General features: G+C 36.3%; 6 protein-coding genes across 19 annotated transcripts; 5 read left to right on the top strand and 1 right to left on the bottom strand.

Annotated features, from left to right (window-relative positions):
* Window positions 1-22,318: 22,318 nt before the first annotated feature.
* Window positions 22,319-23,678, top strand: LOC137819243 (uncharacterized). The gene is made up of 2 exons (XM_068623032.2): window positions 22,319-22,678; window positions 23,296-23,678. The coding sequence occupies exons 1-2, from the start codon at window positions 22,511-22,513 to the stop codon at window positions 23,341-23,343; spliced, it is 216 nt and encodes a 71-aa protein (XP_068479133.1). The 5' UTR covers window positions 22,319-22,510; the 3' UTR covers window positions 23,344-23,678.
* Window positions 23,679-37,351: 13,673 nt separating this feature from the next.
* Window positions 37,352-39,117, top strand: LOC137814109 (uncharacterized). Its single transcript, XM_090296065.1, has 3 exons — window positions 37,352-37,892; window positions 38,001-38,734; window positions 38,989-39,117. The coding sequence occupies exons 1-3, from the start codon at window positions 37,352-37,354 to the stop codon at window positions 39,115-39,117; spliced, it is 1,404 nt and encodes a 467-aa protein (XP_090152191.1).
* Window positions 39,118-44,930: 5,813 nt separating this feature from the next.
* Window positions 44,931-45,826, top strand: LOC137818392 (uncharacterized). Of its 2 annotated transcripts, none has more exons than XM_068621795.1 (3): window positions 44,931-45,036; window positions 45,187-45,325; window positions 45,572-45,826. In XM_068621795.1, the coding sequence occupies exons 2-3, from the start codon at window positions 45,197-45,199 to the stop codon at window positions 45,671-45,673; spliced, it is 231 nt and encodes a 76-aa protein (XP_068477896.1). In that variant the 5' UTR covers window positions 44,931-45,036; window positions 45,187-45,196; the 3' UTR covers window positions 45,674-45,826. The 2 variants fall into 2 exon arrangements, with proteins under 2 accessions (XP_068477896.1, XP_068477897.1); XM_068621796.1 differs by having other exon boundaries at window positions 44,935-45,036; window positions 45,192-45,325.
* A 9,177-nt stretch (window positions 45,827-55,003) lies between these two features.
* LOC137818555 (bifunctional protein FolD 1, mitochondrial) lies at window positions 55,004-58,712 on the top strand. Of its 8 annotated transcripts, none has more exons than XM_090296530.1 (7): window positions 55,041-55,096; window positions 55,589-55,782; window positions 56,984-57,057; window positions 57,218-57,300; window positions 57,689-57,959; window positions 58,057-58,224; window positions 58,300-58,712. In XM_090296530.1, the coding sequence occupies exons 4-7, from the start codon at window positions 57,269-57,271 to the stop codon at window positions 58,468-58,470; spliced, it is 642 nt and encodes a 213-aa protein (XP_090152656.1). In that variant the 5' UTR covers window positions 55,041-55,096; window positions 55,589-55,782; window positions 56,984-57,057; window positions 57,218-57,268; the 3' UTR covers window positions 58,471-58,712. The 8 variants fall into 8 exon arrangements, with proteins under 8 accessions (XP_068478154.1, XP_090152656.1, XP_090152651.1 ...); XM_090296525.1 differs by having other exon boundaries at window positions 55,585-55,782; window positions 57,723-57,959; XM_090296529.1 differs by having other exon boundaries at window positions 55,585-55,782.
* Window positions 58,713-59,021: 309 nt separating this feature from the next.
* Window positions 59,022-65,993, bottom strand: LOC137818554 (retinal-binding protein). 2 transcript variants are annotated; one of them, XR_016516336.1, is made up of 15 exons: window positions 65,639-65,973; window positions 65,396-65,523; window positions 64,925-65,057; window positions 64,126-64,282; window positions 63,969-64,047; window positions 63,624-63,664; window positions 63,405-63,521; window positions 62,565-62,645; window positions 61,818-61,880; window positions 61,693-61,758; window positions 60,220-60,294; window positions 60,076-60,123; window positions 59,810-59,845; window positions 59,651-59,725; window positions 59,022-59,389 (listed from the first exon to the last, which is right to left on the bottom strand). XR_016516336.1 is itself a non-coding variant. In XM_068622051.1 (15 exons), exons 1-15 carry the CDS (start codon window positions 65,796-65,798, stop codon window positions 59,297-59,299), a joined length of 1,338 nt encoding a protein of 445 aa, XP_068478152.1. In that variant the 5' UTR covers window positions 65,799-65,993; the 3' UTR covers window positions 59,022-59,296. The 2 variants fall into 2 exon arrangements, 1 of the variants encoding a protein (XP_068478152.1); XM_068622051.1 differs by having other exon boundaries at window positions 61,693-61,744; window positions 65,639-65,993.
* Window positions 65,994-66,215: 222 nt separating this feature from the next.
* Window positions 66,216-69,718, top strand: LOC137819043 (DNA-directed RNA polymerases II and V subunit 8A). 5 transcript variants are annotated; one of them, XM_068622758.1, is made up of 5 exons: window positions 66,216-66,419; window positions 67,268-67,390; window positions 68,116-68,249; window positions 68,970-69,067; window positions 69,493-69,718. In XM_068622758.1, exons 2-5 carry the CDS (start codon window positions 67,318-67,320, stop codon window positions 69,608-69,610), a joined length of 423 nt encoding a protein of 140 aa, XP_068478859.1. In that variant the 5' UTR covers window positions 66,216-66,419; window positions 67,268-67,317; the 3' UTR covers window positions 69,611-69,718. The 5 variants fall into 5 exon arrangements, with proteins under 5 accessions (XP_068478859.1, XP_090152657.1, XP_068478860.1 ...); XM_090296531.1 differs by having other exon boundaries at window positions 66,307-66,419; window positions 67,151-67,390; XM_068622759.2 differs by having other exon boundaries at window positions 66,335-66,446.
* The last annotated feature ends 873 nt before the right edge of the window (window positions 69,719-70,591 follow it).

Below are 70,591 nucleotides of genomic sequence, written 5' to 3'. Positions count from 1 at the left end.
ACCCCTAGATCCCTCGATACCCTTCGCTGGCCAACCAAACCTTATACGCGAGGAATTATATCGAATGCATGAATATGGGCTATTGCACAAGTACCTGATTCCAAACGCGTGACCCATCACACTTGTAATAGGCCTGGACGAGCTAAGTACACCCCTAGGCCTATTTAATGTCTTTACCTTAGCAATTCATAAAGGATTATCTTATATGCCTGTATGAGAGCCAGTATATACGTATACCTGGGACCCAGTCACAAAGACAATGAAACCCATGTGTCGAGCTGACCTGTCTGAGGGAAATGCCGAAGTCTGACCAACGAGCTCGAGCGCTACGAGTTCTCGTCCAGTACAGTATCATCAAAGGTTAGGGTGCAATAATAACAAAAATTCTTGGCCCAAAAGAGATATAAAAAATGGAATTCTAATAAGATAAAGGTTGACTATTTGGCCTTGGGTTCCTAATTAACACAAATGCCTCAATCATCTTCATGCTATTTTATGATGTAACAAAAAATAAAAATTAAGCAACCACAACTGTCAATTCATTAGTAAAACTCTCAAAATTGTTTAAGTTTCACACACTCACTTGGTTTAATTGGTCTCATTACTTTATGTTTTGTCATTCTCTGCTCTAATCATCTTGTTAAATTTTCATGTATCACAATTCCAACTACATTTGAATAGGTATTTAATCATATTTTCTTTTCTAACATGTGTCTAATTCATCTCAATATTTAACATTTAAACACAAATTCTTTTTTTTCACAATTCAAAAATAATATTCTAGTTCTTTTTTATTTAAGAAAAATAAACTAGAAAATTAAAAAATTAAAACTGAAATTTATTCAAGAAAAATGTACTAGACTACAGCACGTAGAGCTCAGGTGGTCGGACATCAGCGTCTGTGTTAGACAGGTCAACTTGGTCATCGAGTCAAGACTGACGGGCCACACGAGTGGGCCTCAGGTATACGTGTATTGACTCTCATTCATATACTTAATATAATTCCTTTGCGTATAAGGTCTGGTCGGTCAACGAAGAGCGTTATTGGGCCTAGGTGATGAGAATCAAATAAAGGAGGCTTTTATTAATGGAGGAAGAGGACATCCACCCTCACATTTGAAGTTCTTCCTTCTAGTCTTCTCAAAATTAAAAGAAGACATAAAATAAAGATGAGGCCCAAGCCCAAAGCCCAAGCCCAAGCCCAAGAAGGCCAAAGCCCAAAGAGCCCAAATCCATCCCATGAGGGGCAAGGCCAAGCTTTGAAATACTCTTGTATAGTTTTAGGAGGTGTGGTTATTAAATAAAGGAGTGTGAAAATGTAAAATAAAGTCACATTACCCATGTGACTTAGGAGAGTGGTGTAGGTGTAGTTTTTGGGAGGTGTCATAGTAGAAAAAGGTCACACCTCCCATGTGACTTGTTTTTGGTGGGAATTTCAAATGAGTTTATTTGAAATTTCCCACCTATTTTTCAGCACCTTAGGCTATAAATAGAGGTGCTTCCTTTGTAAAATTCAGATTTGAATTTTATCTAAAGAAACTATACTCAAAATTGGAGTGAGCATTTGGAGAGCTTTGAGCTTCTTCTCTAGTCTTATCTTGAAGGACCATGGTTTCCTCAAGTGGCGGCTTCCACACTCATCTAGGAGCATCCATTCTTCTAGTGGCGTGATCATCCAACCATTCCTCCATCTTCATGAGCATTCTCTTCTCCTTCCTTTCTTCTTCTTCAATTTGTTCATGTTATCTTGTGTTTTGAGTTGTCTAGCTTTCGGTTTTTCTATTTTCAGCACCTATATTCTGTTTTGTTTTTAAATTCTGTTCGGCTCTTTTGTTTTAAGTTCAATTCTGTTCGGTTTCTTCTTTTCCTTCTCCTTTGTTGATTCAATTTGACAATATTTGGTTCATCCAAATGAGTTTGAGAATTGGTACTTGTTTTGGTGAGTTCTTGATTTTAGAACCATGATCCAACTTCTAAGAAAGTGCCTCTATATTTTCCAGCTCAAGGTGATTCCTCAAAGTGTCAAGAATCTAGTTCTAAGTGGCTATTGGAATCACATCATGTGGTATCATGAGTCTTAGGTTCTTCTTGTTTAATTGTTGAGTTGTGTGCACTTTATTTTCAAGAGCTCTTTTAATTTCTTGCAATTTAAGTTTCTGTTTTAGAATTTTAATTGAGTTTTCTTGCTGTTTTTCTTTTGCTCCAAGTGTTTGTGGAAAGGTTTACGGCACTCATAATTCTTATGAGTATGGTTGCTCTTTTGGAATGGCATTATCCTTCCTAGAGTATACCTTAAGCTTCCTTTCACTTGTTACAATTTGTGTTGTGTCTTTTAATTTTTGAATCATGTCAAGTTTTGTCTTAGTCATGTTATTCCATATATGTCATTACTTCTAGTAGTACTTTTATTGTTTTGATTGTTTCTTGCTTTGGTGTCATATAATTTTCTGAATTGATGTTGATCCTTTGTGCATTTTCTTTTTAGAATTGAGTTCATACTTGTATTCTAGACCTATACAAGTTCCACTACATCATTTTCTATTATGTCTTTGCTAGTTCATCATTCTGTTTTTTATTCCTATTAGGATTCCTCTGTTTCTGAAAAGAGTGCTTACTGTTTTTCCTTATTGCAACTGATTTACGTACTGTAAAATTCTGAAATTCTGGATTTGAGATATTCAAAGTGTTAGAAAAGAATAGAAAAAAGAATCATTCAAAAATATGAAGTACACAAAAAATGATAAATAAAATAAAAAAGTGTACATTCCTGCCGAAAAAAATACGGTAATCTGGCAGTGATTTTAAAAAATTTATTTCTCTCAATTGGCTTACTGTTTTTAATTGATTCCAGTGCCATTATTGAGTTAACATCTTGAAGTTTCTGTGGTATAAATTTCATAATCCAGTTCGCTCTACAACGTTCCAGTTAAATCAGTCAATATCAAACACAGTTTGCATAAAAAAAAAATTTCCAGTAGCTAAATTTTTTGTTTTCTTCATCTCCTCTAGTGCTTTTCCTTAGGTTTTCTTTTGTGTGCCTACTTTTCTCATTGAGTTCTTTATTTTCTTGATTGTCTTTCATTCTTACTCTTTGAGTTTGTCTTACGTATAGTATTCCTTTTGCAATTACCTTTCCTTGCTTATACCTTTTCTTGTTTGTCTTTATTGTTTCTTTGGTTTTGTGGTGGTTTGCTCTTAAGATTGGTGTGCTTGCTTTGACATATTTCATTTGAGGATTCCAAGGCCTCAAGATCAGATTCGTGCAAGAACATTATTTCTTTGAGAGTGATCTCTTTTTTCAGCCTCATTTCACTTCGGCAGTTTCATTGCCAAGCTCACTGTTTTTGCTAATTTTGTTTCTTAACTTGTTTGCTGTTTTTGTGTGTTTGCTGTTTTTTATTTGCAAAATGGCTGGCTATTCAAGTGGTGCATATTACAAGCAGCATTCTCCTTGCAAAGTTTCAGTCCTTGGTGAAGAAGAACATAGAAGAAGGTGGCATCACCATCATTCTCATGAAGAGAGCTATAACCGTGACCAAAGATATCACCAAGTGTTCAACATTGCTTGTAAAAAAGTCCCTAGTTTTAATGGTGATAGTGATCCTAATGTGTATTTAGAATGGGAGACTAAGGTTGACCATTATTTTCATGTGTATAAGGTCCAAGATGACCAAAAACTTAGATTAGTTTCTTTATCCTTTTTGGGCTATGCCAAAGAATGGTGGCATAAAATTGTAATGGACATTATGTATCGCAAGAAACCTCCCGTGGTTTCTTGGAATGCTTTGAAAGAGTGTATGCGCGCGAGGTTTGTTCCTCCTTCTAGGAAGGAACACTTGTTGAAGTTCCAAAGGCTTCCTCAAGGACATAGGATGGTAGAAGAATACTTTAAAGATTTTGAAACAACTTTGACTAAAATGAATATGCATGCTAATGAAGAGTCAAAGATAAAATGGTTTGTACGTGGTTTGAGAAGAGATATTAGAGAAATTGTAGAATTAAATGAGTACTCTTCTTTAAAGAAAGTGTTTCGCCAAGCCATCAAGGTGGAATCCTATCTTTTGAAAACAACTTTCAAAAATACTCATGATGATGATTTCTACAACTCTTCTAGGAAGGATGCCAACAAAATGTCTACTCAAAATTCTCCTTCCAATTTTTCCAAACAAACCATATTTCCAAAAAACGTTTCTACTACAAAACCTTCTACTCCTAAGTCGCCTACCAAAACTTCAAATACCAAATGTTTTAAATGTTTAAGTTTTGGGCACAAAGCTCTTCATTGTCCACAAAAGCAAATCTTAAAGATCAACAAAGTAAAACAAGACCTAACTCACCCACCTACCACAAGTAAACAAGAAAAAGACAAAGAAGGCCAAGTTGACATGGGTCTTATCCTTTCACCTCCAAGGTGTTTTCCTTCCTTATCTTTTTCATTACCCAAGGTTCCTATTTCACCACCATCTTGGTTAAAAAATGTTAGGGATGATTTGTTCATACCTCCTAATGGTTGTCACCATTTAAGAGGTCTTTTTCCAAAACATCACATCATTCCCAAACAAATTTTTCCAACTTGGTCGATTTATAGAACCTCCTTTTCTGAAATCCCATTATTTACAAATGCTAAGTCATGTTTACATTTTTCTTCCACTTTTAATTGTAAAACTAAACTGACTTTGTTATATGCAGGGATTCAGAATTCGTGGACGAATTCTCTCCAACTCGAGGAGTATGATGAGAATCAAATAAAGGAGGCTTTTATTAATGGAGGAAGAGGACATCCACCCTCACATTTGAAGTTCTTCCTTCTAGTCTTCTCAAAATTAAAAGAAGACATAAAATAAAGATGAGGCCCAAGCCCAAAGCCCAAGCCCAAGCCCAAGAAGGCCAAAGCCCAAAGAGCCCAAATCCATCCCATGAGGGGCAAGGCCAAGCTTTGAAATACTCTTGTATAGTTTTAGGAGGTGTGGTTATTAAATAAAGGAGTGTGAAAATGTAAAATAAAGTCACATTACCCATGTGACTTAGGAGAGTGGTGTAGGTGTAGTTTTTGGGAGGTGTCATAGTAGAAAAAGGTCACACCTCCCATGTGACTTGTTTTTGGTGGGAATTTCAAATGAGTTTATTTGAAATTTCCCACCTATTTTTCAGCACCTTAGGCTATAAATAGAGGTGCTTCCTTTGTAAAATTCAGATTTGAATTTTATCTAAAGAAACTATACTCAAAATTGGAGTGAGCATTTGGAGAGCTTTGAGCTTCTTCTCTAGTCTTATCTTGAAGGACCATGGTTTCCTCAAGTGGCGGCTTCCACACTCATCTAGGAGCATCCATTCTTCTAGTGGCGTGATCATCCAACCATTCCTCCATCTTCATGAGCATTCTCTTCTCCTTCCTTTCTTCTTCTTCAATTTGTTCATGTTATCTTGTGTTTTGAGTTGTCTAGCTTTCGGTTTTTCTATTTTCAGCACCTATATTCTGTTTTGTTTTTAAATTCTGTTCGGCTCTTTTGTTTTAAGTTCAATTCTGTTCGGTTTCTTCTTTTCCTTCTCCTTTGTTGATTCAATTTGACAATATTTGGTTCATCCAAATGAGTTTGAGAATTGGTACTTGTTTTGGTGAGTTCTTGATTTTAGAACCATGATCCAACTTCTAAGAAAGTGCCTCTATATTTTCCAGCTCAAGGTGATTCCTCAAAGTGTCAAGAATCTAGTTCTAAGTGGCTATTGGAATCACATCACTAGGGGTGCATTTAGTCCACTCGGGTCTAGTACAAGTAAAATATTCTCCATAGGCCCGAGCCCAAGAGCACTAGGGTTTAGGGGAGCAGGTTGCATGCGTTGTACGTGAGGGCTTGTATGCCTCCAAGGGACAGATTAAACCTTTGATGTTGGTACATGAGTTGGTACCCTGGTGGTTATTCTGTTAAGATTTTATACACTCCAAGGAGATAAGATTTTGTGCAGTTGCAGCGCTAAGATTATGCGCATTGTAACAAACTCTTCTCCCATTAAACATACTTTCACTCGAGATAAGGTTCTCGTGAGAGAAGGTTGTTACCAGAGCTAACCTAGAGGTAGTCTATAAAAAGGGACTTGAGATCCCAACTGAAGGTACGCTGTTTCTAAGACTTAAACTACTCACTTACTTCTTATTTCTATAAGCCCTATATTGACTTGATCGTCGGAGTGCAATCAACAAGTAGGGCCCCCTCTGTTTCAAATGGAGTCGTGTTACAACACATCCAAAGGAAAGAGCATATTCCAGCAGAGACAGACGGAGTCAGAGCTTGTCTTCAAAGTCAATCGGCGACCAGGTCACCTAGCAAGAACATTTAGCACCCACCGTGGGGCCCGATAAAACCAGGTCCCATCCACAGTTGTGAAAAGCTATCAGGCGATATGAGGAATACAAGACAAGGTTCATCTGGACAGGAGGGAGGTGACATCACCATACAACAACTCATGGAGACTATCAACACTCTCCAGGAGACAGTGGCATCATCCAAGGCTGACCAGGAGAGGCTTTTGGTTGAGGTCTGAGTCGAGCAGGCCCTCAGACAAGACCAATTCAGGGTCAAACTGGACGCGTTGCGGACAAGCAACAAAGAGTTATGCAAGGCCAATGAGAAATTGCATAGAGATCTACAGCAGTTGGGTGAGCGTGCCGCAGGAGAACGGAGCCCGCCTATCCCAACTAGGGTTCGCCCCATGCCATTTTCACAGGAAATCATGGATGTCGTCATACCTACGAACTTCATGACTCCCAAAATTAATTTTACAGGTACAGAAGACCCGGAGGCCCACCTCACGGCTTTCTATACTTAGATGATGATATTAGGAGGATTGAACGCCATGCATTTCAAGCTGTTCATGGGTATGTTTGCAGGCACAACGTTGGATTGGTTCATTGGCCTTCTTGATGGCCATATAACCTCATTCGATCAGTTCTCTTCATTGTTCAGGGAACAATTCATAGTTAACCGAGCTCCACCCCCGTCCCTTTCGACCTCTTCGGGGTGAAGCAGCATCAGGGGGAGCCCTTGAAGGATTTCCTAAACCGATTTGGAGCGTTGGTGGTAAAGCTCCACACTAAGGACGAGGCTTTGATAGTCCATGCCTTCGAGCGGGGGATTCTGTCAGGGTCATTCAATGATTCTTTGATAAGGAATCGGGCAAAGACGTTTGGCGAGATCCGACGACGAGCTATTGCCCACATCGATGCGGAGGAAGTAATGACGGTGAAGCGTGGGAACACTGGGCAAACCAAGCCCCGTGAGAGAATTCGTGCCCAACCATGAGAGTGCATGAAGCTGTGACATAGAAGAGACTGCCAACTCGACGTGCACCAGACTAGGTCAAAAGCAAAGGGTGACCTACTGTTTCGACATAAGTTCAAGATAACCTACAAGGAGTTGCTCGTTGTATCGGGTATGGCTAATAAGTTGAGGTTCCCCACAAAGACTGATAGGAACTTGGGGCCGAGTAAGGATACCTGGTGCGAGTTCCACAAGGCCTTTGGGCACGATGTGGAAAATTGCATAACCATTGGATACTAGTTGGCAGGACTGGTGAGGGATGGCTTCCTAAAGGAGTATCGAGAGGGAGGTCAGGAAGGATCGAAGGATGAGACTCCAGTGGAGGATCAAGGACACGAGGTGCCTGTCCATGGCAAGGTCAACACAATCTCTGGAGGATTTTCAGGGAGAGGATGCATCGCCTCCCAACGAAGGAAGTATGCGAGAGAAGTGATGGCAGTAAAGGCTCGGGACCTTGACCAGTCGGCGAAGCCCGACCTCTACTTCACTAAGGCTGACCTGAGGGAGGTGGTCCCGCATAATAATGAGCTGGTGGTGATCTCGGTAGTCACCGTAGGAAGAAGGGTGCACCGAGTCCTTGTCGACTAAGAAAGCTCGGCCGATGTGATGTTCTGGTCAACGTTCAACAAGATACATTTGTCGTCAAACCAGTTGAGACCGTACGACGACTGTTTGCATTACATATATACAACGTTAACGAGACGTTTACCATAAGATCTAAAATTATATGAACACGCAATTGTTTGCATTAAATAAAAAGAAAAAAGTACGATGAACGAAATATAATGCAATTAGTGGAGTTATTCTTCACAAACTTAAAATAAGTGGTGAAATACTTTTTATTTTCCTGCCTAAAAAAATAAGTATTCCTCTATATATTTAAAAAATTTAAAAATCTGTCAAACAAATTTCTAATTCCCGAACATGAGGAGGAATATTTCTTGATAATGGACTTTGTATAACGAAAAATCTCTATGGAGAGTGTCACAAACAACAACGTCAACTAATGTAGGAAAGTGTCACAATAGAAAAAAACAAGCTATGGAGAGTAATAAAAGTCATTATTGTTTCAATGGTGTTTTTCTTGTTTTGACATCTTCTTCCAAAAGTTGTTGGTAAATAAAATCTAAATGCGTTTGTTCTTACTCCCTTAAAGTCAAGTTCTGGATTTACTTCTGATTGATAACTTGATAGCTTTGAGCAAATTTATCAATTTGTGATTAGCTTATTGATTAATTTTATCAAATACGCTTAATATGATAAAACCCTAGAAAGGCAAACGTATAATGTACGTTCATATACTCTCATGTTAAACGACGAATGATCACACGATTAATAGTTCGGTTTTTATGAGATATAATAATTTAAAGCCTAAAATATATTTTTATTATACAAACATTTTTTTCAAATTACATAAGATAAAAAAAACACAATTTAAATTTGAAAGATTAATATCGAACTTAATCTCACACAATATAAACTATTTTTGTTTTGAAGGAAAAGTATAGAGAAAATAATATATAAACTACGGTGGTTTGAAGGAAAAGTATTGAGTAACAGATAATTTAGAAAAAAAAACATGTTTCATGTGTAAAAGAAAGAAAATAATAAAGGACAATGTCACTTTGCATTAGGTACCACATATAAAGAGAAAACAGTGGAAAGTGTAAAAGAAATCAATATTTTTTTAAAATTATTTATATGGTATTTCTTTATAAGAAATATACGAGTATATAATTATAAGTATTTTCTTAAAAGAGACATACGATGAGAACAACTTTCATATTATACGTACCTTTCATGCATTTGATATTTGTGTTGGTTTAGTATATTGACTTTGCTTTAGCAAGTTCGAATTATTTACACGTCTTAGACAGTCTAGGGAAAGGACAAAGGAGAGGATCAAAAGTGATTAGTATGAAAATACATGAGTTAGTCTGATATGAAAGTTACAAAGAAAGATTAACATTCTAAATCCGCTATAAATATATAGATAAATTATATTATATGAATTCTGTATTTTAATATAATATCACATATTATAGTAACAAATTTGATAGTACATTATAATTTTATTTTATTTTTACATTTAAATTATTTAATTCCCAACGTAAAAAGATGTATAGAAGACCATTTTTGTTGTTCTAGAAGTGATCATTACTAGGTTTTTGCTACAACTATACTGAGAGAAGAGAGAATACACTAATTATGCCACAAAATCTTTGATGCATTCATTTTAGTATCAGTACCATAAATAGGTGCACTATGGACCCTTGGACCTTACAAACATATATTCTTATGATAATATGATCTCTTTTTCTAACTTATTAGATTGCATATTGGTCCATCCATTTAGGTTATCTAATTGATCTCTTGGGCCATCTTGGGTTGTTGGGTTGAGGTGTATCATCGGTTGAACAAGATGCTTTGATGTCTCCAAATCCAAGAGGAAAGCTTGAAGACCTTGTTGTTGGGTGTGTGTGTGTTGTCTAGTTGTTTGAAACTTATTAATTCACTCCTTAAGATGATCCAAGTTCATTTGAATCTTTAACCTTTTGAAAATATGAGTTTTCTAAAATGTTGTTGCAATTTCAACCGGTTGTTTTACCTTAGCAGTTTTTGAAAAAGGTTTTGAAAAGCTTGACTTTGTTGTCAAGTCAATTCAACCGATTGTTTCGACAAAACAATCGATTGTTTTCATGAAAACCTTAACAGAATTCTGTTAAGCGGTTTTAATATGTTTTAAATGATCCTAACTAACTTGCCTCCTTTATTAAATGCTTTTGACCACTTGGATGGTCTATATAAAGGTGGTTTTACACTCCTAATCTTGGAGTAAGAGAAAGAGTTTATCAAAACAGTTTTTCCAAGATTTGAAAGAGCTTTGGATCATTCTTAAGTGTGTGGAATAGGATTGGGTTGTAATTCTGAACTTTAAGCTTTGTAATACCCAGTTGTATTCTATTCCCTTCTTCCTTGATTACTGTATTTTTGTAGTTGTGTTGCCAAGGAGTGTTGTGTGTTCTTGAGGTGTTCAAGATCAACATTCTTGGTGTGGTTTGCGAAAGGTAATGTGTTTCTTAAGGGGTTTAAGGTGTGTGATGGGTGTAATCTGGTTTTGATTGCATAGTGGATTACCCAATGGTTTCTGGGGACTAGATGTAGCTCTTGGTGTAAGAGTGAACCAGTATAAATTTGTTTGTGTGATTCACTCTTTCCTTGATCTCACATATATCTGTTTTAAGTTATTTTTATTAACTGCTGATAAAAACAACTGATTGTTTTTCTAATATCATCTTAAAACAGTTTTGGGTATTTGTTTCCTTGATTCTTTTCTCTATAATTCAACATTGATTTTCATTATACCTTCAAAGTTTGCGAAAATCCCTCTTAAACAACTCACCCCCCCCCTCTCGTTTAAGACCATATATTTTAACATCAACACTCTCTACTGCATTTAGAAATTTGTTGTTTAGGGTTTAGTGTGAGAGATAGTGGGTAACCAAGCTTATCACTACTGTTGTACTTGCCACATTAGCACAACTACCCCCATCTATGATCATGGAACATAACTTGTTGTTGATAAAGCATGGGGTGTGAAAAATATTTTCACTTTGAGTTTCATCAAAAGGTTTTAGAATAGTACCCAACATTCGCCTTATGATACAAACTGACAGATGACTAAAGACACAACAAGAAATTCCCACAAGGGTCAGTCATCTCAAAATACAAAGTCGGACCCCACCAAACCTCAAGACAACATCAGCAGAAGAAGAAGCTATAAACCAGAGCACCTAAAGTTCTTCCTGCTAGTCTTCTTAAATGTTTAGAAAATGTTGTAAATAAATTTGGGCTCACTTTGGGGGTCCAAATAGCAAAGATAGGCTAGAATAAAGTATCATTAGCATAATAGGGGTGTGGATAGCATTTTAGCTTGTTCCTAGCCCAATTGAAGGCATTTTGACCTAGTTTCTGGAAGGACAAGCATAGGATGCGGGATTGACTTAGTCAAACCCTAAGGCTGCCCGTTTTTTCCTTTTCCCATCCTTCCCCTTTAGCTTGTTCTCCAAGGCTCCTTCACCTATAAATAGGAGGCTTACCTAGTGTATTTTACAAGTAGAAATTATAGTAAAGAAATTTTGCATATTTTTTGTGTGAGTAGTGAGTGAGTGTTTTCCTCCAAATTTGGTCTTATCTTGTGAGATATGAAGCTCTCAAGTGGCGGCCTCCTTTCACTCATCTTGGTTATTCCATCCCATCAAGTGGCGTGACTACTCATTGCTTCACCATCCCTAAGTTCTTCTTTCATCATCTCTTCCATTTTACATTTCATTCTATCTTTAAGATGTTCCTAGTTTTGCTTCTTTGAATTTCAATTCGGTCATCTCTTGTTCCTTTATTGTTTGTTCAATTTCGCACCATATTTGTCATCATTCTCACCATATAATTGTGTTTTCCTTTTGCCTTTGTGAAATGAACTTTCACATCTACTTAACCACTTGGTTAAGTAAATGTTCAGTGGGGATTTTCCTTAGGATTTCACTCTTTAATTGTCTTAAAACCTCAATCGTAAATATTAAAGTGTCACCTAATGATCAATCCTAAAATCAACTCACATCACCTTACCACCAATAAGTCACCTTCACAAGGTATCTCACATTCATCTTCACTAGGGGTTTGGGAAAGGGTAGGGGAGGTAGACCTAGAAGATTGATCACTATGGTCACTTACTATTATCCCCCTCTTTTACCATCATGTTAGGGCAATTTGCTACGATATGACCAAAACCTAAACATTTGAAACATTTTTTATTTGAGGTTTTGGTTGGCGATTGAGTTCTAAAAGGGGAAAGGTTGTCTTTAAAAGTTTGTGGGGTGGATTCTTTAGAGGAATTGGAAGGAATATCTTGATTGTGAAGTTTATTTTTATCCTTCCAAGATGAGTTGTAAAAGTCATCATTATGAATATGTTTGAAAAGGTTTTTCGTAAAAGTTGTGATTGAACCTTGATGGCTAGGTGAACCAATTTGTCCAAAGATGTATACTCATAAAGTTCTACAACATTTTGAATTTCTCTTCTTAATCCACTCACAAATCTAGTTATCTTTGACTCTTTACTTTCATGCATATTGATTTTAGTCAAAGTAACTTCTAAATCTTTGAAATATTCATCCACAATCCTAGGTCCTTGATGAAGCCATTGGAGCTTCATCAAGAGTTTCTTCCTATAATGAGGAGGAACAAACCGCGGGCGCATGCATAACTTTAAATCGTGCCAAGAGACCATGGTTGGCCTCTTGTTTAGCCTAATGTTCATTATAGTTTGATGCCACCATTGCATGGCATAGTCCTCAAATTCTAGGGAAGATAACTTAACCTTTTGGTCTTCTTTGACCTCATACATATTAAAAATTTGTTCTACCTTAACTTTCCATCCTAGATATACATTTGAGTCATTATCCCCATTAAAACTAGGTAATTTTACTAAAGGTAGGGTCTTCTTTGGTTGTTGATGATGGCGCCTAGCTTCGTAATTTTTCACTCTTCAATCTTCTTCTTCTTCATGATTTCCATAGTGCATGTAATGTCTTGTAGCTCTTCTAGGCTCCTATCTTTGCTCTCGGTTTTGTCTCTCTTGTGTGTCCTCTAGCCTTTGCATTATTTCCATTAATTGTTGCATTTCCTCTTACTTGTGGGTCAAGCTCTTCTTGGTATCCTCAAGTTTTCCCAAAAGACGTGCACTTTGAGGAGATTGTGGTTTGGAAGATTCCCCTGAAGATAAATGATGCATATTTGTGCACAAAAAATTAAACAATTAGTTTTTAACAACAAATAATGCAATCACTCATGTTTATCACTCGGATATTTAGTAAAGGATGGAAAAAGGGTAGAATCACTCAAGAAAGGTTTTCAAAAATGCCAAAGGGTCTACACTTGGTAGCAACTCTTCAAATGAAAGAGGTCAAAGCTCTTATCACTTACTCATGCAAAGAATTCCAACAAAACTTAAAAAAAAAAATTGAAGACAAGTTACAAAAGTTAAAAGAAAGAAAACTAAACCAAAATGGAATTAAGGACAATTATGCACTAGTGGTGGGATTTCTAATATATCACTCTCACCAAGGACTTAAACATTTTAAATGTGAGATTAAATGGATGATTAATATATTCAATAAACCTAACTAGAATAGGTTGTGATACAATATTAGTATAATTGAACCTAACTAATCCTTAGAGACTGGTTTGTGAGGTGAAAATTGTCCTCCACTTATACACCATGAATTGATTTTATTCTTACTTTACTTAATATTTCTAAAACATTGGGCAAAATATATAATAGATATTTAAAATAAATATTTTTAATAAATATTTAGAAATAATGAATTGAAATATTTTAATCAATAATATTTTATGAGTTGGATACATATCACTACAAGAAAAATTACTTTTAATGAGAGTTAAATTTAGCGTTTCTGACGGTTTTAACCCTCGTTAAGTACGTTCCCCATAGTTTGCCTTTTCTCCATAAGATCTAACGTCGCTAACGGATTACCGACGGTTTTTACGAACCCTTGAAAAATACTTACTTTTTGGCAGTTCTAAGAAACCCCCGTTACTCCCAATGGTTTCAAACCCCCGTTACTCCCAACGGTTTCAGACCCCCGTTATTCTCAACGGTTCTAAACCCTGGTTATTCCTTACAGTTTTGAAACCCCTGTTATTTATGGTGATTTTGAAATCTGCATTATTTTCAGTGGTTTTGAAACCCACAAACTATCAGGAGTTTTAAAACTGTGAAAACTTATCAGGAGTTTAGAAAACTTCCATTAAGCATGTGTCTTAGTAGAGAGATCCTATAACCTCTTCTAGAATACCTATGATAAAATTAAATTTCTTTATAGTGATAATATTAATTTAATCGAAATATAAATATTACCAATAATTCATGAAACATAACAAAGTAACGTGCAACCAAAATCTATTAAAAAATAATCTTAACTAAAAAAATTATGAGAAATTTTTCACATAACCTATTAAAAATATAAGTGTACATAAGAATCTTAACCAAAATTCACAGAGGAAAACGGTTGATACCAAGTACTCATACAAAACCTATTAAAAAATATAGTTATAATCTTCACCAAAAAAATCTTAACCAAAATTCACAGAGGAAGAATTCAACGGTTGATATCAACTAGTCATACACAATCTATTAAAAATATATAGTTTAAATCTTCACACAAAAAATTGAGAAGAATTTTGTCCATCACTTTAGTATCTTTGTTTAGTACTTTTTGTATAGGTTCAAGTTTTTAACTTGATTTTTAACATGTGAAAACTATAGATTATAAACTAAATATTTTCTTTCTTTTTTTATTCTTTTCAGATATTTAAAATTTTAATCTTATGTCTTTTCAACTCCTTGTACAAAAACTTCAAAATATTTGTCATTTTTTTATTGTTTTGACCACTATAAATTGATATCGTGGCAGATTGTAATCAGCACATCTTTCCAAACCGTATACTGCCATTATCTCTCACTGATTCACCAATTTGTCACTATCTTGAGAAAAAAGAGAGTAGAAAATAACCTTTTTCCCACGTCTCTCATATAATATTTTTTTTAATTAAACATATTCCTTTGTCATTTTACCTCCAGAGGGATAAAGAATTGCAATTCCCATCCATTTGTCATTATACCTCCAAGTATTAATCTTAACGCTTACACTTCATATGTAAAAATGACCTCGGTACATGGAAATATATTACAAATGTTAAATACATAAAATTAAAATCAATGAAGAAAATGGGCATTGTTAAGTTATGATAAAAAAAAACACATAGAAAATCATTTATAATTGCTGTACTCCCTCGGTCACAATTCTGTGCTTTTTGGTCCACTTACAACCTTGTTCAACTGAAACTAAACCCAAAAAACACTTAATCTTCGTATCAACATGCACAAAGCAAAACATATGATCACATACATGAGAATTACAATCAAAATTATAAAAGAAACTGAATTATAAAGTTGAGCAGACAAGTAATAAAGTAAAAAAGGATTAAAAACTATTTGTTGTGTTGGGGAAGAAATCATTAATTTAGCTAACAAATTCATTTGAATAAGTCTAGAGAACGATTGCTCTTCCACTCTTTTCGGTCGATCACTACTACTGCTAACTTCTTGCTTCGTCTTCCTTCTCTCGGTCATTTGGTCTCACAGGCTGGGATGGTTAGGGTGTCAGCACTCCAACGCTCAAGTTAGTTAGGGTGTCGGCACTCGGATGTTAGAGTACTGTAGATAATGACGTACCTGGTTCTTGGGGTTTGTGCTATTTATATTACCTTAATGAGCCTTTGTTGGTGGGCCGAATTAGGGGGTTGGTTTCTGTTTAGGGTTGTGTTAAGCAGCCCCTAATCGTTGATTAACCCTGTTGACTTGGTCAACCCATGGTCTGTCGTCATGGGTCGGTCAGTCACGTGTCGTCATGTGACCTGCTCATTGTGGTTAATTGATTGAATGGTCAAGTTCCTGGCCGACCCATTGGCGGACGATTCGGTCGTTCGAGTATATAAGTTAAGTAGGGCAACCTTTCATTTAACCAACTATGTCACTTTATTTTTTCTAATTTTCTTTTGTGGGAGATAACGAATAAATTTCTTATATACACGTTTGTATAACATAATTTTCTCTCACATTTTTATCCCAGTAATTTCAAGTGAAAAAATCTTGTGGAGATTTTGTCCAATTATCCAGTATTTCTTGCTAAACTAATTCATTTAACCAAGGATAGGAAACCTTAATAGTCGGTTCGCCAAGTTTAGGAAACATGTCTCATAAAATACCTAATGTAAAATACTATAATATCTCAAAAGAGAAACAAACCATATACTCAACAACCTTACCTTGTCTTAAAGGAATGGAATTTCACTTCACATGACATTGCATTAATTCTATAAAGTAAAACAAGGATAAACACTTGTACTGAAATATCTCATTCTATAATTATAGCATAAGATAAAATAACTATTCCAAAGCACTGAAACCAACATAACCTTAGAATTGAAATAAGATGTCTCAATTCTTATTTCTTCTTTCCAGCCTTAGCAGCGTCAGAAGCCTTTGTCTGCACAAACAAAACATCCCATATTTTATAATTTAATCAAGTAAATCATGCAACATTTTATAACTTAATACAAAATTACCTTCTTTACTCCACAAATCTTCTTTGTTTTGTGTTCTTACAATGCCTAAAAGCAATTCATTTCTTCCTCTCTGGACTTCTCGACTTCACGGTCTCCTAGTTTGGGCTTGGGCTTTCAACTACACGGTCCACTGGGTTGAGCTTGTTTTTGGATTTAAGTTATGGACACTCACTTATTGGACTTGGTCAACTTGAACTCTCTGCTTATGGGCTCAGGGTTAGCTCTCAGGTGGATGTGTGTACCTGCAAATGGCTCTGATGATAAAGTGAGAATCGATTTTGCTTAATTATCAGATAAAATTCACTCTACTTACCACTTAATTTGATCTCATATTTATAGTACTCACTTATTGGGCATTGGACCTGATTGGGCTTTTATTCTCCGTACGTTATATTTATTAAACATATCGTACATATTTGGGCCTATTCATTGGGCTTTGCTACAATGTTTTATTATTTACACATTTTAGTTTAGTTTTTCATTTCATTGTTAACATTTCAACCTTCCGGCCATTCGGCCTTGATAGTACACTAGCCCCCAGGCCTAAAGAATTTTAAAAAGACGAAATGCCTACAAGGAATTTGAAGAAGTTGAAATGGCACTTTAGAATTATCGAAGCTTTCAAATGAGATTTTGTGTATTAAATGCACTTTTGTACAAAAAGATTGCATCATTTCATGTGTGCAACAATTACTGTGTCATTGATGTCAAAGGGTTTTATTCCCTCGTCGTTGGATGCGTTCAAATTCAACGATTGTGATGTTGTGTTGTTTCATTTTGGAAGGGATTTTCAAACACTATAAAATTTGTTCCCAAATCCTATATACCTCACTGCTTTTACTACTTTTGCATTTTTGTGTTTGAGAGATATTTGTAACCATTCTTAGAAGGTATTATGTCTTCCTCAAGCTCTGTTTCCGGTTCTGATGAGATTTCGAGGTTTTCAAGCGTGAGCAATGGCGCTACCAGTAGAGTGATTGAGGACATTACTAGGAACATTCATTCGGCTGCTTCATTGACTATTGTGTCACTTGTAAAAAAATAAAGCTTGTGTTGGTGTGAGCTATGTTGAAGATAGGCTTTGATGTCTCCAAATCCATGAAGATTGGTTGAAGGCTTTGTTGCTGCTTGTGTGTGCAGGTTTTGGGTAGTTTGAATTTGTAATTCACTCATAGAATTGATCCAAGGTTGCTTGATTCAAGTTCTTTTGAAAAAAAAATCTAAAGAAAGTGGAAAATCAGCCTATTGAACTGTCGTTTCAACTGGTTATTTTACACTTAGGGACTTTTTAAAAGAATTTGAAACTATTTGAATTTGCTGTCAAACCAATTCAATCGGTTGTTTCGAAAAATCAACTGATTATTTTTTGAATTTTTTTAACAAAATTCTGTTAAGTTACTTCAATCTGTTTTAATTTATTTAAAATTGATTAGACTCTTGCAATAAAAGTTTTAAACAACTAATTAGAGTATATATAATTTGTTTTACGCTCCTGGTTGTTATTGATTCACAAGATTGCTTTCAAATCAAGTTTTTCCAAGATTGCTTAAAGCTTTGAATTCTTTCTAAGAGCAGAATAGGAAGGATTACACCATATTTTCTTCTTTTCAATCTATGATTGCATCAGGTGTGATCATTCCTTTTCTCTTGACAGTTTATTTATGTAATTGTTGGTGTGCAGATTCAGAGGGTGTTTTGAATTCTGTGTTGTGTTTGCCAAAGGTGGTGTGTGTTCTTGAAGGGTTCAAGATCACCATTTTGGTGTGTGTGTGTTGTAATCAAGGTGTTTTAATTGCATAGTGGAATTCTCAGAGGTTTTTTGGGGACTGGATGTAGCTCTTAGCTAAGAGTGAACCAGTATAAATTTACTGTGTGAATCTCTCTATCCCTCATCTCTTTAAATATGTTTTTGCTTGAAGTTTATAACTTCTGCTATAAACAATTGATTGTTTCGCAGAAACAACCAGTTAATTTTCTGTTGTTTCTGAGAAAACTGTTTTTAAATTCAACTGAATAGATTTCTGATTAATTGATTCTCTTTGGCCTTCATTGTACCTTAAAATTTGTGAATTTTTTTTATAAACAATTCACCTCCTCTTGTTTAAGGCCTGCAAATTCTAACAATTGGCATCAAGAGCTAGGTTCTTGCAAGTCATTCAATTTTTGATCCTAAAATCTTTTTTCATGGCTGATAAACTACCCTTTGGGGAGGGCGCATCTATTAATAGACCACCTTTGTTCTATGGTGTGAATTACAAGTTTTTGGAAGGTAAGGATGAAGATCTTTGTAGAATCAATTGATAAAGAAATTTGGGATGCAATTCAAAATGGTCCTTTTGCTCCCATGCTTGAAAATGATAAAGTGGTTTCTAAAAAACCTTGGTCCCAATGGACTGAGCATGAAAGCAAGAATATGAGATGTTTAGGATGCAGAAAAAGGGAAACAATTGTTGAAGTACAAAAGAAGTTTACCCATATTATCAACCACCTCATGAGTCTTAGAAAGATGTTTGAAAATGAGGAACTCAACATCAAAATCCTTAAGTGCCTTGACAAATCTTGCAAGCCCAAGGTCACAACTATCTCTGAGTCTAAATATTTAACATATATGACCACAACTTCACTGTTTGGGAAGCTCAAAGAACATGAATTAGAGATGAACAGGCTGAAGAAACGCTGAGCTTGTTGACCAAGAAATTCAGTAAATTCCTGAAGAAAAACAACAACAAGAATCAATCTTCCAACAGGTATAATAGCAAGAAACTTAATGATTTTAATTCTAACAAATATACCTGCTGATTGCCCTAACAATGAGAATAAAGAAAGAGGAGCAAGCAAGAAAGGCAAAGCCAAGAAAGTCTACATTGCTTGGCAAGATAATGAAGTTTCTTCCTCTAGCTCATCTTCAGGAGATAAAGAAGCAAATCTTTGTTTAATGGAAAAAGAAGAAACTAAACTAAGCAGTGTAGGTTCCAACATTTCAATTAATTTTGAAAACTATAGCCAACTTCTTGATGCTTTTAAAGAAACTCATGAAAAAGCTAATAGGCTGGCCCTTTCAAATAACCGGTTGAAAGGCTTGAATAATTGGTTGGAAATAAGAGTCAAAGCATTGGAAGAAGAGTTAGATGGAACTGATTTACAAAAACTCTTCTTGCAAATGTGACTCAAGTGTTTGTGAAAATTGTGAATCTCATGAAAAGAAGTTCCACTATCTTGTGAAAATCGTGGACAAGCTTTCTAAAGGAAATTCTAACTTTGAAATTGTTCTTTCTTCTAAAAAATGTGTCTTTGGTAAAGCTGGTTTGGGTTTTAATCCACAGAGCAAGAAAAGTGGTGTTTCAAAGCCTTTTTCAACCTTCCTTGAAAAACAACTAATTGAAAAGTCAAAACAACCGATTGTTTCATGCTTATATTGTATGAAAAAGGGCCACTTTGTCAGATTCTGCAGAGTTAGGAAATTTTCTGTCCTCAAAGGTATTCTAAAATGGGTTCCTAGGAATTCTAAGGATTCTAATGATCCAATTAATACCTATGGACCCAAATTTGTAAGAGGACCAAATCTTGCTACTTGATCTTGCTTTTTTGCGAGTACTCTTAAAGACCAAGAATCATTAGGATAAAGAATCAAGTCACAAAAGGAAAGATCAGAATTGGATTTTGGAGTACAGTTCTTAATTGCAAGGGTACCTAATGGTTTTGTAACCCTGGTGATTATAGTTTCCCAATTCTGAAATGGTTGTGATTGGATTATTCCATCAACTTTACAACAGGTGAATCAGTTTTTGAACATATCGTGATTAGGCAGGAACAGGATACTCCTAATTGGACTCTGAAAGACTATGGTCATATTACTCTCAAATCTGCTAGGAATTTTTTTCTTAGATCCAGGAGTTTCTTGTGGTTTGAGTAAGATCATTTGGTCTCGATATATTCCTCCTTCCAAAAACTCTGGTACTTTGGAAATTTTTTCATGGGCGGCTTCCTAGGGATCAACAAATTTACACAGAGGTTTGCATTTATGTTCTATGTGTACTCTTTGTGAAAAGTAGGAAAAATCTATTCAACATTTATTTTTTGAATATCCTAATGTTTTGCATATATGGAATTGGCTTAAGGCAGAGATAGAGTTACAGATAGCTGGTTTAGAATTTCGGCAAATTTTTCTTAATTCTCACTTCTCTAATGTGGATGATTTTCCTTGAGCGATTGTAGTCCTTTGATTAATTTGATTAAACTTATTGTGATTACCTTCTCTATTTGGATGATATGGTGTATGAGAAATTATGTTAGATTTCATGTTAAGATTGATCTTTACAGGGTAATTTCCACCATTAAGGATTTCACTTGCCTAGTGGGTAATTCTTCTAAAAGCTCTATGAGGAATGATATGGTCGACTTCAATGCGCTTATGTTCTTTAATATTAATACTCGTAGTGGAAAAGTTCTTCATCCTCTTCCTGTTAGATGGGAATTTCCTTCACCGGGTTGGGTTAAAATTAATATTGATGGTACTACTAGGGGTTCTCCTGGTCTTGTTGCTTGTGGTGGTATTTTTCGTGGGAGTATGGGGTATTTTATTGGTGGTTTCTCATTTTCCTTTATATTTAAGCTGTTTTGGTTGTTGAATTTTATGGAGTTATACATGCCATTAAAGAAGCTAAAAAGATGGGTTTTACTAGTTTATGACTTGAATGTGATTTTGCCTTGGTTTGTGCTGCATTTACTGCTAGGACTAACATTCCTTGGATTCTTTGTAATAGGTGGAACACTTGCCTTGATTACTGTGGGAAAATTAGGTTTAAGATTTCTCACATATTTCATGAAGGTAATGCATGTGTTGACCAACTTGCTGATTTAGGGTTTATTCATAGAGAACAATTTCATTGGTATAATAGGTTTCCATCTAGTATTTTCTTATAATTCTTTATTAATAGGTATAGATTACCTAAGTGTCATTTTTGTTAGGTTTTTATATATGAGTTTTGGTCTAGTCTCCTCGTATTTGCTTGTATTTCCTTTCTTTATTTCTTTTTTTCTTTTATAATAATAATTTTTTTCATGTGGTGGCAGATGATTGTTGATACTTGAGGTGCAACCTAGCTGATGTCAAGTTTGATAATGATGCCTAACTTGAGAGTTTTTAAAAAAATAAATAACTAAGCAAGTGTATCATATTTAGTAGGATTTGTACTATCCGCATCTTGTGATCCAAGACTTGTTATGGGGATTTCTTCATCACGTGGAATAGTGATTTCTGAACTATTGGCCCTTTTCTATGCTCAAGTACAACGCATTAGTAATAACAACTAAGCACGTACATTACTAGGATGAGAACAATAGATACTCTTGCATCAAATAGTAAATTAATTTACTAGTGTGCTTTGACATAGACAAACATGTGTGTTTTTCGACGTCATTGCAGTGGTTAATTGGTGGTTTTGGAAGCATTGTTCGTTGAGAAGAAAAGCAAGGTTTAGTTTTTTTTTTTTCTTAAATTGATATTCTCTAATATTTGTGAAAATGACAAATTCATAATGAAATGGAGGAGTACATGCATATTACATTCTAAAAATGGGAGTATCTAATCTATTTTCTTAAAGGACAATCCGTAACCATTTCAGAATATCCTTTTCAAAACACATTTTATGAATTTCGAATTTACCATTCCAAAAGTCTAAAAATGTGTCCTAAAAAGGTATTTTGGAATGTTTTTGTCTTTCACATTTTCTATTTCGAAACACCTTTTACTTACAAAACATTCTCTATTTCGGAAACACTTTTTCCTTACAAAACATCCTTCCTCTACAACCACCAACAACTGTGAAGGGTAATTTAGGTATTTAGGAAAATGTAGGGGTGCTGGAAGAAAACTGTCCGGGTGCAGGAAGAAACTTCCAGAGTGTGAAGTGTGGGAGAGGGGAGGAAGGAAGGAGGAAGAAGAGAAGGAGGGATTTGATCTGATTAGGAAGAAGAGAAGAGAGAGAGATGGGAGGAGGAATGGAAGCAAACAAGAACAAATTCATAGAGGAGTGGGGCACTGCTAGAGAGAATCTGGAGTTGAATTTCCGTTGGACTCGCCGCAACCTCGCCCTTGTTGGCATCTTCGGCATCGCCATTCCCGTCCTTGTCTACAAGGGCATTGTCCGTGAATTCGTCAGTTCCCTTTCCCCTATCTTATCCGTATTTAACATGTTGCTCTTTCAATGTCAATTTCAATTTCGATTTCGATTTCGATTAGGTTTCGTCATTCTCTATATATGTGTATGTCTGCACAATTCATCTACTCACTTCCTCTTCACAATTTAGGGCTTTAGCAATATTCATCTATTCTGTCTTGAACCACCCTCTATCAGTTTCATTTTCAAAACTAAGAAAATTTTGAAAATACAAATTAAACACCCTAATTTTCTGTGCTTAATTTATTTGGTTGCATTATTTAAATTCTCGAGAAAATCGAGATGGATCATGGGCGGTAACTAAACTGTTTACTAATATTGATTGAAATATTTTGCCTTCACACGATTCATCATATCAAATGTTATTTCTGTTTTGAAGTTGCTGTATGGCTTAATCGGTCTAACTCTGTTCTATCTTTCAGTTGTAATTGTAATGTACTTTCAACTGTAGGACGCATGATCATGAATGGCGTGCTATTCTTAAATTTTGTTTTCACTTTTATTTTTTAACCTGCTTTTTGGGTGTACATGTGAATGCTTTTCTTTGCAGTTAACTAAATAATTTAGTGTAAACTTCAACTGTTATTTTTACAGCATATGCAAGATGAAGATAATGGTAGGCCGTACAGGAAGTTCATGTGAGACTGTGGAGGTTGGTTTTGTAATAATTCGGGGTTATAAAAGTTAGACCTTGATACCAGGCTATAGACATGTGTTTTCTTCTTAATTGGCAAATGCTTGTCTCTTTTAAGTACGGTAAACCTATAAAACCTCTCCATGTTTGGCTGTTTTCATTTCAAATTTGTGTTATGCTAGTATCCTGAATATACATCAAATTAGTGCTCAAAGGAGACGGTACATCAAATAATGTGATAATACTAGACTTTATGAAGAGTATTTGGTTCATTTGTGTGATAAACTGACCCAAATAAGGGTTCTATATTTTTTGTCTGCATAAACAAGCCATGGTTCTTTTATTTGTCTTCATGAAAATTGACACTGTGACAATATTATAGAAGTGTCTAATAAATACTTTTTATATGCAAGGTATTCTTTAGCCCAACCTCTCTTCAAAAACTAATAGAACTCAATAAGTTAGATAAAAGAATAAAAATAATCGTTTAAGTTGAAACTGTAAAAGCACATATATTTAGTGATGTGGATCTCAAAGTTGGGAAAGAAAGTAGAGATTTAGGTTAATGCAGTCTACTGTTGTATTTACTCTTTTTTATTGATTGATTACTTTAACGCTTATTTGGTATTTTTGGGTAAAAGTGTTGTCTAATGTTAGACACTAATGCTGACTAATGCAACCAATTTCAAACAAGTGGCACACAAGAGTTGAGCCGTGACAGGCAATGGATCAACAGATAAAATCTTGTGCAAGGCTGACTAAATTGGTTGAATAATTTTCTCAATATCAATACAAATTACCTGGGCCATTGACTCATAATTAGCATATGCCAGGTTGGTTAGTGTAGACTGGCTTAACTGATAAAGTAACAGATAATACAGGCCCGAATCAACTTGATGGTTTAAATATCTGTTGGCACTTTTGTAATCTTTAGTGCTAAAAGAACAACATATTTATAATCTTGTACTCGCGTAGGAAAGAAAGATTGAGAAACCATTGACATTTACAACTACAGGTATCTGAGATGCTGCTGCTGGCATAATGAGCATATTTTCTGACCATAATAGTTAAAGAATTGGCATTTACGATGATGATAAACAATCATTATTCCTACAATACAACAACAACAATAGGTAACAACTAGTATTACATATTTCCTTGCCTTCAGAGAATTATAAGTGAAATTTCCCTAATACAAACATATCTCAGTCTTCCAGAATCTGATCAATGCATTTTGTGCTGCAAGAATTTTTGTTATTACCTACAACTGGTGGTTTGCCTTTTCAATAGAGATCAGCTGTTCAGTTATGAAACTCCAAGTCATCTAGCAGGTCATCACCTACATCCCTAGGATTTGCTAGCAGCAATATTCTCTGTCTAAACTTCTACTAACTCATTTTCGGGTTTAAGCATGGCACTTGTTATGCAGAAATTTTGCAATGCCAGTTATTTCTGATTTACATGAAAAGATGCACGAGTTCTTCTCCCTTTGTGTGCTCATGGCACCTTTTTCTTCCTTTAACTGGTTGTCTTGTATTAAGATGATTCCACAAATACATCAACAGGACTCCCTACCAGTGTTTGTAGAGAATCTTCTACACCATGGCTAACATTTTGGTATCTGTATCCGTTGCCCTTATTTTGAATATATGCACCAATTATCCTCCCTTTGTGCTCATGCATCTTTTCCTTCCTTTAACTGGTTGCCTTCTACAGGTGGAGCCATCATTTAAGATGATTCCACATATATTGGTGTTTGTCAAACTTTCATCAACTGGACTCCCAACCACTGTTTGTGAAACATTGTTCTCTGACTTGGGTACTCTGATTGCTTCGGCAATGGAAACATTAGCTCTCATTCCTTTGTGTTTAGTACACCTCAATCTTTTCTCAGTTGGTGTCCTTCTACAAATTAAACCATCACCCAATGCCACTTCACAAATTATAGCATTCTCCTATTCCTGAATCACACCAGTAATACTTTGAACTATCCTAGGACGTGATCTGTTAAACTGAATACTCGAGTTAGGAAATGTGCAACAAAGGAGGAAGTTAGATTTTAGAATGGAATTTAAAGATTAGTGCTTCTTCAACCTTGTCCCCATAAAATGTGTCCTCCTACAACTAAATGGGAAAAATAATTGTGACAGTGCAGATAGCTAAGTGTCTTTCACTTGAGTATGGAAAGAAAATATCAATTATGGAATTACCACCTGAGGAGGTTCAAATCCTCCAGCATAATGGAAATATGATCCAACAAAACATGATCAGCATCCCCAGTTGATGTCCATATAGAAATGGCCTTTGTCCAGAAGCATCGGTTTGAAAAGCTAAAATCATCAATGAAATCATCATGAGTAGAACAGGACATGTACAAGATCAATAAAAGATGAAACGTCGTCTAAAGAACTGGCACTGGTGTAAAGATGAAATGTTTGTCTATATGAAATATGAAATAAAGGAACATTTGTGTACATTATGACAATTTGAGAGTGAATCTTAGTGGATGAGGAGTAACAGATCTTGAATATGATTTAAACGAGATGACTGTTAAAAAAATCATTGACTGTATAAACTGGCATCTATAACTAAAAGTGACACTATTATGAAAATTAATGGTGTAAAATAGTGAAGCACAATTGAAGTTGCATATTTCTTAGTATGAAATTTCTGGCAGATTGCTTTGTGCTAAGTTCATTGGTTATAAACGAGATGACTGTTAAAAAATTCATTGACGGTATAAACTGGCATCTATAACTAAAAGGGACACTTTTGTGAAAATTAATGATGTAAAATAGTGAAGCACAATTGAAGTTGCATCTTTGTAAGTATGAAATTTCTGGCAGATTGCTTTCTGCTAAGTTCATTGGTTAGAAACATTTAGGTTCGGTATAAAATAGATGAGTATATCCATATGTGCACTTATGCTTGCTCGTGTAGCCTTCTTTAGCATCTTTTTTCCTTGTTTTCTAGTCACCTCAAGGAACCTCTAGACATAATTTCCTAATCTGGAAGGTGGATTGTAGATACCAGATGGCTTGAATGGTCCAGAAAGTTTCTGAGTACAGATTATTTAGTTTGGATCAGATGATTACATGCACCACATAAATGTGCGATGTGAACAAATTACATGCACCACTTGAAATAATTTCAACCATCAAAGTTACTTTATGGAAAAGTATTTTTACCACATTAGTGATGATGTCGAAAGAGTTATCCTCAAATGGCAGTTTGGGGTTTACAATTAAGTCTTGCACAGCACACTGTGAGAACCTACAACATCAACTTCAATTAATAGGTCCACGTTTCTCTGTCAAAATTAAAATGTTGAGAATCCTGAGACATAGCTATGTCACTATTTTTTATTTGAATTCAGGCTATTGGACCGCATACGGATCTGGAAAAATGATCTGAGAGTCACCTTAAGAATACCAAATTCAGTTCCAGTTCCAAAATTAAAGATCAATGATCACCACATTACACAGTATTATCTTACTGGGTTCCTCTTCATCTCTTCTTCATTCATGCCTAATCCCACCACTCGTTCTTGCTTGTATCCTGGTGGAAAATGGCTGACCTAATGTAAAGTGGAGATTTATGACAATATGTATATGCAATGCAACATTGGAGAGACCAGAGGTACTAAAACTCTTACCCAACTGCTACACATATCCAAGATGCTTACTCCAGGAGTGTTGCTGGGTGGGAAAACTTTGGACTAATACTTAGTCAGAGCAGCAATTGCAGGGTGATCAATGTGTGTCACAAATGGAGGTGCTTCATAGAACAAGGAATCTGGTGTCCTGAGGGGAATTTTTCTTGATATTAAGAACAAAGATTTACAAAAAGAAAAGGAGGATAAAAGTTGGCTTACAAACAGCAAAGAATCGGTAGATCAAGATAGCTGATAATAATGACATTAGAAACAAAAGGAACAAGTCAAAAAACGCAAAACAGAAATTTCAACACAACAATAACATCCATACAATCACTTTCTATTCACATCATTTCTTGCTGTTTCTCTCTTATTTTTTCATCATATCAGTTATCAAATTTGTCTCTTTCTCTCTATCTTTTTTTTCTTATCATCACACTCTTCCTTCCACCCTAAAATGGGGTGTATATATATATATATATATATATATATATATATATATATATATATATATATATATATATATATATATATATATATATATATATATATATATAAAAAGTTCCTTTGTGGGAAGAAGTTTTAAAGATGACCCCATGCCAACATGCCTTTTCAGCTACAAAGATAAAATAGGAAAATAAATTTATACAAACAAAAAGTTATAATGAGAAATCTCCTCTATATAGGTATAGATAACCAAAATAAATTAATAAAACAAAATATGAAGTAAGGATAAAATAGGAAAAGAATTTAGAGAATATCTTGAATTTTGTATTTAATAGAAAAGGAGATAGATTTTTTATTTTATTATTTAATTATATTAAAATGTGGAAAAAATTAAATACAAAATTTATATTACTATTTGTGTTAATCTTTTATTACTTATATTTATATATTTTTTTAATTAAATATGTTTAAAATAATTATATTTTTTATCACAATAAATCAAATGTAATATTATTGAAGAATATAATATTTTAACAATGATTCTTAATGACTAAAGAAATTGAAGTTATTAATTTATAAAATAAAATAGTAATAATTTTTCTAATACAATTGAAAAATAATTGAAGCAATCTATACTTCAATCAGCAATATCGTAAATTTGTATAAATATTTTGAAATAATTTTAAGAGAAATTCCTTATATTAATGTATACTAAAAGTTCAGAAATTAAAAAAATTTGAAGTTGTGCAATATCGCAATTGCGGGAACTTTCTGTTTCGCAGTAAACGTTTTAGTTTTAGTTTTTCTTTTTAGTTCATATTTGAAACTCTGATGCTTTAAGAAATTAGGTTTCGTATTTTTGGAAACAAGTATTAATGAAGTGTTTAATTTTAAAAAAAAAAATAGTTGAATGTCTAACAATTATAATATGATTATGTTACAACACAAATTTATGTATATAAAACATAAATATTTCCACATTTCCACATGAGTGAAATATAATAAGTAACTTAATATTTAAACGATGGTTAATTCTTCCTATTCCCAATTTTTAAATTTTTTTTTGAACATGCATTCTATTCACTTTTAAATTTTCAAAATTATTCTTTATTTTGGAAAAAGAAATTCAAAATATAAAAAATTCTTTCAGACAAAAAAAATCCAAAAAATAAAATCTGAAAACATATTTTAAAAAATGTTCCATAAATACAAATCCGGATTTCCAAAATGAATTTTCTAATATATTTTAATCACAGCTCGTCTTATTTAAAAAGATATTTTTAAATGCATTTTTTTTCAAATGATAGATTAAAAACTTTAAAATATAATCCTCAAAAAAAAACTTTAAAATATAGCATATTGAGTAATAGAATTAAAATTAAAATTAAAATATCAACTTATAATAATAATACACAAATATTATTTTAAATATAAATTTTCTATTGCGATGTAATTAAACAATTTGAAACTTTAACAACATCACATAACAAGAAATAACATCTTTGAAATATTAAAAATAAAAATGATAGATTGTTAACAACCATATCTATTTTATAAAATATACTGTTAATTTTATTAAATTTAGATTTTATAAAAAATACAATAGAATCTATTCATTATAAACACAAGAAACATAAATGTATTTTAGTAAATATTTACTTTAACAAAACTGAACACATAAATTTAAATATTATTTATTTATATTCAACAAATATTATATATTTTTAACACATAAAAATGTTAATAAATATATTTTTTAGTTGTTATCTAACTCTAAATGTACAATGTTATTATAGTTTAATGGAATAAATAGTTTAATTTGGTTTGCTTAAAAAAATTAATATAAAATTTGAACTAAACTAATTAATTAAGAAACGAATAAAATATAAAATTAAGCAAAAATTCAATTTTAATTGGGTATTGTTTAAGTAATTCTAACAGCCTTATGGGTGAAAAATATTTTTTTTTGTAATAAAGGAAAAGAATGCGGGGAATTAACTAAAGAAAAATGGAAAATAATAAAAAATAAAAAATAAAGTAAAATAAAATAAAATGATATTTTTTAGTTATTTATTCATTGAAGTTTGAAAAAGAGTGAAGTATTTTGTTGAGATTTTTGAAGAACTTATATTAAAGTTAAGAAATTCTCCGTTGTCCTGTCCTCATTGTTTTAGAATAAATACTAAATAAATCTTTGTTATTTTACTCAAATTTTGTATTAAATATTAATTTTTTATAACAAATTGAATTGATTAATAATTAGTTGATTAATTTTGTATTAAATATTAATCTTCTTATAACAAATTGAATTGATTAATTGATTTAATTCAAGTTTTCAATTTAACACCTATATTTGTAAAAAATTTAAGAAAACAATTTATCTTGTTTCAAACCACTTATCACGATAAATAATTTTATTTTTAACTTTATTATAATTAAATATTTGTTTTTTTTATAAATATTAGCAATTTTTTTACTTCTAAACAATGAAAGTAACTAGAATAAACTATAAAGATACAAGGGAAGGGATGTACATTTTATAACAAAAAAAAACAAAGAATAAAGATGGTTATATTGTATTTATACATTATCACTTAAACATTTGATAACTTCTAAAGATTTACTTTCCTAAGTCTGCGAGACCTTCTGCACACAAATTTACAATATTATATGAAAATATTATATGAAATTCAAAATATAGATTAAATTCAATTTTTTTTTATGATTTCTTACTTTGCTTTAAGAAATTTATTCTCTTTGACTAATAATGTAATGTTGGTATCATCAAAGCAATTCTTCTTCCATCTTATTGATGAGTATAAGGTGTTAGTCTAATATCAAGATTTATGTTTATAAAACATAATTCATTTCACACAAGTGAAATATAAGAAGTAACTTAATATTTAAATCATGGTTAATTCTTCCTACTCTCAATTTTTTTTTTTTTAATAAAAACTTTCATGTTAGGTATCACTATATAACTTGATATTTTAGTTAGGCTGACACCTAAAGCAACAACAATCATATGCTTGAAAAAATATTATTAAAAAAAAAGAAAATACAAAAATATGGGGGACTAGACTGAAACTTATATGCTAACAAAAACGATACCTATGTAGACTATACCTATTCAAAAAGAATTCTAAGAATAGACTAGATGGAAGCCTATTATACAAATGAAAAGATTCTCTATGAATAAATAATAAATTAGCCAACTTATCACCACACACATTTCCTTAACGAAAAATATGAGTAACCTAAACCTAATTTTCCCATAGTAATTAAGACAAGTATTCCATCGATTCTGAAGCATCTAAAAAACATTTGTCCTAGCAATAAATGCAACACAAACCAAAACAGAATCACATTACAACCAGACATTAGTAAGCCCCCTCTTTTGAGCTTCCTCCAGAGCATGTATAACCCCATAAAACTCAACAACCTGAACAGTTTGAACTTCAAGAAACGCAGAGAAAACTTCAATAAATTTCTCCATACTCTCACAGGAAATACCTCCACTAGTAACAAGACCAGGATATCCCTACCAACCCCATCAATGTTAATTTTAACCCAGCCTGGTGAAAGAAACTCTCATCTCACAGGAAGAGGACGAAGAACTTTACTAGTACGAGTATTAATACCTAAAAACTTGATCACGTTGAAATCCAACATATAATTCTTCATAGAAGCTTTAAACAAGTTACCCACCAGACAAGTTAAATTTTTAATAACCGAAATAGCTCGAGAAACCTCAATCTTATCATGAAAACAATGAAATAAAACAGTTTTTTAACACATCTTTCACATCTTTAAACTATGTCTTTAAAGTAAAGCAATATAATAAATTCGATAATAATTTTTAAAAACTATAATATTTGTAGTTTAATTTAATTTCATAAAATTGATTTAAAAAAATAATTATATAAGTTTTATATTAGTTATCTCAAACATATCTATAATTTATGAATTTATAAATTAAAGGTGTCATAATTAGAATTTCTCAAATCAACTTAATTTTGTTTGTAAAGATGTTTTATAAGTTAATTATCAAAATGAGTAAAATTTGTAAAAGTTATCGAAATAGATAAATTGTACAAGGTGGTACGATTTTATAAGTTAATTATCAAAATGAGTAAATTTTTTAAAAGTTATCGAAATAGATAAGTTGTATCAAGGTGATACGATTTTAGTTGAAATATGATTTTTCTAAAGTCATGTATAGTTCAAATATATTGAAGTCATGTCACCTTGATACGATTTAAGTGTAATCAAATTTCAACTATATCACCTTCGCATGACTTACCAGTTTTAATAATTTTTTAAAATTATACTAATTTTAATAATTAATAAGTGAAATTTTACTATCTCTTTGTAAAAGAAAAAAGAAAAGAATTTTAAAAGATATAATAGATTTTTAGACCTTGGTTTCTAAGTCCAAATTAAATGACTATTTTTTTTTTACATAATTTTGTGTAATTATTTTAAAATTATTTAAATCTCTTTACCAAATAAATAATTTAAATGAATTTTAAAATAAAACTAAACACTTTTTAATTATTTTATCTTTAACTTGAAAGTAATTTATAAGAAAAGAAAAACTCAGACTGACATAACCTACGACACGTATAAAATTTATTCAAAAAAATTTAAAACGAAAAATTCAAAATTTATATAATTTAAATAACTAAATTCTATTGAGTATATAAAAGTTTCTTTATATTCTTACCTAACTTTAGGGTAATAGTCAAGGATATTTAATATACCATATTAAATTTTAGTTAATATATAAAAAAAATGACTGTTTTTAATTTAAACAAGATTAATTTAATTAATTTGAGGAGATGGGAAGGGACTAGAAGTAATTATAAGGTGAGTTCAATCTCACGTACACAGTAGCTAAAATGCATCACAAATTCGACACGTGTCAATCCCTAATTGGCGATGCCACAGATTATTGTTGTACGTGGTAAGAAATAATAATTCCTTTAGTCAATATATACAATTCCTTTATTATAAAAAGTAATATATGACGTATATTCATACCATTAAATTATAAAAGTAATATATGACGTAATTTTGTGTAATTATAAAACAATATATATATTGACTAAATTAATATAATTCCTTTATTATAAGAGTAATTTTCAATAAACCGTGTTCACACTTTATAAATATTAATTTTATTATAATTTATAGTAAAATATTTAAATGTCGAATTTAATATAAACACTAATTTCTAATGGTAAAAAATATATGACGTATATTCATACCATTTTAATTCATCATAATATAAGAACTCGTATTATCTATCATATATTGTTTTTATATTCAATTAGCTTAAAATATAATTTTATAGTCACCAAATTATTACTTTTTAAAAGAAATTCTAAAATAAAAATTTAGTATGTTTTTTATAATTACTTCATATATGCAAATTTAATTTGATAGATAAATTACTAATCTCACCCTTAGAAACCGTATAGATATTTACATTTTTGTTACCATGTTTTCAAAATTATAAATATAATACAATTAAAAAATGTTAATAAATATATCATTTAGTTGTTAACTAACTCTAAACAATGTACGATATATAGTTTAATGTAATAAATAGTTTAATTTAGTTTGCTTAAAAAAATTAATATAAAATTTGAACTAAACTAATTAATTAAAAAACGAATAAAATATAAAATTCATCACAAATTCAATTTTAATTGATTTATGAATATTTAAAATGGTTTTAAAATATTCCTCCTTTTGAGGAGATTCAATTTTGAATATTTTACTTTTGTAGTTTTCGATCATAGTTAAATATTCACCTTAAAACCTAATATAGCTTTGAAATGAGAGAGTTAAATAAATATTTCTTATAACATTTAAATTAAAAATTAGATCTTTTAAATTTCTTAATAAAACATGTCCCCTTTCTAAAATTCACAATAAATAACCATAATAAAAAGATATACACATAAAATTACTATTTAATAATTCAAAAAAAATAAGGAAAATAACATTAATAAAAATCCTTACAAGTTTAAGAATTTTTTTGAAATCTTCTCACCCAAAATAAAATTATAAAATAGAAACATATTCTCAAATATTTATTTGTGACATAACAAACTTACAAAACATGTAAATTCCAAATCTTAAACTTTAAAGTCTAAACTCTAAATCCAAAAACCTAAAAGCATAAATTCTAAATCATAAATTAGGTGTAAACACCATTCAATCTACTGTTTGTCTCTCTGGAGGGATGGAGATAGAAAAAAATCCAGACTAGTATCCTGCACAAAATTAATAAAAAAAACATTATTTAAATGAAATCAAGCATTTTAAGTCATAAAAGAATATGCATAACATAACACTTACTAGATGCAGAAACATTGTCTAAAAGAACTAAACTTGGAGGAGAGTAACCTATATAAAAACTTGGATGAGAATAATCTATGTCAGGATCTTCAAAATTCCTAGTAACATTATCGATAAGGACGGTAGAAGTTTCATGACTTATATCCAAGGAACGAATCGAGAATTTTCCGTTGAATTCCACACCAAACAACAACGTACCGTCATTTTTGTGAAATAAGAGAAAAGGAAATCCTACATCCTCATGAATGTCAGGATTAAAGCCAAACAAAATTGAAGAGATATAATCCTCGTCACAATTAAAGGTGAAGATTTGATTCCAGGATTCAGTTATCCCATATCTATCCATCACCCACACAACAACAATACAATAGTTCTCCTCTGAACTAATTAAAGAGTACACTGTTAAGGGTTTAGTACTATTTTGAACAACAAATACCCCAGATTCCCCATTTTGATACTCGTCATCAGGATAATAGAGGGTGGTCGCCAAACTATCAGGAAGTAAAAGCTCCCCAAAGATTTCAGTTTCAGGATCAAATGTCAGAATGAAATAATACCATGCCTTTTCAAGGCTTTTCATTGCACCCCAGTGCAAAAGTCCATTGTAAACCACACCATTATAAGCAGTCGTAGTCGTGGTACAAAGTGAACAATCAGGAATTTTCAAAGGTCTCCAATCATTTTCTATATAAGTATAGACCCAAGCGCTGCGTGAAGGATAGGGCTCACCAGGTCCATCATCATTACGGTTACGTCCATCATCATTACGCATTACGGTGGTTAGAGTAAGAGCAATACTTCTCATCTGAATCAATTTTAACAACTAAATAATCAGATAATCCACGACTAATAAAGCCGTAAGAGTAGATGGATTTGTAGATGGATTTATCTTCATGTGAGGGAAGATCAAGACAATAACGAATCATTGGATTGATGAAGCAGATATCACCATCCATTTTCATGAATATAATACCATTACATATACCCATAATGCTACCAAAATCGATAATATCGATAAAGCTGTTATCAAGACTACGATGCGGCAACATCAAGTTTTGTAACAGAGTTAGATGATCGTCATCCTGGCAGAGAGAGGTGATGGAGGATGGCGGGAGAACAATGTCAAATTCTAACATAAGAGTTCATTGGGACAATAAAAGTTGTATTTACAATTTAACTCTTGGACTATTTGGTTTTTTGTTTTTTCTGATCCGGTACCAGTGACTTGGAGTAGTATGATTAAGGCAAATTCTCTCTTCACCTTTATACCTTTCTCATTTAACTTGAAAATTTGATTATAACATTTAAATTTTTTTTAAATAATTTTAAATAAAGCATAACTTCACATTGTTAAATAATTTCAACTACATCTCATATCTTTATTCCAGTCGCATACCTCCTTTCAGCTGCAGAGTTTTATTTTTCTCTTGCCACATGTTTGAAGGAGCAGTTTTATCATTTGAACGTGTGAGAGATGTCATTTGAACGTGTGAGAGATATCATTTGAATGTGTGAGAGAGTTGACGGTATTCGACATTTCTTAGTACAAAGATAATTTCTTTTGAGTTTTGTACTCCATTGCACCTCATTGGTTTTTTTTTCTGGATTTTATGGCTTATGAAAGAATGACTAAAAATTTAGAAAAATAAAATATTGTCTTTACTCAAACTAATAATAAAAATAAACCTATTTTTTTAATAAAATAATTTAATTATTGTCAACTTTTTTTTTACAAATTAACTAAAATAATTTAATTATCTTATTTAGCTTGGCTTACATTTAAAAATAAACAACATCAAACATATTTAAAAAAAAACTAATTTAAACGTGATATTTTACTAATTTATCTATCTTTTATAAAAAAATTATTTGAGATATTTTAAATTTTTAGTCTCTTTTTATTAATACATATTTTTATTTAAAAAGTTAATGTAGATTAGACGTTTTGTTAATTTTAATTTATGTTTCAATTAAAAGATATTGTTGGAAAAAAAAAATTAAAATGCAGGAAAAGGTAGGAGAGATATGACTTGAGACAAGATGGGTCACTTCATAAATAGAAAATACACACTTTTATTGTGAAACAATTACTAAGAAACAACTAACCAATATTCAATACAAGGAAATTGAAATTATGTCACTACCTCTTGTTGAAAACAAATATAGTTGAAAACAAATATAGAGATCAAACACAATTTTTACATATTTAATTATTGAAACAATTTTTTGAGAAAATTTGTCTTGGCTTGGTTGTGTATGTGATAAATTTATCTTGTCGTTTATTTTCATTGAATAGAATCTTTTGATGGATAAAGAACAATTGTTGCCATTGAAGATGTTGTTACATTACCATCACACCTTTTTCCTCCCACAAAATTCATAAGACAAATTGCTCCAAGGAATTTCAAGGTCAATCTTACAAGAACAAGAGGAAGAAAAGATTTTGCAAACTCTTGTTGCAAGTTTTGCTGAAACTAACAAATTAGAATATATAATTGAAAGGCTAAAAATTAGATTTTAGAAACAATAACAAAGATATAACATCTTAATAATTTTTAACACTTGAAAAATATATTGGAAAAATGTTTATTTTTATATGATCCGGTCGGTCATCGGTCTAGGGTGATGTCAGCGACTGATGGCCACGTGGGCCGTTCTTAGTGAGCCATGTGGGCCGGGGAAGCTGATGTGCCTTGAAGAGGGTCACCTGGAGGGTGATCGATGATCAGGCGAAGATCGGTGATCAGAGGGCGATCGGTTGTCGTATCACACGCAGTTAAGCTAGGAACGGGAAGGGATTCCCGGCAAGAGCGTTGCATACGAGTCTTGTGTGGTAGAGTATCAGAGATCAGAGAGGTTAGGCGCTTTGCAGTACCATGCATGAGAGTGGTCTAAGGGAGCTAGCAGTCGGTCGGTGATTGGTGCTCTCTTAGCCCATAACGTGCATGGGGCAAAACAGGGGTGATCGTTCACGCGTTAGGTGATGCCTGGTATGCACGCTTGTCCAAGTCGCACCTGGTACTCACGCTGAGGCTGCCCGATACGCCCAAAGCATGAAACACGCTAAGTTACTTCGTACACGGATAACTTGGGCGCGCGACAGGGTATATAAAGGCTTTCCACGCTCATTACGAAGGTACGTTTCATACTGACAAGTGACTAGTTTTCGCACAGAGAGGAGAGAGAGAATCACAGAGTGCACGAGTCTCACTGAGATTCAGAGTACACGATTCTTTGGTGGTCTTGTTTGACTGACTTGAGCGTCGGAGTGCAATCGGCCGCTAGAGGCGCCGTTTGTAGTGTTTTCGCAGGTTCGCCCGGACTAATTGGAACGTATTTGCGGAGGACGGAGTTTGACGTGGCGAGACCTTCAACGTTCAAGTCACCGACAAGATCATTTGGCGCCCACCGTGGGGCCCGTGTGAAATTGTGATCCCATCCACTGTGCTGCTAGATTTCGTGTGTTCTTGAGATTCTTTGCTGCAAGAATGAGAAAGACAAGGCAAACTTCACCCGCGCCATCCGTCGAAGAAGGAGCTGTGATGATGGCGCAAGTCTTGGAGATAATACGCGTGCTACAAGACGATGTGGCGGCGTCAAGAATGGCGCAAGAGAGGATGCAAGCGGACTTGGCTGCATCGCAAGGCAGGAACGAAGATTTGAACTGGGTTAACGAAGAACTGCGCAAGTCTTTAAAAGCGCAGAAAGAGGGGGTGGTGGAGGAAGGAGTGGCACCACCACTATCTCCCCCCAGGACCTTCCCCATGCCATTCTCATCTGAAATAATGGGTGCAGTGGTGCCACCAGGCTTGGTGGGGGTGAAGGCCTCGTTCACGGGGGTAGAGGATCCAGAAGCGCACCTGACGGCGTTCCACACCCAGATGATGCTTTCTGGAGGCTCAGATGCCATATACTGCAAGCTATTCATGAGCACCCTGAGTGGGATTGCGCTAGAGTTTGTGAGCCTGCCAGACGGCCACATCACTTCGTTTCAACAATTCTCAAAGCTGTTCATGGAGCAGTATATCGTGAACAGGGCACCCCCAGTGGTGTCGTACGATCTCTTCGATGTGCGCCCGAACCAAGGTGAGTCCCTCCGGGATTACCTTAGCCATTTTGGGGCGCAGGTGGTGAGGCTGCCCAGCAAAGATGAAGATATGCTGGTGCACGCGTTCAAGAAAGGGGTTCTTGCAGGCCCCTTTAGTGAATCTCTGATCAGGCATCGCCCCAGCACTTTCGCGGAGATTAGGCGTCGTGTTGTGGCGCACATCACTGCAGAAACAACGGTTTCTGAGAAAAGGGAAAGCGTGATCCCTAACAAATCGCGCGCAGGACTGAGCAGGACTCAGCAGCCGATGAGGGTGCACGAGGCCAAAGAGGGAAAGAGGGCTCAGGGAAAACCTCGCCCTTACGAGCCTCGAAGGGACCAGAATGAGGGGCGCACGAGGGAGAGCAACGCACCCCCAGGTTTGATTTTGTGGTGGAGCTGGCTGCGAGCACCGAAGAAGACCGACAGGGTGCTGGGGCGAAAGAAAGACGTATGGTGTGAGTTCCATCAGGCTTATGGACACCCACTCCGCACGTGCTTGGCGTTGGGACACCAACTCGCGGAGTTGGTGAAAAGTGGTTTTCTGAGCGATTACTTGCGAGAGCCGCAAGGTGATCAAGCATTGGGGGCCCCAGCAGGGGATCCGCAGCACGAAGTACCGGTGCACGGGGAGGTGCACACGATCGCGGGAGGTTTCTCTGGGAGAGGATGTACGGCCTCTCAGAGAAAGAAGTACGCGTGGTCGGTGATGGCAGTCGACTCGGCGGAGGAGGATCACTCCCTCGACGTTGACATCGTCTTTACCAAAGCCGATTTCCGGGACATTGTGCCTCACGACAACGACCCAATAGTTATCTCCCTTGTCACGACAGGGAGGAAGGTGCACAGGGTCCTCGTGGACCAGGGAAGCTCGGCAGACGTGATGTTCTGGCCGACGTTCAGCAAGCTGCAGCTGTCCCCTGACCATCTGAAGCCATACCCGGGGTGTTAGTATGGTTTCGCAGGGGACCAGGTAGAGGTGCGGGGCTATGTGGAGCTGAGGACCACATTCACGGACGGTGCCACAGCCCGCACTGAGAAAATTAAGTACTTGGTGGTTAATGCTCCGTCCGCTTACAACATACTGTTGGGAAGACCGACGCTCAACAGGTTAGGAGCCGTACCATCGACAAGGCACATGAAGCTAAAGATGCCTTCGATGGAGGGGGTAGTGGTTACCATAAAATCGGACCAAAAGGAAGCCCGTCGCTGCTACGAAAATAGTCTCAAGCAGCGGAGAAGCGTGTGCCATGTTACCATGACGCCGCCACCAAGGTTGGACGAAGGAAGAGCGGAAGTCGCGACGTTGGTAAGAGGCACGCACGGCGACGAGGAGATGGAAGAAGCAATGCTTGGGGGCTCGGGAAGTGCTCAGGATGAGGGCGAGAGAGATCGCGCCTCGCGAATCTGGGATTGCGAGGGCGGTCATCGCCAGAGAGAGAAGACCCACCCGACTGAGGGGTGGGTGGAGGCAGAGCCGGTCGCGCAGATCACCGCTCACAAGGTTCAACAGTTTGTGTGGAAAAATGTCGTGTGCCGTTTCGGAGTGCCTAAGCGTCTGGTTTCCGACAATGGCACCCAGTTTACGAGTCATCAGCTGAGGAACCTATGCGAGGAGGTGGGAATACAACAGGTGTTCGCCTCGGTAGAACACCCTCAAACGAACGGGCAGGTGGAATCGGCCAACCGAGTGTTGCTCAAAGGGCTGAAGAGAAGGATAGAAAAGGCCAAAGGAACATGGGCGGAAGAAGTTCCCAAGATCGTATGGGCCTATCACACCACTCCGCAATCTAGCACCCATGAGACACCTTTCAGCTTGGTCTATGGGTCAGACGCTATGATTCTCGTGGAGATACAAGAAAATTCACCATTCTGAGTTTCGTGGCCGAGAAGTCCAACGAGGAGAGAAAGGTGAACCTAGACCTTTTGGACGAGATACGAGAAGGGTCAGCGCTGAAGCTGTAAAGAGAAGGGTGGAGCGAAGGCACAACTCCAAGGTGAGGCAGAGGTAGTTCCAGGAGGGAAATCTGGTGATGAGGAAAGCGCATCAGCACGAGATAGAAAATAAGTTGTCTCCCAAGTGGACCGGCCCGTTCAGAGTAGTGGAGGCGTTGGAGAACGGCGCTTATCGGCTGGAGACCTTGGATGGAGGGGCAATCCCCCGGACGTGGAACGCCATGCACTTAAAACTCTACTTTAGTTAAAATATTGTAGTAAAGCCGCGCTTTCGCGCCAGGGCAAACAATGTGAACAAGTTCAAGGGAAAGCCCTTTTCCCAGGAATAAAACGAGGTTATCAGTATAAAGTTTGCAAGTTTTTGAATTTAAAATCCTCTTCGCCCCAGGCGCGAGCGCAGGTGATCGGTTAGGCCTCCCTCGCCCTAGGCGCGAGGGTAGCCAACCGGTTCAAGGTCCTCCTCACCCCAGGTGTGAGTACAGGCAACTAAGGTTCGAAACGTCAAGGGCGCTAGTAAGCCCAAAGAAGGGAAAGGAAGGATTCGAGAAACGCCTTTACCCAAGTGGCTTAGCGTCAATATTGGCTCGGTAGAACTCTTAGTCAAACCCCTTCTCACCCAAGGAGTGAGAAGGTGGGAGTACCACCCGAAGTTCTGAGGGTCGATGGCCTTGGGGCAGGCAAGAGGGTTTGTCGAGAAACACTCTTCCTCCCAAAGCAAGGCATCATCCTAGAACGATCGGTGTGGAAGTCCTCTATGCATTTAGCGCTGGAGCGACGAGAAATCCATAAAGGTATAAGGAGGGAAAGGGGAGCAAGATGACCGGTCCCTGGTCGGCTATCGGTGAATGAAGCATACATAGCATGAGGGGAATCGCGCTAAGTAAACAGCTATAAACATACATAGCAAGAGACGAAAAAGACACCCCGCAGAAGGAAGAAAGAAGGCATGGAATATATGCAGTAAAAAGTCCTTTACATTAGGAAATTTGAAGAAAAGAGAAAGTAAAACAGCAGGTGATCAGGGATGAACGACCTTGCCGTCCACCACCTCAAATTCTATAGATAGTTGGGAACGGTCGACCTCTGGGAAGACACACTTGAGTTGCTCGAGAGCGAAGTCAAAACCCTCAGCGAAGGTGTCGGCCGCCTCTTCCCATAGCTTGGCCTTCTCGGCCTCGAACCCAGCCTTGTCGGTCTCAAGCACAACCTTCTCGGTGGTCAGGGTGGCAATGGCCGACTCGGCTTCTTTAAGCTTCTGATCGCTCGCGGCGAGAGCCTCCGCCAAATTCGCATTCTGTTGGCGCATATAGACGTTCTCAGCCTCGAGTTGGATGGCCTTACCAGTGGTCTCCAGCAGCTCGGAATCAAGGGCGGCGACAGCATCCCCCATCAGCATCTCAGTTTTTATGGTCTCTTGGACTTGTTGGACACGCGCCAATTTGGTTTCCTCCAGCAGGTCCTTCAGCATGCCATTGGTGTCTTGCAAAGCCTCATAGTCACTTTGCAGCGACTCCTGTTGGCCAAGCAGCTCCTTTACCTTTCCCTCTAGCTTTTCGAGGCGGCGATGTTGCATGGAGAATTCCAAAGAAAGCACCATCTGACGGGCCAGATGGAGGTCCACCTCGCTAAAGCTCCACTTGACCAGCTCTTGATTCTGGAGCAGTTGTTTGGTTAGGCGGAGAACCTTGGGGAGCCCCTCGGAGCTGGGGCCCGTTGCGCGGAAGGAACTCTCACCACCGCCCTCAGTTGAGGTGGCAGAGTCTTGGGGGCGCGGTGATGGCAGGGGGCGAGGTGTTCCCTCCGAGCGCGCGACCCCACTCCCAGCTGCTTGAGTCGGTGGGGGTGACTTTGCTGGGGGTGGGGAGATCAGGGGGGCTGGTGATGGAGGGCGCTCAGGGGAGGCCTGTGCCTGAGGGATCGGGTTGACATCACCCTCAGGGCCCTCGGTTCCCCTCCTTTTTCGTTGGACCAAGGGGAATCCAGAGCTCTCCTCTTCAACAGTTATAACGGTGGTGGGGGCCTTCATCAACCGTTTTCTCTTCTTGTCACCCCTGGTCTCACGCCCTTCAGCTGGCGCGACCGAGATGGGGTAAGCGCGAATAGGTTCGGCGATCGCCTCCCCTTCAGAAGGTGCCTCAGCAGCCCGTCGACTCTTGGCTAGAGCAAGCAACCTTTGCCGCTTTTCCTTATCAGAAGTCATATCTGCATCAATCCGACATAACGAAGGGTTAGCATACCAAGGCTCAAGAAAGCAATCCAAGCACAGAAAGGTAGTTAGCAAATGCATGCATGAGGGGCATGTTGGAGAAAAGCAAAGTTGCATGCCCAGGAGAGTGGCAAGTAGGAAAGGAAAAGAGGAGACAAACCGATGTATTTTTCGAGCTTTTCAGCATCGAACTCGTGCTTAATAAGGGTGGAAGAACCAAATTTGGCGCCCAAGCTTGAAAGGAAGCCGCACAGCTCGCGCTCATATGGGGCCATGGTCTCCAAGCCTCGGGGTTTCCTAAACTCCACTTTAGGGACCCAGTAGAGAGGAAAGCCCTCGAGAAGGGCGGGGCTGTGTCTGTTGGAGGTGATCATGTAGAATCTGCCTTTCCAATCCTTGAAGGACTGCTGGTACAGACCCAAGATCACCCTCCCTGTCACTCCATTTAAGTTGACCCACGACCTATCACCCGGGTTCTTAGCCTCGAAAAAGTAGAGGAAGACGTCGGTCGATGGAGGGTGCCCAAAATGGTTGCATAAGATTTCAAACGCCCGGATGAAGCCCCAAGCATTCGGATGGAGTTGGCAAGGGGCGACGACGTTTAGCTCAGTAAGGAGTTACTTCACGAAGAAGGTGAAGGGAAGGCGGAGGCGCAGCCTCTTAAAGATTGCTGAGTAGATGAAAGTAAAGGGCACCCCGTTGGTGGCCCTGTCATCTACGCAAACGGGCATGCCTTGGGGGGGGATGCGCACGCCCAGGTTTTGGTCGTCCTCCCTGTCGATGGCACATGAAGGCTCATCTGCAGCACCCTTCAGCAAGGTGGCGAGGTGATCGGCTGGGAGTTGGTTGGATGTTTCGGCGAGTAGGTGGAGGGGAGCCCACTTGTACGCTTGCGCGTAGCCTTGTAGAGGGAGCGTCGCCCTGGGTTGCGTACTCGCCGAGGGAGTTGCGCTCGTCGAGGGCGATGAAGGTGCACTGGCGGAAGGCTGTGCACCAGAAGATGAGGCAAGGCACACGGTGGTTTTTGTGCGAGCCATTGTCCGTAACTACAATGGAGAAGGAAAAAGGTGAGGAATCAATAAAAAACTAGAAAAAGACGAAGGGAGCAAATGCTATGGTTCGAAGGGGTAGAGAAATGACGGCAATGAAGAGGAAGAAGAAGCGGAACATAGAAAAACCAGAAGGGGTCTCGGTACAGTGCAGAAGAAGAAAAGTGACCCATGATGCATGCACGATGCGGTTTTTGAGCAATGCAATCGGTAGAAAATATTCAAATACGCCATAGATGAAGAAAGGAAGTACCTTTTGTGATCGCGAACGATTTCTGAAAGCCTGGGAATGGAGAAGATGAATCGCAGAAGGAGGGTTCGAGAGTTGCAGAGAAACGTGTTGGGGAAGATAATGAAACAGTAAGAGGCGCGTAAGTTTTTGAATAAGGGAACTGCAAGCGACGTTTCACGCTAGCCATTGATGCGCACACGTGTCGCAAGATTAGGGAAGGAAAGCGTAACGTCACTTAAAGCACAACACGTGATGTGGCACGTGATGTGGCGTCACTTGCCACGTGGCCAACGAGAACGAGCACTTAGTCTCTTCGCTGAGAACAGGTGCGCAGCTCGAGACTGGGGGGCTTGTGATCCGGTCGGTCATCGGTCTAGGGTGACGTCAGTGACTGATGGCCACGTGGGCCGTTCTTAGTGGGCCATGTGGGCCGTTCTTAGTGGGCCATGTGGGCCGGGGAAGCTGATGTGCCTTGAAGAGGGTCACCTGGAGGGTGATCGATGATCAGGCGAAGATCGGTGATCAGAGGGCGATCGGTCGTCGTATCACACGCAGTTAAGCTAGGAACGAGAAGGGATTCCCGGCAAGAGCGTTGCATACGAGTCTTGTGTGGCAGAGTATCAGAGATCAGAGAGGTTAGGCGTTTTGCAGTACCATGCATGAGAGTGGTCTAAGGGAGCTAGCAGTCAGTCGGTGATTGGTGCTCTCTTAGCCCATAACGTGCATGGGGCAAAACAGGGGTGATCGTTCACGCGTTAGGTGATGCCTGGTATGCGCGCTTGTCCAAGTTGCACCTGGTACTCACGCTGAGGCTGCCCGATACGCCCAATGAATGAAACACGCTAAGTTACTTCGTACACGGATAACTTGGGCGCGCGACAGGGTATATAAAGGCTTTCCACGCTCATTACGAAGGTACGTTTCATACTGACATGTGACTAGTTTTCGCACAGAGAGGAGAGAGAGAATCACAGAGTGCACGAGTCTCACTGAGATTCAGAGTACACGATTCTTTGGTGGTCTTGTTTGACTGACTTGAGCGTCGGAGTACAATCGGCCGCTAGAGACGCCGTTTGTAGTGTTTTCGCAGGTTCGCCCGGACTAATTGGAACGTATTTGCGGAGGACGGAGTTTGACGTGGCGAGACCTTCAACGTTCAAGTCACCGGCAAGATCATTATAATTTTATTAAACACTTTCAAAAAGTTATTTTTAAGAAAAATATAAAATAGAGGTCTGTTAGTAAATGTAGGAGGTGCAAATAACAGTGGGTCGTCCCAGAAAGTCGATTGGGTTAAGAAAATGAGGCAACCCGTGTAGGCAAAAACCCAACATTTTTTAACCTACACCCAACAAAATTTTCAAATTCCAAAAATGTCTTTTATTTTAAAAATGAAAATCTAGAATTAAAAATAATACATTATGAAAAAGGAAATTCAGAAGAGATTATTGTGTTTTAAAAATAAAAATCCAAAAAAAAAAAATCAAAATTCCATTTCGAATAAGAAAATTTGGAATTAAAAATAATACATTCCAAAAAAAAGAATTCAAAATATTTTTATATGTACCTATTTTTTAAGGGCATTTTCGTCTTTTTCCTAGAATTGGGTGCAGTGATTTTGTGCAGGAAGCAATTGCCATTGGGGTATCTTCCATTCTTCCACTTCAGTCCTGTTGTGTTGTGTTATCTTGGTTCTCTGGGTAAAAATGAATTATTTCATATCTCTATTAGTGTTTGGTTATGTTATGATGATTGATTCAGATCAATTTTCCTCTTTATTTATTGATTAATTGGTTTCAAACACAATGCTTGATTCTGTTGCTGTTGGTATTGGTATTTGTTGGTGATAGGAAAGATACGATGTCGTCTCTGGGAACATCCAAAGGGATTCTAGAAATTGCCAAGTTCGGTGTGTATGTGACCGTACCAATCATTCTTATGTACACTTTTGCCAACAATCCCGGCAACCTCCGCAAGTTCATGGGAAATGTATTCTTCTAAATCATCTTCTCATATCTTATATATAATCAGATATATCTATCAATTTTGCACATTCAAGCATCCTGAAATCAGATTATATAATCACTTTGAGAATGAATGAATGTTTTCCAGATCAATTGTCTTATCTTGATGGCTTTGAATTCATTCATGAGTATGAATGCAATTTTGAAATTGTTTTTAACTATAAACTAGTATCTGTACTCCAAATCATATTTCATTGTTATCATGTTACAGAGGTCATACATTGAATATCCACCGGAGGCAGAAAGGCCACCATCACCGGAGGAAATTAGGGAGTTGGCTCGGGAGATGGCCCGTAAAAGGAACCTTGTCTGATGATGTTCTATGTTTGGTTGCACTGCAGGGTTTGTGTAACAGAAACACTGGTTATGCAGTAAATATGTTTATTGCTATTGCTACGTGTAATACTAAATCAGGATTTTCAAGATACTCTTCATGAAAATAGATGTTTTATTTTTCAAAAGTTCACATAGTTTTGGTGCACGTACTTCCTACAACTACTGTCTTATCTTCAAATCTAAAAAAAAATTCCATATTTTGGAGATTCTGTTATATTGTTATTCATATGTTCTGGTTGAGTGGTGGGTGTTATTTATTGGGAAAATCAAGGATATGAAAACATCCCAATTGTAGAAAATGCAGCAACAAGCCTTTAAGATTCATGGACTGATTTTGTGCATCTGGGATTTGTCATCCTTTGAAGATCTAACAATGAAACCAATTTAACAAAGGCTTGCCTTTTTCTCTTTGTTCTTTTTCAGTTGCTTTATGATGAAAAATTCTTGCCTATATTACATTGATTTCTTTCAACTATCTTCAATGAAACATCCTGTCAAGAAATTAATAAAGTGTAAGTAAGGCGAGTCAACATTAACAATTTCTTTATAATACAAAGATAAATTGTAGACATTTTGCACTGACTCTACTTTAGATGCCTCCCATTGAAACGACACGTGAAGAGTGTATGTTCAGTTAGCTCATTGAAATCATTTGCACCTAACTTCCCTGGAGCGTCTCTAACCTTTTTTTCAACCTAGCTTTTCCAACCAGAATAGCCTTTTTAAGAAATAAGAGTTTTTCAAAAACGATTTTCCTATAATTTTCCTTGCAAACATTGACTAGCTCAAAGTTGTTTTCTACCCTCATCATACATGCACCTTCACAAGTCCATGTGTTTTAGTTCTTTCTCGTCCTCACCCCCTTGTTGGGAAATGATTATAGATTTAGAGTTGAACGAGGATGGTATTGCAATGAAAATGAACGTATGTGTACGTTAGTGCTTGTTTACTCTCCTGGCATATAAATTGTTAGGCTTCGCTACTGTTAATCTAAAACTAGGGTTACCAAAAACTTCTCTGCCTTCTTTTTCCTATTGCTTAGTCCCCTATAAGGGTAAAAAAGGGCCATGGGCCTTACAAAAACCTTTCAATAATAAAAACATACTAATAATAAAATGGCAGACATTTTCTAAGGACACATGAGTCTATCCTATTATAAAGTCCTTCATCCAGTTGGGCTGTCTTTTTGGTCTTGTGCTTGTGTATGGGCCCAGTCTAACATTACTATCCGCGCCACTAGACACTTTGTCCTCAAAGTGGGATCTTGGAATTAGTTGGGCCGTTGGACGGTGACTGGGCTGTTGTGGGTTCTCGTGGGTTTGGATATGGGGTGAGGTGTATGTAATCTGGCGCGGGGGTGCAGGAATTGGATGGGCCATTAAGGGTGAGTTGGGTTGGGTATTGGTTGTTGAGTCATTAGGGTTTGTAGGGAGTGGTGCTGGGGTTTTAGGGTTTTGAGGGGGTGGCGCCGTTTGAGGTGCTTTAGAATTAGGGTTTGTATTGCGTGGAGTGCTAGCGTTGGGCTCGAGGTGTGGGGAAGCTGCACCAGCAGTGAGTGGGACGCGCGGCTCGAGGTGTGGGGAAGTTGCACCATCAGTGAGTGGGACACGCGGCACACTCTTGTTGGCTCCGTCAGGAAACGCGTTCAGCCCATTAATGGGCGTGGGAAGGGTTTGTTGGTGCGTGTGGGGCTCGAGGCGTGGGAAAACCGCGTCACCAGTGAGTGGGACACGTGGCGCGCTATTGTTGATTCTATCAGAACGCGTGTTGAGGTGATTATGAGGCGTGGAGATGGCTTGTTGGTGGGGCGCGTGAGCGTGAGGCTCGATGCCAGCTAAGTCGGTGTGATTTGTGAGTGTAACACATGGCGTGTTGTCATTGGGTTCCTGATACGGTGAGTTCAGAGCGTTCTGATTTGGGTTGGGAGATGAGTTAAGTGGTGTTGGAAGTGCCAAGTTCTTGGATTTGGTAGAAAGACCCTGGTGTTCTCCCACAGGTCCTTTGAAAGGTCTGAGCAGCGAAACGTGAAAAACCGGGTGAACCCGCGCCGACGGTGGCAGTTGAAGCTCATATGCGACGGCACCGATGCGGCGTAGTATCTGGTATGGGCCTGAAAAACGCGGGCCAAGCTTTTGGTGTGTTCGCCGTTCCAATGAGTGTTGCCGGTAGGGTTGGAGTCGTACCCACACCCATTCTCCTGGTTTGAAACTACGATCTGTGCGGTGGCGATTAGCTTGGTCACACATGCGCTGGCGTGTGCGACGCAAGTGCTCCTTAAGGTCGTGGAGGATGACGGTGTGTGCCGACAGTGTCTCTTGGATGGAGGTTCCAACGTTTGGGACGCTTAAGAAATCAACTACTGTGGGTGGTTGTCGACCGTACAACGCATGGAACGGGGAGGTTCCAATAGCCGAGTGGTACGTTGTATTATGCCAAAGTTCTGCCAAGTGAAGATATTTGTACCACTTGTTTGGTTGGTTTCCCACAAAACATCTCAGGTAGGCCTCTAAGCCGCGGTTCAATACCTCTGTTTGACCGTTCGTTTGGGGATGGTATGACGAGCTAAATTTTAACGTTGTTCCTTGTGCTTTGAACAGGTGCTGCCAGAAAGTGCTAACAAACAAGGGGTCGCGATCTGAGACAATGGTTTTTGGTAGTCCGTGGAGGCGACAAATTTCTACTGAGAAAGATTTGGCTAGTTGCTGGGCCGTGAAGTGTGTGGGCAGAGCGATGAAATGCGCATATTTTGTGAGTCTGTCGCACAATATCCAAATGACCGAGTGTCCGGATGAGACTGGAAGGTGAGTAATAAAATCCATTGATATGTCCTCCCATACTTGTTTGGGAATTGGTAATGGTTGCAGTAAACCCTGAGTTTTGGTTGGCATATACTTATTTTTTTGGCATGTGGAGCATTGTTGGACAAAACGATGGACGTCTCTGGTCCATTTCGGCCAATAGAATGAAGCGGCTATGCGCTTGAGAGTTGGTTTGATGCTGGAATGGCCGCCATAAGGGGAAGCATGGAACTCTGTCATAATGCGCTGGCGGAAATCAGATGATGCTGGCACGAATATCTGATGGCGAAAAAACAGTAAACCGTGGCTAGTGGAGAACAAGCTTGGCTGTTGTTGACTGCTTGTGCACGCCTGGAACACTCCCTGACCTTCTGTGGTGGCAAAAAAAGTTTGGAGTTCTTGAATAAGCTGCGGAATTGGTGACGACACTGCAAGCAGTATGGTAGAGGAATCATGACCTTGCCTTGAAAGGGCATCAGCCACAGCATTTTCCTTCCCAGGTCGGTAAATAATTTGAAAATCATATCCCTGCAATTTAGCAGTCCATTTCTGTTGTTCTGGGGTCTGAATGGTTTGGGAGAGGAGGGTGTTTAGGCTCTTTTGATTTGTTATGATTCTGAAATGTTGTCCTATGAGGTATTGACGCCATTTTTTTACTGACTCTGTTATGGCATACATCTCTCGGACATATACGGAGGAAGCTTGGAGCTTGGGATTCATCTTTTTGCTGAAAAAAGCTAATGGTTGCCCAGATTGGCTGAGGACGGCTCCTATGGCCACTGCAGAGGCATCTGTTTCGACCACAAAGGGCAGCTTAAAATCTGGAAGGTGTAGTGTAGGCATTGTCTTCATGTGTAATTTTAATTTTTCGAATGCTTGCTGCGCGAGCTCAGTCCATGAAAATTTGTGGTGTTGTAATAAGTCGGTGAGAGGAGCGGCGAGAGTGGCGTAGTGCTTTATGAATTTCCTGTAAAATCCGGTGAGGCCGAGGAACCCCCGTAATTCCGTGAGTGATCGTGGCTGCGGCCAGTCGTGTATGGCTTTGACTTTCTCTGGGTCTGGTTGGACTCCTTGTGCAGAAATAATGTGACCCAAGTAACTAACTTCCGCGGTTGCGAAACTGCACTTTGAAAGCTTGGCAAAAAATTGCTGAGTGTGTAGCACTTCCAATATAGTTTGTAGGTGAGCAATATGATCCTGCAAACTTGGACTATAAATCAAAATATCATAAAAAAAAACTAAGACAAACCGGCGGAGGTATGGTCTGAGAAGATCATTCATGGCTGCCTGAAAAGTAGAAGGAGCGTTAGTTAAACCAAATGGCATCACTAAGAATTCATAGTGGCCATCTATAGTGCGAAACGCTGTTTTGTGAGTGTCTTCTGGGAGAAGCAGTATTTGGTGGTACCCTGAGTGTAGGTCTATTTTAGTAAAAACAGTAGCTGAGCCTAACTCATCGAGCAGTTCATCAATGGTGGGAATGGGGAAGTGGTCATGAATGGTGGTTGCATTTAAGGCTCTGTAATCCACACAGAAACGCCATGTTCCATCTTTTTTTTTTATTAAGAGCACCGGTGAGGAGAATGGGCTTGTACTAGGTTGAATAATGCCCTCTTGCAGCATTTCTGATATCAGTGTTGTAATAACTTCCTTGTGGTGATGTGGGTACCGGTATGGTTTCACTTTGATTGGTGGGGTATGAGGTAAAAGGGGAATATGGTGGTCATGTGGTCTCTGTGGAGGTAACCCTCTTGGTTTTTGAAAAATACCTTGGTATTCCTGAAGGAGGGATTGGATGGGTGAGGGTAGGTGAGATAACGGGGATGTGGGATTATTAATGGTAGTGGCTAAGGTTGTATGGGGGCAGTGTTGGGTGTCCACCGATAGAAGGTGTAAAGAGGCAATAGAGTTATTGGATAGATAGTGGCAAAATTGGTGATAAGTGGTAGCTGATGGGTTGGGTGAGTGGGGGGCTTGCAATGTAATATGTTGGTTGTTGTGGGTAAATTGTATGCTGGGGATTGAGAAATCTGCTTGGATGGACCCTAACGTGCTCAACCATTCCACGCCCAAAACAACATCCGCACCTTCAATCGGAAGAAGGTAAAAGGGAATAGTGAAGGTAGAGTTCTGGAGGGATATGTCCACCAATGGACAAATACCCTGGCACTTAATGAACGCCCCATTTCCAACCATTACCGAGAGGGGTGGGCTAGGGGATATGGCTAGGTTTAAGTGGTAGGCAATACGTGGTTGAAGAATGTTGTGGGAGCTTCCCGAGTCAATGAGGACAGTAACAGGGAGGTGATGAATTAGACCTGTGAATTTGAGGGTTTTTGGGGAAATAGTACCAGATATGGCTTGAGGTGAAAGGTGGAAGTGAATAGTGTTGGCGTGGTCATGTGTGGGGGAAATCTCCTCGTTGGGTTCAGCTAGGAGTTCTGGGTCATCTAAAAGGAGCAAAAATCGAGAGGAAGTGCATTTATGGCCAGGGAAGAATTTTTCATCACAGTTGTAGCATAACCCTAGGGCTCGTCTCTCTTGCATTTGTGAGGAGGATAAACGTTTGATGGGCATATGGGCTGGGGGTGTGCTGGTTCTCTTAGCGAATGAGGGAGTGGGGTTAGGGTGGTGATAGGTAGGTGCTGGAAATCGAATATGTTTAGGTTTAGAATCTCTGAGTTTGTCTTCAATAAGCTTAGCTAGACCTATGGCTTGGGCAATAGAATATGGGTTCAATATAGTAAGTTCTCTGCGGATTTCAACATTCAGACCAGAAATGAAACAATTAAGTATAGTTTCAGGAGTGAGACCCACCACACAATTGCATAAGCGTTCAAACCTGCCTTGGTATTCAGTGACCGACGTGGTTTGCTGGAGTTTGAACAACTCCACTTGATGATTGATATAGGTGGAGGGGCCAAAACGAAGCTCCAAAGCCCTTGTGAAGGAGTGCCAATCTGTGAGTAGGTGGTTATTGTGCAGCCATTTAAACCATGAGAGAGCGTCTCCCTGCATATGAAACCCCACCATAGGAATGCGTTGGTCCAACGGTATTTGATAGAAGGAGAAATATTGGTCCGCTTGAAAAAGCCAATCTAGTGGATTTGTACCGTCAAAGAAGGATAGGTTGAGTGTGGGTGGTCGTATGGAAGGGGTGTTGGGTGGTTGCTGGTTTGAGTGATTGGAATGAGGGCTACTTTGCTGGTTCATGTGTGGAATTTTAGCCTCCGTTGGAGTCAATAGAGCAACCTGATCCAGGATGGACGTGAATGTAGAGTGAAGGTGGTCATTTTGAGCCTCTAAGGTAGATTGTCTGCTAGTGTGTTCGGCCAGTTGGCTTTGGATGTTGGTGAGATTTGTTTGGATGTTGGCTAAGGCCTCGGTCAGATCTGTTGATGGAGGTTGGGGAGCCATGGTAGGAGCAATGAAAGCACCAAATTGTTAGGCTTCGCTACTGTTAATCTAAAACTAGGGTTACCAAAAACTTCTCTGCCTTCTTTTTCCTATTGCTTAGTCCCCTATAAGGGTAAAAAAGGGCCATGGGCCTTACAAAAACCTTTCAATAATAAAAACATACTAATAATAAAATGGCAGACATTTTCTAAGGACACATGAGTCTATCCTATTATAAAGTCCTTCATCCAGTTGGGCTGTCTTTTTGGTCTTGTGCTTGTGTATGGGCCCAGTCTAACATAAATAGTATCGGGTTTCAAAGAATCATTGGTAAGAAATTTGTGTTTCAGTCTTTGAAGGGAGTGCAAAAGACTTCAGACTCAGATTACTGGGAAAATATCATATGTTGCAGTTCATTGATTATGGCTGAAAAAAAAATTTGATTATGCCTGAAATACTTAGATCATTATTTGAAAAGTCTTTTATATTATGAACAATTATTTTTTTATTACTTTGTTAATCTCTCTTGATTTCCAAGTCTATTTAGCTGTTATTTTATTCTTTCTTCTCCCAATTTTTTATGCACCACCTTGCCATGTGAGCACCATTGTCTTCTCCATGTTAGGATCATAATAGGTGCAGCTTAGGTACGCTTTTTTTCTGTTAGGGATTGATTCTCAACTTCTGTTGATTTCTGCTATATTGCTTGCAGAACTAACCTACCCAAAAAATGAAATAGAAGTCAACAACTGTGTTTGAAAAGGTAGAAATATTGAATTACATACCCAATCTTTTTTTGTGATTTACATTTTACATTTAGCATTAGAATCACTGTTACGTATTGCAATTTTCAATATACTTGTGAAAGTTTAAACTGAATTTAACAGTTATTTTTGGAATTTCAATTTGATTGCTACAATAAGTATTATTATAAAAACCGTTACAGAGGTCATAAATATTCCAAATATATGTGGCAGTGTATCTGTTAGTTTAACTGGTCTACCTAGTGAGCTTGTACAGAAATTTGATTGCATGCAAAAAAGAAGCAATTTTCTGGTGTTCTGGTTTCAATTTTCAACCTCCTGGCAAAAACATTTGGTTTTATTAAAGAATCAGTACAAATATTTACCATGATTGGATTGGAACTCATGCCGGTAGGAACAATTCTGGCTGCTCTAAGCAGCCAGGTCGTGAAAACATCTAATGCAGACATTGATGTTTTATTGATAAAGAAGTTTCAAAGTCCTTTCAAAACACCTTCTTGATATTGCATCAGTCCTACAAGAACTACAACTTCACAATTTGAACAAGTCTCAAGTTGCAAGAGTTGCTCTGGAGTCTTGAATCAGATGTCAAAAAGGCGAATAGCTTGGTTGAGAAGTACAAGAACTGTGGCCACTTATACCGGCTGGTGAGGTGCAGATACAAAGTCATGGAGCTTGAACAAGTGACAAGGTATATTGGAAGGTCTCTCTGGCTGCACTGTCAATTGCAAACAGTCAACTCCTATCAAGAATATCTGATCAGGTTGACAGACTACAGAACGAGATTGCAAAAGGTGGAGTTTGAGGCTTTACAATCTCAGCTTCAAATTGTTGACAAGTTGAACCATGGAATTAGGGAGCAGAAACTAGATCAGACTTTGCAACTGACAAGCTTGACGAAATAGCAAGGGCAGTTGGGCAGGAAAGGGAGGAAGCAGCCAAGAGGAAAGAAAGAGTTGAGTTTATTTTTTCGGAGCAGATCATTGGCTATTATCGCGATATGTTGCAAGGGATTTTGAACAAGTTAAGATGCAATACTTTAAAAGGGTTCAAGATATGATTCAAGGGAAATATATATTATTTATACCACTTAACTCTTTTGTCCCATAAATGGAACTGTTAAGTCGATCGTGTCATAATGGATTAAACTTGCCTTACCTAATCAATGTTGTCTGTAGTAAGCGAAATTATGGTAATACATGCCTTGCAGCTTGTGGTTTCACATGTGTGTTTCATTGAATTATATGACTTTGGGTAATATTAACAAGTGAAATTTAAGTATTACTCAATCTCATAAAATCGATTTATAAAGTGAAATTTATACTTACTTATATACTATGTAATGTTTTAATCTTTAGTTAATATGGAGTCTCCAACACACTCCCTCATGCCGAGACTACCAACTCGTGCATGAGACTATATATGATAGGTGATCCAATAACGGTTTGATAGTAGATGATCTGCTAAGTCCAACAAACAATCGTTAAGATAAATTCTTATACTATATTAAAAGTATATAAAACTGACTTTTAAAAGTGATGTTGTTACATTTAGTTATATATTTGGTGTAATTTTCATTCTGATTCTACATTTTGAAAATCAGAATAGCGACAAGCACTTTCATAATGCTATGGTGTATTTTCACAATTCTGAATAAGGTTAGTGGTTAATTTTTTTTCTGATTGGTATTTGAAAAACAATTTGAAGATCATTTATAATTAATTATTTACATATATTTTATTTGAAGTGTTTAAAGTATTAATACAATTTTCAATTTGTTAAAATGATTTTTTATCATTTTTCAATTTTAATTTATATTCATTCTTTTTAAAATTAGAAAAAAGTATTTTAATAGTTTATTATATTATTTAATTAAATTTAATTTTGTTATCACATTAATAAACTCTATTACTAGTTTTCTCTGTTTTTTTTTTTAATTTTAATTTTCTTTTTTCTCCATCCAGATAATCTTCTTACGTATTCCACATTTTTTTCTTTTCTTTTTTCAGTGAAAAATATAAAACTACTTACATAAACATTTACACAAGTTATTTTGAATTAAAATAAAAAATATATATAGCATGAAAATAATTATAAAATTAATATGTAAAATATATAAATAAACATTTAGCATTATATAAATTTACAATTGTACAAAAACGTTAATATTTAACTATAGTTAAGCGTCACTTGTATAATGGAAATATTCAAATAATATTTTTAAATTGTGAATATGTTTAAATTATTTATCAAATATTAGAGTGATAATTTCGACTCATTTTATATATAAAAAATTAAATCAATCTTTTAAAATATAAAAGAGAAAACTGAATATATCTAAAAGAATATAAAAAATAGAATTGTTTTAAAGCGGAATCCTTTCCTGCAAAGGGCTTATCACCAGAAACTCACGACAATAGCTCCGAACAGTTGCTCAGTGAGGTGCCTTCGTTACTACCTTTTTCTGATTGCTTTCTTTGCCGTCAAATTCTTATTACAATGTTGGAATTCAGTTAATTTTGTAATTAGTTTTGTGTGTTTCGAGTTTAATTATGATATCACTGAAATGGTGGAGTGAAATCTACAATCTGTTCATTTTACTGTTGGAACGACAAATGCATCTGAACGTTACTTGTGTTTCATATATCAAATGCATCATGAAGGTCAAATTAGTTTAGCTACAACCTAAATTAAAGTTATATGGGTTAATGGGTATGCCTGGTTAGTCTAAAACATTTTAAACCTGTTAGCCAAATGGAAATTATCCTTGCTATGAATTTTGAGGCTGTTATTATGGCAGTGTAAAAGCCCCTTATGCATGTATTTGTTTCTTTCAATCACCCCAGTTAATTCTTAAACCTTGTATAGAAAAAGAGTAAAATACACACACACGTGTTCAGAGAATTGATTCCACTATAAACTTGCTACAGGCAGATGATAATTGGTGGCTGTTATGTGGACAAATTATCTAAGAAAGCGTCTTCCACTAACAATAAGGTCTCTTCATACCTTGAAAGGTAATCAATTAGACCAAATTTTAATGTCTCCACCTCTTGCATCTTTGGACCTTCCTGACATCTGGAGTCCTAATCCTTCATCTCGGATTATTCCAGCAATACATAAAAGCTGTAAGTAACTGAGTATCTTATTCCCTTGGAATGACTGTAATGTTTACATTTTTTGGCTCTCACCTTTTATCATTTTAGATGTTTGGTTTCTGTTCAAAACTTTTGTTTCTGACTTATTGAGTAAAAGCTTGGGTTTTACTGTCATTTGTTGACTCCTCCATTCAAATTCTTTTCCAATGTAAACCGCCTTGTCATTCTTTTTCTAATTATTGACAGATCAAGAGTGTCTATATTTGATTTCTTGGTTTATTCAATTTCATCAGTGTGTAATAACCATTTCCATTTCTTTAATGAATGTCAATTACTAGAAGTGATCTTCTTAAGACCTTTGAAGGAAAAGAAAGCTATATAAGCCACATGGTGGCTAGAAGAATGGCTTTGTCAGAGTCAAATGCTTAAGAAGAATACAACGTTACAAAAAACCATTGGATTAATTTATGAGAAATGCTAGGAACATACAGTTATGTTTGCCGTCATGAGATTGGAGGTTTCTTAGTCTATGATCCATAAGTTTGCTTTTCTTTTGCTAATGTTTAAAGCATGCAAGTAATTATATTTTTGAGCTATTGGTGCTCTACTACTTTTTACTGCAATTAGCATAGTCTGTTAGAGAATTTTTTTTGTCAAGTTTCCATTTGTTGCTGAATGGAGATGGATAAGGGTTTACCTTCACTTCCTGATGGTTATAGGCCGTATTGCTTTCCTTGTTATGGACGAGTTTTGCCTTCAAAGGTTTCCAATAAATGTGGCCTTTCTTTCATTTTCTTTGAAGGAAGATTTGGATTGACTTCAACTTATGGTCAGTGATGGGATAGCAGACTCTTCAATTGAGCCTTCCATGGTTCGGTTGGTGAGAATAACTAGAGATGGTTCAGATCGTGCTTTGATAACATGCGGAAAAAGAAAAATCTTTCACATATCTAAAACTGATACAATGTGCTAGAAACAGGAAGGGGAGACTAATTTTGTACATTAATCTGAATATTTGGAAATAATCTTTTCTACAAATGCTATATCTAAAATGGAAAGAAGGAAATGCAACAATATTCATATTGCATTAAATCCTAACATTAACTATACAAATCAAATCACATTATTTTGTTTGATTTCCATAGGTCAACTCCCATTTTCCTGAATTATGCATTCTTAATTTTTCATTTCATTCTGTAAGATATTGTGTTGAGATTGATGTTTGTCTCAGTTGATGACCACACTACTATAGTGCTTGATGGAAAGTTGATATCCATGGAAATCAGATCAAGAATAGCTGCTAAGGTGAGAGAAATGAAGAAATGCCTAGGAGAAATTCCTGGATTAGCCGTAATTTTAGTAGGCCAAAGAAGGGATTCTCGAACTTATGTTCGCAACAAGATAATGGCTTGTGAAGAAGTTGGAATAAAGTCTGTGGTGACTGAATTACCCACTGATTGTGCAGAAATGGATGTTCAAAATGCAATCATGAGATTTAACAAAGATCCATCCATTCATGGTATTCTTGTGCAACTCCCTCTACCAGAAGTAATTTCCTAATCTGCGCCCTACAATAAATTCCATGGGCTTTATTATTTGCTTGAGTGTTTATTCAGGAAAAGGATACTATTACAAATGTTTTAAAGCTATTTTCGAAATGGTCAGCCAATAAAATATTTCTTGAAGAGGGACATAAAAGTACAATTGTCTTTGGAAGGGAGGGGTTTAGCCTCTAAACGCAAAATTTATCACGTGAACGGTAAAAAAGTAAAACATTAAAAGCATTTTTGAAAATAACACATAGAAATCTCTTAGAAATTGGTTTCATTATTGTTAGACTATCAAAAGATGTATTTATTTTTTTCCGAATAACTAGTTTTCATGCTAGCTGTACATTCAATTGTGGATTAGCACACATTCTAATTAGCTGATTTAGTGTCTATGACTGGATGAAAAACGTTTGGGGACAGCATCTAGATGAGGAAAAGGTTCTGGATGCTTTATGTATTGAGAAAGACGTCGATGGTTTTCATCCCGTTAATATGGGGAATCTTGCCATAAATGGAAGGGACCCACTGTTTACTCCTTGTACTCCAAAGGGCTGCATTGAGTTATTGATCAGATCAGGAGTCGAGATAATGGGGAAGAAAGCCGTAGTGATAGGAAGAAGTAACATAGTTGGTTTGCCAACGTCCTTGTTATTGCAGGTAAAGTTGTGATTTCTGTTAAAAGCCCGAAATCATGGCTTATCTACATTTTCGTTTCCTTCTGCATGAATATGTAATATCGTTTGTATATTGGCAGAGACACCATGCAACAGTCACTGTTATACATGCCTTCACAGAAAACCCTGAACAGATCACCTCAGAAGCTGATATTATAGTTTCAGCTGCTGGAGTGCCTAATTTGGTCCGTGGTAACTGGATAAAACCTGGTGCAACTGTGATCGATGTTGGTACTACTCCTGTGGAGGTAAGCTGCTAATTAGGACTTGAGACAAAATTTCATATTTTGCTTTCACTAAGTATAAGAAAAAAATTGTTGCAGGATTCTGGCTGCGACGATGGTTATCGTCTCGTAGGTGACGTATGCCATGAAGAAGCCATAAAAGTGGCATCTGTTATTACTCCTGTGCCTGGCGGGGTTGGGCCCATGACCGTTGCTATGCTACTATACAACACTCTACTTTCTGCAAAACGCATGCTGAATTTTAATTGACCCTACCCGTTTCCAAAGAGCTATACTTCGTTCAAGGTCATTTTCAGCATGGATTGAGTTTTAAAACAGGAAAAAAATTTAACAATTTTGTAATGTGAATTTTCTTTGATTCGGATTATTGCAAGATAGCTGGTGTTCTACTGTTTACTCGTCAGGGCCATAGGATTTCTTTCAGCCAAAATGTATCAATTGAAGACCTTTAATTTAAATTAAAGTTAAAGAAAATTATCTATTGGTATGAATCCTTTTATAAATGAACTTTTTTACGGATTATAAAGGTTGTTATAGACGTATGCACTATAAAACATCTAAATGTTTCCTTGTTGGCAAGTTCAGCCGGAGGTCCTGAGTGCGGCATTACACCTATCTTTACATAAAAAAATTTCTATATTACACTAACTGATAAACATGGAAGTAATGAATTATCTTTGGCGCTTTAATTATAGCATTTTGGATCTCAATGCCATACCACGGCTAAATGCTTGCAAAATAAACTCGCCAAATCGGTTTCGAAATTGTAATTAACAGTTGGAACTTGAAACCATAACCAGTTGATTCTAACCTATCACCACTTGTTTCCACTGTGATTATGTTACTGGCATAAATGTAGAATATACATTAATTCACTGAAGTTACTTGTGCCCAATGTAGCACAATCACAGTTTGCTACAGGCTACAACCTTCAACCACACTGAATAACTAAATGTATAACAATTCTATACAGAAGATTAATTTTTCAGTTCCATTCCTCTTCCCTTCACAAATAAATAGGGTGTATATTGGAACATTTTTCTCTTTAGATTAAAATCAATAGAAAACGAATCAGCTATCCTGTCTCAACTTCTCCTTCATTCTTGTTTGAGTCGGACTGCACTGGCTCTGTCACAGGAGGTATACAATCTATCTTGTACCGTATAACCTACAGTCCATACATCAGAACGCACATCAGAAAGCCAATATATAGGAGGAAATAAGTGAAGGAATCCCAACACTTAAAAAAGACTTATGAAGCCAATATGTAGCAACAAACGAAATAAATCAGTCTACAATAACAATGAGCAGATCATGAGTGATAACTAAAGGAGAACCATAGCACAATAACACTGAACAGATCATGTGATAGCAATGACTAATACAGTTTACATCTCATTGAATCAGTCAACATGCCCATATACATTACCTTTTTGAAAAAGGTTGAATACGTGTTGTCCCAAATCAGTTTATAACTTCCAGCCATTAACGTGCAGAAGTTTCCCTAACATTATAGGCACAAAAGCTAAGTAATACATATAAAATGCCTAGTTAAGTGTATAAGCTGCAACAAACGTGACAAACTCACTTGGTCAGACTCATAACGGCGGGACGGTAACATCAGCTGTGTCATGTGTGATAATGAATCAGTCATCATAAAAGAAATGGAAATACAGACATCAGGTCAGGAAAGAGAAAAAACACAATAAAACAGAAAAAGGTGAAAATTGGCAGGGGCCTACAAAATTGAAGGCGAAAATGGCTGATGATGAAGAACAATAAGGGAAATGCTTCTGAAGAAACCTATACAGAATATGATACAGTTAATAAAAGTGTAACGCCATCCAAACTTACTGTTTTTTCCCCAGTAGGACTTACAAACTCCAAACTAAATCCAATATCCTGACAAATAAACAACAGAAAGATCAATATAGATTGATGCCTGTTGAAAATATCTTAACATTTTGAAATCAAGGTATAGCAGCACAACAGCAATACCATATTTATTTTGCCTTGTACCAATGAAAAGTCCCATGCAATGTATGAGTTTACAACATCAACAGAGAGCAAAACCTGAAGTAGAAAATAAAAGCATCATAAAAAAATAAAAAAGCAAACACTTTCTTTAGGTAATAATAACAAATAAAAAACACGGCACAGATTCATTCAATAAGGAATTTCAAATGAGATAAAAATAACACTAAATCATACACAAAATAACAAAAAGAGCATGCTCTGTGCAAGAAAACAATTTATAAATTAATTAAAATGGTAAGCATTATTCCCAAACATGCTAGTGGCTATACTAATAGACCTATATGAGAATGTTGTGTACAAAAAGGCCTATGTGCATGTTTGGAACAGTTTTTCTAGAGGAAATTATCTTTTAGAAGTGAAAGTTCTCCCAGTAAACCAGGAAAAAGATATTCACGTGATTGTGAATTATAAGTGCTGTAACTAGTTAGAATGCTTGCTCAGGATAGGACTATTATATCCAAATTATGTACAGAGCGTAAGGCTTCTAAGAGAAGCTAACATACAGCCAACTGACGGTAGTCAGACCTAACTGTAACTAACAGAATGTTTCTAGTGAAAGCATCAGCCTCACACAAAAATTTGCTAGGTTTTAAATAAGCCTATAAAATGTCCGCCCTGCATATTTAGCCAAACAACATTAAAAGTCCGAGTCTAATTTAAAATGAAAAGGCTAAGAGGTACAATACATCACGTAGCTCTTGGTTTGATCCCAAGCCCCCCTCCCCATTTCCCCTCTATTTGTGAAAGGTGTTGTTCTTCCTGTCCCATCTATCACCATTTATTGGCTGTACCACCTCTGATCTGTTTCTGCAGGCTTGTGATCTTCTCCGCTTTGCTTCACGGCCTCCATTCTTAAAATCTTTTGATTTTGGGAGTACCATACCGTTCACAGCATAATGTTTTGATTTGTTCATTTCGTGTACATAAACTATGTCAATATAGTTTTTTTTATTAATGATATAAACACCTTCAATTTTGGATTCTTTTAGAGATGTACACGCTCAGCTTATATTTAATGGTTGTACCGCCTCTAACTGTTTGCGGGCTTGTGATTTCCTCTGTTCTGCTTCAAGACCTCACATGTTAAAATCTTTTCTTTGTGTACTTTGTAGTTCACAAAGCAATGTTATTGATTTGTACATTTAGTCTTATGGTTAATGTGTATCTAGACTGTCACTATGGCTTTTTACTACTAATGATGAAAACACCTTCAATTTTGAATTTTTTTAGTAGTTGTATTGTATGTGTTCAATATATTATTTTTGTATGCATATAGTCAATATTGCAATGACCCACTCTTGACTACCCATCAATAGAGTCTTTTTTGCCACTATCCAGGATTGACAACTATAGTCGTACCCGTGCTTGCAGATATAACATGTCATAATAACAAAAGAGAAAGACAAGTTAATCAAATTTTCACAAGTCTTATACCTCGTAAGTTTTCCCAGCTGGAATATTGATCTCTTTGTAGTCATCATTTTTCCTGAAATGAACAAACTAGAAAATTGACATGAAAATAGAGAAAATAGTACAATAAAGCAATATTTGATATTTACCTTGCTTCCAATGCACCAACGACCTCTGCTGAAATGAAGAATGGTGCATTTGCAAATACCTCGCTGATAAAAAAAGACAACAGCAGGTTAATCAACAAGAATTTGAAATCTAGCAAGGTGAGAACAAATACAGATTTCTTATTGAAGATTCTTAACAACCACTTCAACCTATAAGCTTAGGTTGTTAGGGGGAGCCAGATGCAGAGCAAAATATAGAGAAAGGGAACAATTGAACACATATGGCTTAGACCTCAGTTGAAAACACTATGATTGATGTGATGCATCATTAGGCAGTTTATTAAAGTTACAGATCTGAATCATTAGTGTTGTAACTTGTAGCTATTGCCGTTCCTCTCATGGATTTTCCCAACTTACATCCTTGCAGTGAATAACATATTAAGTGATGTTGGATTAATCTAAAACTCTGTAAATAGTATATATATGGTAGAAACTTCTAATACAACATAGGGTTATTAAGAAGTCATTGAATGGTGTGAGCCTGTGTATGAAATTTTAAAATTAAACATTTTTAGAACATATAACCAGCTGTATTTGGAAAGCCACTGTCTCAAAATATCAATGCATAAACAATGATAAACTGTAGAGGATTTCCTTGCATCCTGTGAGGAAACCAATATTGTGTAATAAAAGATACTGGCCAAGTAGACAACAATTTTGCATGATTATATTAACAATGAATACAAAAAGTTAAATCATGAGAAATATCAAAGATGAGCATTACTGTACCTGATAAATGTCAAAAACCTTTTTAACTCTGTGGTGTAGACATCAACAGCTTGTTCCAAGATAGCAATCTGTTCCCTTTTTCTGTCAGAGAAGATAGGGTATTACAAAAGTGTTCCACGTTATAAAAGAATTCAAAACACATTGTCCATGTAAGAAATTAAAAAGTCTATCAATCTCTCTGAACACTATAAGAATTCCTATACACAGTCCGTGAGCTGACACCAAAAGGAAGCATGATGTCCAAATCTATATAGTGATAAAAATAATCTTCAAACTCAGAAAAGTTCTAAAATATCACTAAAGCAAAAAAACCATATAAAAGAAAACAGGGAACAAATCCACAAGACAGTCATGCTTATATCAAATCCATGACATGACTCAACTCAGGTTAAAAAATGAGTAGTGTTTGTTACGTTGAACAAACTTATTATATTAGAAATATCTTTAACTCATACAATGTCTTACAATTGCAAAAACCCAAGACAAACTATCATGGCTAAAGCCAGAAGTGGCAGACACCATGATGTTTGAAGCCGTAACAATCATATATAGGAAAGATGATCGTCAACCGAGAAGTTCTTCCTTTCAATAACCAATTGACGTTTATCCAAGTTACTTGCAATCAAATCTAAACAATAAAACTCAGAAGTTGTGTAATCACATTTTTCTATTTGGTAGTCATTTCCAAACCTAGAAGAGGATCCCAGTAAATCATGTTGTATTCCAAGATATTAGACTTTACATAATTGCTTGTCCTCAATATACATAGAAATAAGAGTGATATGACAAAATCAATCATAAAACCCAACGACTAAACTATCAAAAAGAGAGGTATCTCACAACTTCTTAGTATCATATCGTGCCCATGATATTGAAAGGAAGAGTCGAACAGAAAGAATCATAGAGGTGAGGCTGTACAAGGGTGGTCCATATCGTTGACGTTGTTCCTCCATGGGCCTGCCAGTAGATAAGAGTTCTCATATGAATCTTATTAATTATTATCATATACAGATAGGAAGAGAGAAAACTTGAACAACATTGAAAACAATAATTTTGTACCCATCGTCATCATTTATCTGGCGAGTAAAATCAAGTAATACCTACAACTCAGAAAAATGTCTTAGAATGAGTTTAAGATAACCAAAACCTATCCAAGTAAATAGAATTTAGTTCAAACACAAACAAAATCAAAAAAATACAGATGATGATATCAGTAACAAATTAAGATTATAAGAAAAACCTGAAAGAAGGAGCTAGACCCATTATTTTAAAACATTGAAATAAAATGCATAAGCTAAAACCAGTCACATAAACTGATTTAAGTAGACAAAATGAATGAATGGATGCCAAACAGCAAAAACATAAAAGCACAATCTTGTATTAAACAATTTATGATAGCCATACCTGAGGTACCCCAACAAGGTACTTCACAAGTGTTTTATAGACTCCTGTTGCAGACCCAAGCTGGGCTAATTGCCTTCTCCTGTAATAGGTAAGTTGTTTAATATATTTCTTGTATCTATTCATGCACAGCCAACCTGTAAAAAGGGTTAAGTCTCACCTGTCCATTTGTTGTTTCCACAGTAAAGCATATCGATCGCATATGCTACCACCAGAATTTACCAATGTATCAACCTCTGCTTGCTTATTCCTCTCTGAGCGTTCCCGTTGTTGTCTAAGTAGTGTTCCTCGAAAATCTTGAGGCAAATATGTCATAACTGCATATAAATTTTGTTGAGTTAGAGAATAAAGAGGTACATTGGAATATATGAAAAATATACAATAGTATTTCAATTATATTTTAGAACATCTTAAGATCAGTTTCCATATTATCTCCTAGGATTGGCGAACATATTACTATCTAATGGTTTTTTTCATTATTTAGTTTGGACTATCATCTTATATTAGTATAAGTATTGTGACTTCCTAATCAGGGGTGTAACAGTACCCTCCCACGAACTAAGACTATGTAGTTCGATTTGTTTATTTAAAGAATTTTATTTTGACAAGCTTACAATTTAGTAAGCTTTAGCTTGAGGGGGGGTGTTAAAATATAAGAAATATCTCCTTATAGGCTAATAATTCTAACTTCATTACCTAAGCTACAACGAATCTAGACATCTTGGAAAGTGGAACAGGTTTATTCTTATGTAGTTCGCATTTGCAACATTTTATAGACTTAGAGTTTCCTTTATGATTTCCACGAATATGAATTATATAAAATAACTGCAGTGTAGAAACAAAAGCCAAAAAAAAGCAAGCAAAATGAACTTTACTACAGCTAATTGAAATTGATGCTAAGGAAATTAGAAGCTTTTCATCAATTGAAAACAAGCATTCAAGGCAAGGCAAGGCAGTACCTGTGTAAAATACATGTTCAGCATTTTTTATTTGGAAAGATTCTACAGCCTTCAATGCATTATAAAGTTTATCTTTCAGCTGCCCAAATGTAAGGGCAAACTCAACACTGTCAGGTGCGGACTGCTGCTTCAGCTGTATCCATAAAATACTTGTTTTTACTTCAAATGTAAACAGTGAAGTGTGTGTTTTAGGAACACATAATATTCAACGCTACAATTATGGATACAAATAACGAAAGATAATCCCTAATTTCTAGTTATACATCTTTCCATATTCCCCTATTTGCATAGAATAAATCTTCAACAAAATCATTTTACATGAACTTTACAAAATTTAATATGAGGTAAAACAAATGAAATGTTGAAGGGAAACTCTGAAGTTATTCTGTCCTGTATTCATATGTTGCAAACAGTGCCTGTATAAACTTCAGATAAAGAAAGGGAAAATGGATTTAAGAAAATATACAGTACCACTTCTGGCCAATTAGAACTTTCAAGTAAAAAAATTGTTTCTTCAATATACTCTCGATTCTTCCACATGTTCTCGTCAATTTTATGCGGAGGTAACCGATCAGCTTCTTCGATTAAGACGGCTTCTCCTGGAGCGAAATCAAGGACCAAATAAGGATCGAAAAAGTATGTGAGCAATAGACAGTGCAATGTTTGCATTACAGTTGAAGAGCACGCAGTAGAGAAGGGGGAAGAGGAAAAAACCTTGGGTAGGAGGATGCTGAGTGAGGAAATCATTAGCCAGTGAACGAATCTGAGAGGAAAGTCGAGTGACATCAGCAGAAAGGGGAGTGAAAGGGTGTTTGTCGTAATAAGAGGCGAGAAAGGCCCTAGTTATGGGCACCAGACCCTCGGTGGAAGCCATCGGAATTGGAGGATCGGTCCAGAAGAGATGAGATCAGCCCCGTTTCTGGTTTCTTCTATTCTCTTTGACCCATGCTCCAACCGGAAGTCGGCGCCACTGGATTAAACAACAACCGTCACCGCAGCCCCCACTGAATATCTATTTTTATTTTTATTTTTCTACGATTTTAGGTTTTACAATTGTTATTATATCTTCAAGTTTATATACAGTATATTTATTTATTTTTATTCAACTGAATTTTAAAGATTTAATCAAAATTACAAATTATCTAAAATGTTAAAAAAAAATTAGAATCTAAAAATCGAAAATTAAAAATAAAAAATAAAAAAAAATTCAATTACAATTTTTTTCTAAATTTAATAATAAATGTTCTCTTAAAAATATAAATAAATATGCTTGAAATATAGAACAATTTTTGTGCAAGTGTGACGTAAAGTTTAATGAGAAGGAGGTGTAAGTTGATTTTTTTGGGTGCGGGTAGAAAATGTCAACTTAATGTATCAGGCCCATTTTTAAATGGGGTAAAAGCTGCACCGTTTTAAAGCTTCGCCGCCCAGTTTCGTCTTCTTTACTCTGAAGGAGGCTAACTCCACTCAAACTGGTCGCTGATTCTCGTCGATTGTGAGTACTTTTCTCCCAAAGCACCGTGTATGTTACTAGATTCTGATTTTCGTTGGTTCTGATTCTTGGTTTCACATTGTTTGTGGGGGCAAAGAAACATTTATACTTTTATGTACCAGGTTTGAATGAAATAATTATATTCTGTCCTATGTTTATGACGGTGTCGGTCTCACAAAGTTTGCTTGCTGAGCTTCTGCTGCTGATTTTATTACTCATGTTCTTGTTCTTGTTTCGCTAAATTTAAAAAGTTGTTGGGCTGCTAAGGTCCTATTGTTGTTTGGATGAGGCTTATTGTTTTTCTTATTGTTTGTGTTGATGCTTTTTGTTGCTTTTAATTTTTTATTTGATGCTCTCTGGACCCAGTGGTCAAGGAATAAACACAAGCAGTTTTGGTTGTTCTAAAGTTGGTCAAGTAAGCATGTGGTGTTATTATTGTGCGCTATCTTTGTGTATGTGTTACACCGTTTCCTGAATTCTTTTCTTTCATTTTAAATCCACTGTCCTCCTACTGATGTTCCCTAAACAACACATTCAGGTTCGGGTTAGTTAGGGACTTTGAGAGTATCTGCACCTAGCTTGCTGCTTTGTCCAAATAGCATTATCTTTTAATTGCTTTAACATTCCACTCTATTTGAATTGGTGATTGCCCCCACAATTAATTTATTTATTATGGAAATAGAATTGGACACTTAACCTAGATTCTGATAACATTTTGTGATTGAAAATGCTAGGTATCGCAGTGGTGTCATTGTGACCTCTTTAATGCTCATAAATTTAGATTGTCTGTAAGGTATAAATAAGTATAATGTTCATCCACTAAATTCTGGTGTTTATTTTATCATGCTCAGTGTTGCTCTGATCTGGAGTTTGATTAACTGCACCTAATTGGCTTTGAAGGATGAGTGAACTTCTTTTTGATGACATTTTCAAGGTTGACGATATAGACCCTGATGGTAAAAAGTATGACAAGGGTATGTGCTCTTATTTCTCTTCTTTTTGGGTATTTTCTCCTTTGTTCTCCATACTGGACCAGTGTTTTCCCTTCATGAAACTCCCACAGAATGTAATTGCTCAATCTAGTGTTAAAACTGAGTATGGGCAACGGCTTCAGTCGTATGCGAACTTGTGGGGGTCCTAGGGTGTAAGCTTTGTTATCAACCTTTTGTATTTCAGACTTAGTTTTTTTTTTCTATTTAGTAGATCAGCTGAGAGAGATCTGTCAAGCCTTATTGTTCTCCTAATCCATTATTCTCAACTGATATCGTAATGGGTTTGAAGATAGCTAAATAAAAGGCTAGGTTGTTCTAGTTATTGAGCACAAGTCAATTAGGAAATTAAGGAAAATGAAGTTTTGCTTTGGCTGCAATAGTAATGTGCACTTACTGACTAATAATTACTGACTAATAATTATGAACCTAGGGGGAAAATGGAGTATTTGCTTATGAAAACATTCGCTATTTAGGATGTGGAAATGAATAGTCATGATAGAGACATGTGACAATTGAATTTAGTTTTTGCAATGGCATGTTATGCAATTTGCAACAATGTTATTTATCAGTTGTCCCTTTAGACATTATATATGTTTGCAATCCTGTGTTGTCTGTGTGCTTTCCTCCTCTTTGCATTTCTTTAAATAATGAAGTGTTCAGCCTTCAGAGAGCATGAATTATACAGTTTCATGGCTATCTTCTTGCAGTCTCTCGGATTGTGGCACAGAGTGAGAAGCGTGACATGTACATGCTTCTAGATGTAAATACAGAAATTTATCCGATAAGGAAAAAAGAAAGATTCTTGATGGCTTTGTCTCCTTCACTTGTTTTGAATACTAAGGTAAACTTAATTCATTTATGTTCCATGCTTTGCTGTGGTTACAGACATTAGATGATATCAACATAGTTCCCTTGTTTATTGAACAAGTTATTATGCATCTTACATAATCCAACTCTAGTATAGGCTTTATTGTCTGTTAGAACATGATTGTAGGCAAAAATTGTTTCGTTGCCACGCACTCATATTATGTGGAGGTGCTTTTCAATGGTGCCAACTAAAGAATTTCAGTGACTCTTATCCAAATGTAGTTTTTGTATATTTAGCAGCACATACTGGTTAAGGTAAATTAAGAATGACAAGGCATGAGTCAAATTATGTCTTCCCCACATTGAAGTATAAGTCCATTCTGAAGTGACTATGTATAGAAAAGTCCACAAAACGATTGTGAATGGTTATATCTAATAAGATCCAGTAAGCTCTGCGGAAAATAAAAACAGTGTGGTCTCTCAGAATACCTTCCTGCAAATGCATTTATTTTGAAACTGAATAAGTAGTTTTAATGCCTGTACATGATTAAACAAATTATAGATGGTTAAGGCTTTTTTGGTGTGATAACTTAGCAGGTTGTTTCAAGTAATAGTTTGTTACCATGAGTATGCGACAAGTAGGATAATATTTATTTTGTGTTATATACAATAAGGATATCTGTTAAAGTAGTAATGATATAGTTGTCCCAAAAGTAGTGCATATTTCCTTTTTAGTGATTTGATTTCTCTCCAGGATGGCCAAGTGTCAATTCAAGACAAGTTTGAATACATCATGCACGGAAGGTTATACAACATTACCAACGAGGGATGTTCAAAACCTCAGCATGAAGTGTATGTAAACATTTCCCATATTATATTACTGTTTTACTACATTTTGATATCTTCATAAATATGTCCTCGGAATCTAGGATGTTTAGTCTAACCGTGCTTTACAAGACTAATTGAGTCAGCAGACAGTAGCGGTACTTCATATTTGCAAGCGTTATGTTTTTATGCGTATAACTTTGAAATTGAGTAGAATATGATTTCCCTTTTGCTTTATGAAATCATATCTTTGCAAGCACAATAGGATGCCCATTAAAGGATCCTCACTGACAAGAAAAATATTTGTGTAATTTTTATTATACGGACGATATATTCTTGTATATTAATGTCAACGAGATTTTTGTCTTTCACATTCTAACTTGTAAGCATTTAATTTTGTCCTTGAGATTGGTCAATTCCCCTACTTGATCGAGTTCTTTGTTTTGCTCCAGGGAGGTATATGCTTCGTTTGGTGGGCTTCAGTTGATGCTGAGAGGACATGCTTCCCATTGTGTTAAGTTTGCTGTTGATCAGAAGTTGTTTTTATTATTAAGGAAGGTTGAAAGTTGAAACTGGTGATAGTGATGTTGCCTTAAAGGGAAAAACACGTTAGCATTAAGTTTCAAATAATTTGTGTAAAACACTTTGAATTTTTCAATGAATGAGTGGTGTTTTAAATGTTTCCCTGTATGGAGGGCAATGTGAGGCAGGCTAACTATGTTAACCCATTGGTTTACGTAGTCTGTCTCGCATGTTTCATGGTCCACACGTCGGGCTAGTTACGGGACAGGATGTGTCAGTCTGAATATTTTTTAGTCCTTAAGTCTAACAGTAATGCTGAATGACCGAGTGGAGGTGAACAATATCATTCTAACTGAACAAACATGCTTTTGAAGTTTACACAAAATTGGTAGAATAGTTTCCGGGCTTATTTTACAAAATTGGTAAAGTCATAATTGATCATAATCTTTAGAGTTTTATATAATTCTTTGATGTGATTGATTTAAATGTAAATATATATAATAAAGGATAAATTTGTAATTAAATAATATGAAAAATTATTAAAATAATAGTATTGAGAGTTGTAAAAAAAAATAGGGTTGTCAATAAATATTTTGACAACCATGAAATTTGTATACGACTCTTGATTTGATTGATTTAAATCTAAATATATATAATAAAGAGTAAATTTGTAATTAAATAAATTCTAAATCCTAAATTAATAAAGTGAAAGGACTTTCCGAAATATAATCCTTTTAGTTATAATCTATAGTCAAATAGGTTTTGGTTTTGGTTTGTCTCTTGACTTTCGAAAGTCGTTAGATCTTCCAAAATTGAGATGATACAATTTTTGTAACATCAAAATAATATATGAATTCATATGTTGAAGAGATATTGGTTTTGGATGAGATTTGTCTAGTAAAACGTCGTAGTAGATCTTGCATTTGAGGATTTGTGCAACTGAGTTAACTCTGGTTTTTTAATCATTAAATTTAAGATTCGTAGTGGGAAACTTCTTCATCCTCTTCCAGTTAGATGGGAATTTCCTTC

The sequence above is a fragment of the Phaseolus vulgaris genome, chromosome 10 (assembly GCF_051622355.1).
Source record: "Phaseolus vulgaris cultivar YP4 chromosome 10, ASM5162235v1, whole genome shotgun sequence".
NCBI lineage: Eukaryota > Viridiplantae > Streptophyta > Magnoliopsida > Fabales > Fabaceae > Phaseolus > Phaseolus vulgaris.
The sequence above is the reverse complement of the archived record's forward strand: the minus strand, read 5'-3'. Positions and strand labels throughout refer to the sequence as shown.

Coding starts and splice junctions, on each gene's coding strand:
- LOC137819243 (XM_068623032.2), top strand. CDS start 22,511: ATGGGAGGAGGAATGGAAGCAAACAAGAACAAATTCATAGAGGAGTGG. Junction 22,679..23,295: donor AGGGCATTGTCCGTGAATTC/GTCAGTTCCCTT, acceptor TTATTTTTACAG/CATATGCAAGATGAAGATAA.
- LOC137814109 (XM_090296065.1), top strand. CDS start 37,352: ATGGCGCAAGTCTTGGAGATAATACGCGTGCTACAAGACGATGTGGCG. Junction 37,893..38,000: donor CGATGTGCGCCCGAACCAAG/GTGAGTCCCTCC, acceptor GGGTTCTTGCAG/GCCCCTTTAGTGAATCTCTG. Junction 38,735..38,988: donor TTGTCACGACAGGGAGGAAG/GTGCACAGGGTC, acceptor ACTGTTGGGAAG/ACCGACGCTCAACAGGTTAG.
- LOC137818392 (XM_068621795.1), top strand. CDS start 45,197: ATGTCGTCTCTGGGAACATCCAAAGGGATTCTAGAAATTGCCAAGTTC. Junction 45,326..45,571: donor TCCGCAAGTTCATGGGAAAT/GTATTCTTCTAA, acceptor ATCATGTTACAG/AGGTCATACATTGAATATCC.
- LOC137818555 (XM_068622053.2), top strand. CDS start 55,608: ATGTGGACAAATTATCTAAGAAAGCGTCTTCCACTAACAATAAGGTCT. Junction 57,960..58,056: donor CAACGTCCTTGTTATTGCAG/GTAAAGTTGTGA, acceptor GTATATTGGCAG/AGACACCATGCAACAGTCAC. Junction 58,225..58,299: donor TTGGTACTACTCCTGTGGAG/GTAAGCTGCTAA, acceptor AAATTGTTGCAG/GATTCTGGCTGCGACGATGG.
- LOC137818554 (XM_068622051.1), bottom strand. CDS start 65,798: ATGGCTTCCACCGAGGGTCTGGTGCCCATAACTAGGGCCTTTCTCGCC. Junction 64,283..64,924: donor TGAACATGTATTTTACACAG/GTACTGCCTTGC, acceptor ATTTATATGCAG/TTATGACATATTTGCCTCAA. Junction 59,390..59,650: donor ATTCAACCTTTTTCAAAAAG/GTAATGTATATG, acceptor TATGGACTGTAG/GTTATACGGTACAAGATAGA.
- LOC137819043 (XM_068622758.1), top strand. CDS start 67,318: ATGAGTGAACTTCTTTTTGATGACATTTTCAAGGTTGACGATATAGAC. Junction 68,250..68,969: donor CACTTGTTTTGAATACTAAG/GTAAACTTAATT, acceptor ATTTCTCTCCAG/GATGGCCAAGTGTCAATTCA. Junction 69,068..69,492: donor TCAAAACCTCAGCATGAAGT/GTATGTAAACAT, acceptor GTTTTGCTCCAG/GGAGGTATATGCTTCGTTTG.